The 72089-nt window shown below is 39.4% G+C and overlaps 4 protein-coding genes across 5 annotated transcripts; 1 reads left to right on the top strand and 3 right to left on the bottom strand.

Moving 5' to 3' along the window:
- Positions 1–28762: 28762 nt before the first annotated feature.
- LOC143863741 (uncharacterized) lies at positions 28763–29826 on the bottom strand. 2 transcript variants are annotated; one of them, XM_077374501.1, is made up of 3 exons: positions 29400–29826; positions 28927–29112; positions 28763–28794 (listed from the first exon to the last, which is right to left on the bottom strand). In XM_077374501.1, exons 1-2 carry the CDS (start codon positions 29733–29735, stop codon positions 28927–28929), a joined length of 522 nt encoding a protein of 173 aa, XP_077230616.1. In that variant the 5' UTR covers positions 29736–29826; the 3' UTR covers positions 28763–28794. The 2 variants fall into 2 exon arrangements, with proteins under 2 accessions (XP_077230616.1, XP_077230615.1); XM_077374500.1 differs by having other exon boundaries at positions 28763–29112; positions 29400–29825.
- A 4308-nt stretch (positions 29827–34134) lies between these two features.
- FKF1 (flavin-binding, kelch repeat, f box 1) lies at positions 34135–39922 on the top strand. Its single transcript, XM_077374547.1, has 2 exons — positions 34135–34411; positions 38074–39922. Exons 1-2 carry the CDS (start codon positions 34185–34187, stop codon positions 39677–39679), a joined length of 1833 nt encoding a protein of 610 aa, XP_077230662.1. The 5' UTR covers positions 34135–34184; the 3' UTR covers positions 39680–39922.
- Positions 39923–41007: 1085 nt separating this feature from the next.
- On the bottom strand, positions 41008–66681 carry LOC143863567 (microtubule-associated protein 70-2-like). The gene is made up of 11 exons (XM_077374275.1): positions 66276–66681; positions 65911–65996; positions 59093–59158; positions 58779–58949; positions 58518–58688; positions 58242–58397; positions 57985–58131; positions 57791–57862; positions 57136–57675; positions 56860–57048; positions 41008–41461 (listed from the first exon to the last, which is right to left on the bottom strand). Exons 1-10 carry the CDS (start codon positions 66499–66501, stop codon positions 56881–56883), a joined length of 1803 nt encoding a protein of 600 aa, XP_077230390.1. The 5' UTR covers positions 66502–66681; the 3' UTR covers positions 41008–41461; positions 56860–56880.
- Positions 50826–54079, bottom strand: LOC143863304 (uncharacterized). The gene is made up of 6 exons (XM_077373994.1): positions 53831–54079; positions 53722–53785; positions 53305–53640; positions 52541–52697; positions 51509–51932; positions 50826–51158 (listed from the first exon to the last, which is right to left on the bottom strand). The coding sequence occupies exons 1-6, from the start codon at positions 54077–54079 to the stop codon at positions 50826–50828; spliced, it is 1563 nt and encodes a 520-aa protein (XP_077230109.1).
- Positions 66682–72089: the final 5408 nt, after the last annotated feature.

Raw genomic sequence — 72089 nt, 5'->3', positions numbered from 1 at the left:
AAAAAAACCTTCCACCCATGAAACCCTAATAGAAGAAACCCTACATACGATTAAAATGGAATTAGGGTTTATGTTCTTACCATTGAAGATGGAGTAGGGCGCCGGTGACGGTAGGTTTTACTTCGCCGCCGGTAGGGTTCGATTTCTCCGACAAAACGTGGTGGAAGAGAGAAGATGGAGTGTGTGCAACCCCACAGGTTGGGTTCACTTCGCCGCCGGTGGGGTTCGATTTCTTTTAACGTACAACCCTACGGGTGGAAGAGAGGACGGGTTGGGGTTGGGGTTTGCACAGAGAGAGGACGGGTTGGGGTTTGCACCGGTTTGGGGTTTGTAGCAGGAAGGGGGAGAAGGTAAAAAAGAAATGTAAAAGGTGAAAAAAATCAAAATGAAGATCTAAGGGTATTGTGGTCCGAAAATTGGCTAAGTTTCCTCTCTCCAACCTTTTTTGAGAATTTAGAAATCACCCCTTTTCTGACAATTTTAGCTAGAAAGTACATTTTTTTTATCATTTTCCCTAAATTTTATGAAAAAAGAAAATTCTATAGGGAAAATTCAAACAATCAACATTGGATCTCGCACTCAGAAATGTTTATGTTACCGTACTAATCGAACTGGTGGACTAACATTAGGCATTTGACATGATCATGATCGTATGCCAAATGAAACCCTAAATAAGACCTAATTGATCAATGGGCTGCGATTACCCGATCAAGGTGCGGCCAATATCATTGATTGGACTTATGTTAGCAAGATCGATGGGGCCAATCACATTTGCATGGCACTCGTGGGTCTAAAAAGTGATAGTTAGGAAAAGGGAAATGATATTTTTCCCCCTTAAATGGTTAAAATACACCCCACACCATCCCCCTCCCCCGGCGCCCCTCTTTCCAAAACAGTTTCTGTGAGAATGGTTCGCAGCATGAGGATAAATCCACCCCCTTAACGGTTTTCTTTGCCTTTAAAACTTAACGTTAGAGGGGGGGGGGGGGGGGGGGGATTTTATCCGTAAGAGGGGGGAAATAATCATTTCCCTTAGGCTCTGTTCACTTGCCTTCTTGAGAAAAGAAAGGAGAAGAAAGTAAGTCAAATTTTCCGTGATTGGACAGATTTGACATTTTCCACCGTTCACTCGTTTTCTCGAGAAAGCGGAATTATACAGGTGAAAAATATAAATAATGACGTGGAAAACCAACTTTCTTGCACTTTCCCTCTAAATTTTCTTACCAAAAGGATGAGAAAATCACTTTCCTGAGAAAACCACTTTGCCTGCATACTTTCTTTTCCTTTCTCGGCCAAGTGAGCAACGGAATTTTCTTACAGTTTCTTTTCCTTTCTTTTCGAGTTTTTCACGTCAGATTCTTTTCCTTTCTTTTCTTTTTCTACAACTAGAAAACAAGTGAACATAGCCTAAGGAGAAACAGAAGAATGAGTCTTCTAGGTGAGTTCCTTTTGGATTTTGAGAATCGATGTTGGTGCCAAAACTTAGTAGTGGACTCAAAATTAAATGCAATTTTGAGTACAATAATCAATTTTTGGATTCAAAATCCAACATGAGCAGGCCTTAGGGCATGTTTGGCAACTATGAAAAATATTCCATGGAATATTCGTGGGCCAGTGATGAACGATAGGTGCAGAGGTAGGGACTTGAGGGGATGGGAGTGAGGGGACCATGAGGAGCTCTTGAAAAATAGGAAAATAGACGAGTTTGAATTTTATTTTATTTTTTTTTTTTTTTTTTGCGCTTTTCTTAATTCTTACATCTTGTGTCTATCCCTCTCCCACCATCCTCACTATTGGGCAAGCCAATATTCCATGAAAAAAATTCATGGTAGCCAAACATGCCCTAAATTTTCACTCGGACCATCATACATGTGACACACGTGTATGGTCAACTTGGGCCATTGATTAGGTGGGATGTCCAATGATAGCCGCACATCTTGCATGGATGATCCTGTACCCTTGATTAAGGGGTTAGATGGTTGGAATCATCTGATTCATGGGGTCCACACTCATGGCCCACCATTATGGTGGACCCCATAAATGTATTCATACTGGCGATACATACAAAGAGATAGAGGTGCAACTCGGGATAGGGGTGCAACTCGCCCGAGCAACCATTAACTCAACCTGAACCCAACCCGAGTTCCAAATCCTACAAGGTTCGACCCGACCCGAGGAACCCTCTTTTCCAACCCGACCCAACCCGAGATTTTAAGCTTAGGAAAAAAAAAATTATAAAAAATGCCAAGGTCGGGTGGCCCAAGCCCTCAACCCAACCCGTCCCGACCCGACCCGAACTCAACCCAGCCCGACTTTTAATCCGGTTGAACCCGCCCCGAGTTGCACCGCTACGAAAGAGAGCCTTAGAGCCGGTCAACGAAGTTTAGCCGACTGCTGAGCCACAGGTTCACATTGCACGGAGCCTATTCTATTTAATGCGAACAGCTTTAAAGTCACACCGTGACAGTGAATTACACGTTTCGAACGATAGTTGGTTGGATTACAAATAGGCCGGAAAGAGAGAGAGAGCAAGGAAAATACAAATATGAGGGAATGATTGGCTTCTCGGAATATGGACATCTTTCCTTTACTTTGGCTTTTTCAAAATACTACCTGCTCGTACCTAACGGAGTATTCTTAAATAACAAGTTATCCTCTCTTTGATTTTTTTTTAACAAAAGTCCGCCTAATCTTTCAGTTTAATGACAAAGACCACCTGAGTGTCATTGAGATTTGAGACCTAAATGGTGGGGTCTTCGCTGACTGATATTGGCACTAACCTTTTACCTTTTACCTTGCCTTATATTTTTTTAATTGGTTGTTGAGAGACTTCTTTTGGCAATTGTGCCCCGTTGACAACTGGTTAGATAATAAAAGACAAGGTGACATTGTTGTTGTGCGTCCCGCTCATGTAGGCCCCACACCCACACTGAGAATCCTATGTAAAATAGGAAACAACATATCCTTATTTAATAAGGACAGGAGTGTCGGTGGTGTGTGTGGTGTTTTGATAAAAACGGCAAAAGTGAAAAACGTGAAAAATAGGGTTAGAGAGAGAGGAGAGAGGAGAGAGAACAAGTGTTTTTCTTGGGTGGCTTCTTTTTTGGGAGTTTTGTGTGGAATCAAAACCTAGGGTTTGGAGCGTTCTTCTTAGATATTTTCACCATGCCGTTGGATTCTCTCGTTGCACGGAAACTTTGCGAGGATTTGGGTTTCTTCGATTTGAAGATCAAAGTGGATATTTTTTGGTGAGAGTAGGTTTTGTTGTTCGCAACCGGGGGGGGGGGTAGCCTTTTATCTCTCTTATTTTTTGTATGATCTCAAGTTTTGGGTGAAAACTTAAGAAAGAGACGTTGTATTACTTATTCGATTAGTGAATATTTCGTCGGATTTGCTCTGTGGTTTTTCCCACTTCCTTGGAGGGTTTTTCATGTAAATCTAGGTGTTCTTTTGTGTGATTGCTCTCTTGATTTTTTGGTTCTTTAAATTCACATATTTATTTGCTTCGTAATTAAGTGGGTTTTCTTTGGTGAGAAATCCAACAAGTGGTATCAGAGCTGTGGTTGTTTGGAAGCATAGTTGTTTGTGTGGATTGAGATGTAGAGTTTTTCAGGAACCATGATCAAGTTGACTAGATCAAATTTGATGATTTGGAAACCAAAGATGGAGAATATTATTTATTGTAAGGATTTGTATAAACCCATTGAAGGTGAAAAAGCCAAGCCTACTAGCATGTCTGATAGAGATTGGCAAAAAATAAATAGAAAGGCTATCAGACATATTAGGCAATGTTTGGATGATAGTGTGTTCCACCATGTGTCTAATGAAACATCTGCGCATTCTCTTTAGAAAAAGTTAGGGAGCCTTTATGAGAGGAAGACTGCTGGTAACAAAGCGTTTTTAATTAGAAAGCTTGTGAACTTGAAGTTCAAAGAAGGTGGTTTGATTGAAGAGCATCTGAATGAAGTTCAGAGCATAGTGAACCAATTGTCTTCAATGAGTTGCAGGCATTGTTACTTTTGAGCCGTTACCTGACAGTTGGGAAACTTTGGTGGTGTTACTTAGTAACTCTGCTCCAGATGGTGTACTTAGTATGAGTCAAGTTACTAGTAGCTTGCTTAATGAAGAGACTAGAAGGAAATCAGCGGGTACAGACCATGCACAGGCTCTTGTCATAGAGAACAGGGGTAGAAGTAAAAGCAGAGGGTCAAAAAATTATGACAAATCCAGAGAAATGTTGAATTCAAGAGAGAAGAAAAAATACTTCCACTGTGGCAAAGAGGGCCATATAAGGAAGAATTGTTGGGTTTACAAAAGAGAACAAAAAGAAGATAAAAATCAGAGAAAGGAGGATGATAAAGACACTATGGCTACCGTGTCTGATGAAGAAGTGATAACACTCTCTTTTGGAGAAGAAGAGTGTTTACATGTTGCAGATCAGGGTATAGAGCGGGTTATTGATACAGGTTCTTCTTACCACGCTACTCCCAACAGGGAGTTCTTCATTTCATATAAAGAAGGAGACTTTGGTATGGTGAGGATGGGCAACACTAGTCTCTCAAAGATTGTTGGAATTGGTGATGTGTACATAGAAACTAATGTTGGGTGCATTTTGACTTTGAGAGATGTGTGACATATTCCTGATTTGCGCGTAAATCTTATTTCTGGGATAGCCATGGATATGCAAGGTTATGAAAGCTACTTTAGTAAGGGAACTTGGAAGCTTACCAAAGGTTCACTACTTGTTACAAAGAGGAAGGTTTGTTGCACACTATACACGACTTGTGCAAAAGTGTGCAAGGATATGATAAATATTACTGAAGATAGTTCTCCTAGCTTGTGGCATAAGAGGCTTGCCCACATAAGTGAGAAGGAGTTGCAGATTTTGGCAAAGATGGCACTTATTCCATTCGTCAAAGGTACGCATCTTGACTCATGTGATCATGGTTTATTTGGTAAACAACATAGGGTCTCATTTGTTATGTCATTAGGAAGAAAATTTAATATTTTTGACATGGTCTTTTCTGATGTGTGTGGTCCCTTTGAGGTGGAATCCCTTGATGGCAATCGTTATTTTGTCACTTTTATTGATGATGCATCGAGAAAAATGTGGGTTTATTTTTTGAAAACAAAAGACCAGGTGTTCCAATGTTTTCAGAGATTTCATGTCATGGTAGAAAGAGAAACAGGAAAACCTTTGAAGTGCCTCAGTACTGGTAACGGGGGTGAGTATATATCAAACGAGTTTAAATGTTATTGTTCTAAACATGGTATAAGACATCAAAAGACAGTTCCTGATAATGGGTTGGCAGAGAAAATGAACCACACTATTAGTGAGATAGTCAGATACATGGTGAAGATGGCTAAGTTGCCAAAGTCATTTTGGGGTGAAGCAGTTTGCACTGCTTGCCACTTAATTTACAGGTCTCCCTCGGCTGAGTTGGATTTTGATATTCCAGAAAGTTTGTAGACAGGAAAAGATGTGCCCTACTCTCATTTGAGGGTGTTTGGGTGTAAAGCTTTTGCTCGTGTGCCCAAAGAGCAAAAGTTAAAGCTTGATGATAAAGCTACTCCGTTGTGGGTTATGGAAATGAAGAATTTGGCTACAGACTATGGGATCTTGAAAAAAAAAAAGATAGTCAGAAGCAGAGATGTTGTGTTCCACGAAGACCAGACTTTTACAGATTTTGAGAGGGTTGAAAAACCTAAGAGTGTAGTTGATGGTATTATTGATCTTACATCTGTTCGTTATCCATTCGAGCATGTTGCACATGGGGGAGAAGTGCAAGAAGATGGTAGTGATCATGGATCAGATGCAGGTGGTCATGATATTGTGATAGATCATGAGCAGGGGGAGCAGTCCCCACAGACAGAGATAGTGGAATCTCAGGTTAGAAGATCTACTAGAGAGCATAAGCCATCAACGAGATATCCTACCTCAGATTATATATTGGTTACTAGTGATGGGGAGCCAAAAAGGTTTCAAGAGATACCTGGGCTTGAATCAATCAATCGTGTATATTCATTTTTCAGATCTAAACCTAGCTAGTGGCTTCTACCTGTCACACTCATAGCTATGGTTTATTCCTTGACCCAGTGATGATAAATATTACCTGTTTTCATCCTTCAAATGCAAACCTCATTTATCCATTCTTTTGTCTTACTCAAATTATTGTTCGTCCTGTCTTAGATATGGTCGATAGCTTGTCTGCTGTCTCTATGACCATAGTCTATCATTATTGATCTTCTTGATCGTACATTTTTGTCGTCCACCTTTCAGATTTAGATCCGGTCTATGATCTACTTTTGTCATTTTATGACCGTGGTCTCTTCCCTGAGTTTCTGATCATCTTTGATCATCAATGGAACATTTGATGTCGCCAATTATATCCTTCTTGTGATTATTGGTTAAGTCCATCTTTATTCTTTGTTTATTCCAAGTTATTCTCCATTCCCTAATTATCCCATCCTATTCTTTGTGTTTAGGTTAAATCATGGCGAATAATTTGTTGAAAGGCTGGATAAGCGAGACTATTAGGGCTCTTCCGCTAGAATCTTCGGATAGGAGTATGGCTGATCGGTTCATCTGTGCCTTCAATCATTTGAGTGTTTCCGATATAAATTGGAAGTTTCTCCAAGCAGCCGCTAGATTCTGGAATCCTAATCTTCATGTTTTCGATTTGGATCCTTCGAGCTTTGTCCTATATTCGAAGATTGGTGTGCTTTATTAGAACTCTCAACAGATGGACTTTGGATACAATCTTCGAACATAGATTCCTCTCATTCCATTTTTTGCAAGCTATTCAAAAATCAAACTGTTGATGCACTTTCATGCTTAACGGATACGTGTGTGCAAGTTCAAAACCTCATCACCCTTTTTTCTGAAAACGTCGATCCTACTAACTCTCGTTTTCAGAGTTGTCGACGCAATGCTTTGATTTTTAGTGTCTTTGCGCGATATGTCATTCGGAAAAACCCTCGTGTTGCTCCGTTAACCTTGTTAACTGTGGTAGACCAAATTAACAAAGGGAGGAATCCCATTCCTACCATGTTAGCAGAGACCTTTTTGGGACTAGATCTTATTGCTTCCCAAAATATCAAAGACAATTTCTGTGGGTGTGTGAAGTTGTTGTATGTCTGGCTTGGTGAAAAATTTCAAATTCTTCAGCGACAAAAACAAAATCCGTATACCCTGAAGAATTTCCATACATGGAAACCAATAGCCAACCAACCTCAGTCCATTGATGAATGGCACAATTGGTTACAACATGTAGAGGAGAGCCAGTTTCGCTGGGTAAGTCATTCATGTTTCCACGTTTTTACTAGCACTTACCCGCATTCATTTGTTTACCTCATGGGTACCGAGAAATCTTCCTTTTATGCACCCACTCGAATTCTCCATCAGATTACGGGAATTCCATGTCCTCCCGGAATCATAGTCCCTCCTCTTTGTGAGGATCTTACTCCTGATCTCGTCCGATCCATTGTGACTGCTTGGGGAAACAAAAATATAGAAAGGAGGTTAGGTCTATCTCGCAAATTCCGACGTGGAGAAATATCGGAAGAGCCCGCAAGCCGGAGAGCTCGGATTGAGGAGCCTTGAAGATCCATATCATGTTTTGTTATTCCGATTTCTGCATTTCCCATTCTTGTCAGTCTGTTTATCCAGCTGTGATCAGAGATCAATATTTTTCATCCGTTGTAATCACAATTTGAATCTTATTAATGAAAGTGTGTTTTTGTTTCTTTTGTCATTGTTTGATCAAAATAGTTTATCTCGATTATCAAAATTTTAATCTAGTGATTATATTTCCATTCCAGGTTTCTTGTTCGAGCAGCCATTGCTCCTAAGAAAATCCTCGTTTCAAAACCAACCTGGTCCCGTCAGACATCTGATTCCAGGCTGAGCCGACAATCCTTGTCACCTTTTTCTTTTACTTCTCCTTTATCACCTTCCTTGAATTTTCAAGAAATACTTTCACCAGTCCAACCAACCCCTGAAACGATGGCAGAGAATGGGCAAAATGGTATGGACACCAATGAGATGATGAAAGCTATAATGTTGCAATTGAGTACCATTAATGAAGAAATAGCCCGATTAAAGAATGACAGAGAATCTACTTCCAAAAATCCTGCACCTCAGCAAACCCCAATCATGCCTCGCCCACCTCCTACGATGGCTCAGCCTCCTGTGTTGCCAGTCTTTGACAATTCTGATGACGAGCAGTATGAAGAAGAGAACTGTCTCCCCATCTGGATAAAGGCAAGGGGATAGTCGATAGGTTGGATAAGATGGCCCAGGAGATGGAGAACATGAAAATGCAGGGTCCGAAAAAATTAAACATGGCCGAGTATATGATAATACCGGGAGTTGTGCTACCTCCTAATTTCAAGATGCCAGATCATGATAAGTATGATGGGACAGGATGTCCCAAGAGTCATCTGAAAGCCCTTATTCCTCTCTTACAGCAGCATGGGCTTACTCCAGAGCAGATTGCACTTCTTTTCCCTAGATCTCTTACTGGAACAACAAAGAAATGGTTTTTGAGCTTGAAAACCGAAGAGATCAGAACTCTAGAGGATATTGCCAATAGATTTGTTGAGCAATTCTCCATGGAGGAGGGAATAGATGTGACAAAAAGAGATCTGAAGGCGCTGAAACAAGGGCACAATGAAACCTTCACGTCCTTCATTCGCCGATGGAGACGAAAGGCAGCGTAGATGACTCACCGTTTGCCTGACTCAGAGCAGATCAAGATTGTTGTGAAAAACTTATCATCTCAATACTATCACCACATGGCAATCCAGTACTTCATTGATTTTGATTTTCTAATCAAAACCGGAACTCAAATCGAAGATGCTCTGTCCAAGGGACTGAGATCAAGACCTTCGTCTGATGTGAGAGAAGGAAAAAGACCTATTGTGGCACCGAAGGAGGTGCACAGTGTTAACTATACCGGGCCTCCCAGTTATGCCAGACCACCAGGTTATGACCGACCGCAATCCAGAGCAGTGACCGAGGTCAGGAGGCCGATGGAAAAGAAGGTCTTTCGTCAGTTCGACCCTCTCCCTTACTCCTTATCAGTGGCTTTGAAGAAGTTACTGAGAGATAAAAAAATTACTTTGTTGGAACCTAGAGAGCTTCCTAACCCTTTGCCCAAGTATTGGAGGAAGGACCAGTACTGCGATTATCATCAGAATTCAGGGCATTTGACTGACAAATGCATGGCTTTAAGACACAAGATCCAAGACATGATAGAAGCAAAGGATCTTGCCGTAGAAGCGCCTAATGTCACTCGAAACCCATTACCTACACATGCGGTTCCTCCCCCAAATGTGTATGCTATCTTCACTGAAAAAATCCTCTTAGATCACTCCCGTATTTGTGCGGTTATTTCTGATAGACCGTATGTTCTGAGATGGGATGATGAAGATGAAGCGATCGAAAACAAGAAACCTTACATACTATCCCCTCTAGATGAAGGATTAACAGGATCCTCTGAGTGTTCTTGTTCTTATGTCCTCAAGAGTGAGGAGGAGGAAGAGATGAAGGAAAAGATCCCTTATGTTTTAAGATTGGAAGAAGAAGACTTGTTGCTTCTGGAAGATCAGTGTGACGAGCTCCGCCATGTCACACGAGGTGGTCGTGTCTTCAAACCTGCAGAACTCAGAGCAGAAAATCCTGCCGAAGTTGTAAGAGCTGCAGAGAATCTGAAACAGAAACAGACTGTGGATGAAGAGGAAGAAAATTTGTTGAAACAACTGAAGAAGACACAAGCTAACGTGTCCATCTGGGGTTTACTAATGGCATCACCGAAACACAGACAGGTTGTGCTTCGAGAATTAAATGCCTCTCAAGTATCAGTTGAAATTACCCCCGATGAGTTGGTCAATCTCGTGGCAATGGCCAGGGTTTCTAGAACATTGTCATTTACTGATGAGGATCTGCCTCAAGAAGGAAGAGATCACACAAGACCTCTCCGTATCACCATACTGTGCAACAAGAAGAGAGTCCCTGAGGTATTAGTGGATAATGGGTCAGCTTTAAATGTATGTCCTTTAAGCACCGCCACTACCCTGGGATTCGGGCCAGCTGATTTTATCCCGTCGGAACAGGGGATATTGGCGTACGACGGAACTAGAAGAGATGTCATCGGGACACTCGCCACAGAAGTCGAAATAGGAGGTGAAACTTTTGAGATAGAGTTTCAGGTTCTTGACATCAAAACATCTTTCTTTCTCCTCCTTGGCCGGCCGTGGCTTCATAAAGTTGGAGTCGTTCCTTCCACACTTCACCAAAAATTGAAATTCGTCCGAAACAATCGGGTGATCACAGTGCGAGGCGACCCTGAACCGGAAATTGGTCAAATAACATCTGAATTGATCACTGAAAAATCAAGAGATGTTAGTTTAACCGGCTTTTCTTTAGAAGTCTCTACTATTTCCTTTGGGGAAGCAATGAATGAAGAAATAATGTTTCTCTCAAGCACAAACACTCAAGTAGTAAAGATAATGAGAAAATATGGTTATGTCCCAGGAGCTGGCCTGGGAAGAAATCTACAGGGCCCAACTGAGTGGCCAGAGTTGAAAGCAGTAGATGGCTTATTCGGGTTAGGATATCAGCCAACCCGAAAAGAGGTTCAAGAAATGAGAAAGTATATGTTGAAGAGGGCTGAATACCGTCGTCGGGGTATAGAATTTCCGACAGGACCGTACAGCATGATTATGAACGGCCGATTCAGAAGAGAAGGGGCAGACTGTCCGTTCTATGGTTTTCCTGAGACCTGGTGCGATAAGACTGGGAAGAGGCTTCCAGGGTTAGAGATCTTCTTCACAAATGAGTTATCAGAAGACTTCTACAACGAGCAGTTTACCTTGGCAGCGATAGCAGAAAAACCAGCTACGGATTGGGTGGAAAATATTGAGCCGCATCTCTTAGACTCCCTATATCAGGTTGAGGCCCCAATCATCGCTATGATTGGAGGAGATGTGCCTTTCGTGAGCCCCAAAAACTGCATTACTCCAGCTATTGGACCCTTAGACAATTGGACCGCACAGGTTATACCCAAGTAGTCCTCCAGTATAGTCCAGTCCTTTCAAAAGAGTCAGTCGTTTCAAAAAATGTGTCAGTTTCTGAGTTCAACCCAGAGTCTGTCATTTCTAACTTTTCTTTTGATGCAGGTACCATAGAGGTCGGAGTAGTTCTCGGAGGTGGTGAAGAGTCGGTCCCTGTCGAGTCTCGGTCAGAAGATGTTTTCACTGATTCTTCATTTGTACATAGTCCTGTCTATGTTGATACTGATGTCAACATGTCTTTTCATTTGAATTCAGAGTCTGTAACGCCCGATGTGGGTGAATCATTCGATGTAATCATCAATTCTGCAAAAGAAATAAAAGACTCATTTGTGTACGATCCTGTCTTTATTTCTAATTCTGTTTCTGATTCTGCTTCAAAGCCTGATCAAATAACTAATAATAATAATAATCAAGACTCCCCCTCAAACGAGGAAGCCGACGAAACTCCTTTTGAAATCAAATACATGATTCAACAAGAGGAGATTCGCCGAGCAAAACCACTCGAAGAAGAAATTGAAACTGTAAATATAGGTGATGAAACTTTAATTCGGGAGATTCGGATTGGCAAAACTTTATCTCCTGAGGAGCGCAAAGAATTAATCACCTTGCTAAAAGAGTTTAAGGAGGTCTTTGCTTGGTCTTACGATGACATGCCGGGATTGAGCGAAGACATTGTCCAACACAGATTACCTCTAATCCCTGGCATCAAACCGAAGAAGCAAAAACTCCGAAAACTCAAGACAGAATGGGAGTTAAAGGTTCATGATGAGGTGAAGAAACTACTCGAGGTAAAATTCATTGAAGTAGTGGAATATCCCGAATGGCTTGCAAATATAGTTCCTGTGCCCAAGAAAGATGGAAAAGTCAGGATGTGCGTTGATTTCAGAGATCTGAATAAGGCGAGCCCAAAAGATGACTTTCCTCTTCCGAACATCGATATCCTGGTAGACAACACTGCTGGACATGCTCTGTTATCTTTCATGGATGGGTTTTCAGGCTACAATCAGATCAAGATGGCGCCTGAGGATATGATGAAGACGGCATTTATTACTCAATGGGGTACATACTGTTACCGAGTAATGCCGTTTGGTCTCAAAAATGCTGGAGCTACCTATCAGAGGGCTGCGACAACTCTTCTTCATGACATGATTCATAAGGAGGTCGAGGTCTATGTCGATGACATGATTGTCAAAGGCAGGACTCGGCCAGAGCATACAGTCGCTTTGAGAAAGTTCTTTGAGCGAATCCGAAAGTTTCAACTTCGCTTGAACCCAAATAAATGTGTATTTGGGGTCACGTCAGGGAAGTTGCTTGGATTCATGGTCAGTGAAAGAGGAATCGAAGTGGACCCTCAGAAGATCAAGGCTATCCAAGAAATGCAACCACCAAAGACAGAAAAGCAGATTCGTGGATTCCTTGGCAAAGTGCAATACTTGAGGAGATTCATATCTCATTTAACTATGACGTGTGAACCCATCTTCAAATTATTGAAAAAGAATTCCTCCAAGAAATGGAATGAAGAATGTCAGGAAGCATTTGAAAAGGTCAAGCAGTGTTTGTCTTTGCCTCCTGTCTTATCCCCAGTCATTCCTGGTCAACCATTGTTGATGTATTTGTCCATCACAGATACAACAATGGGTTGTATGCTTGCTCAGCAAGATGTAGGATCTAAGAAGGAGAAGCCTATCTACTACATCAGTAAGAAAATGCTAGAGTACGAGATAAAGTACACTATCTTGGAAAAGACTTGTCTAGCATTAGTCTGGGCGACTCAAAGACTTAGACATTATCTCTTATCGAATAAGGTATTTTTGCTTTCACGGATGGATCCGTTGAAGTACTTATTCGAGAAGCCCGCCCTTACAGGAAGAACTGCAAGGTGGTTGCTATTGTTATCTGAGTTTGACATCACATACGTCACTCAGAAATCTGTCAAAGGACGGGTTATTGCTGAGCAGCTAGCTGATGCTCCTGTTGAGGAGAATGCTTTTCTGAAAGTTGAGTAAGAGATCATGGAACTTGAAGAAGAGATTCCCAATACCAGATGGACAATGTACTTTGATGGAGCTGTAAACAATCGAGGACAAGGAGTAGGAGCAGTGCTTGTATCTCCCAAGAAAGAATACATCCCGATATCCATCAAGTTACAATTCGAATGTACAAATAACATGGCAGAGTACGAAGCTTGTATCGCAGGACTTGAGGCAGCTTTAATTTTGAAAGTCCAAGAGATTGATGTATTTGGAGATTCAATTCTGATAATTTGTCAAACCAATGGTAATTGGAAGACAAGAGAATCAAAATTGATCCCGTATAATTTCTATCTCGAATCTCTGGCCAAGAAATTCAAGAGTATCACATTTACCCATCTGTCAAGAACCAAGAATCATTTTGCAGACGCCTTGGCTACCTTAGCCTCGATGTTGGATATTTCTGAGACAATGGAGGTCCAGCCTTTAGCTGTGAGGTCGCAATGGGCTCCAGCGCATGTAAATGCCATTGAGATATCAGCGCGATGTCCAGATGGAAAACCGTGGTATACTGATATCCGAAATCTCATTTCAGGCCATGGACATCCCCCTGAAGCTTCCAGCAAAGAGAGAAAAACTCTTCAGAGATTCGCCGCTAACTTCATCATTTGTGGTGAAGAATTGTACATAAGATCCTTTGATGGGATTCAGCTTCTGTGTGTTGATGAAGATCAGGCTGCAGAGCTCATAGAGCAAACACATGAAGGTGTTTGTGGTCCTCATATGAATGGTAAAATGCTATCAAGGAAGATCCTTAGACTCGGTTTCTATTGGCCCTCAATGGAAACAGATTGTTTCGCATTTGTGAAGAAATGTCATAAATGCCAAGTCTATGCGAATCTTATTCATGTGCCTCCGTCAGAGCTGCATTCTATGACCTCGCCATGGCCATTTTCAGTATGGGGGATTGATATCATTGGCAAAGTCTATCCTAAGTCGTCAAGTGGGCACGAGTACATCTTGGTGGCCATTGACTATTTCACGAAGTGGATAGAAGCTGCTTCATATGCTTCCATAACTTCCAATACAGTTGCGAAGTTCATCCGTGCAAACATCATTTGCAGATATGGAATACCTCATGAGTTGATTTCTGACAATGGATCTCACTTCAAGAAAGAGGTAGTGCACCTGTGCGAAGAATTTAAAATCAAGCATCATAAGTCATCTCCTTACAGACCGCAGACAAATGGTGCTGTAGAGGCAGCTAATAAGAACATCAAGGTTATTATTAGCAAAATGACAGAAACTTATAAGGATTGGTCGAATAAACTCCCGTATGCTTTGTGGGCTTACAGGACGTCGATCAGATCCTCTACAGGTGTAACTCCGTACTCTCTAGTTTACGGAATGGAAGCAGTCCTCCCTGTTGAAGTGAGAATCCCGTCTTTAAGAGTTATGATGGAAGCGAATCTGCCAGAGTCTGAGTGGGCAAAAGTCAGACATGATGAATTGCAGATGATTGATGAAAAGAGGCTCAGAGCCTTATACCACATCCAAGGGTATCAGAGAAGAATCGAAAGGGCATTCAATAAGAAAGTCAAGGTTCGAGACCTGAAACCAGGAGATCTTGTCTTGAAATCTTATCGAGCACCGGTGTTCGATCCCAGAGGAAAATTCAGGCCAAACTGGTCTGGTCCTTACATTGTTGATAAAGTCCTGCCTGGAAAAGCCGTAAGACTCCTCAATGAAAATGGTGAAAAATTAACAGAACCTACAAACCTGGACCAACTAAAGAAGTACTATGCTTAAATACACCAGGAGGCCATCCTTGATCGATCAGAGCCAAAAGCTAACAACCCAAAAGTCAAAATACCGTTTGCAAACCCTTTGGGCCTATAACAAAAAAAATCCCTTTTTCTTGACAAACACAAACCAGGGGCATCTTTTATGACTTGCGTCATAAAAGATAGTAAGCTTGAACTACGTTCTGACCTGATTCCTTTCTACAGGATACGTAGGCCACCTGATTAATTCGGGTTCGGTCAAATTCTTCAAATCCTTCAAATCTTTCAAATCCTTGAAAATATGAAAGAAAGAACAAAACAAAAAATCCTTGAAACCCCAAAAATGGGCGAACTACGCGGACCTGATTCCCATTTTCTTTGGGGATACGTAGGCAGTCTGGAGGGCCAGATTCGGTTAAATACATAAAACAAACCAAAAGTTTAACCTGTTTGAACCCAAGCCTACCTAAAAGTCCTTCTGGTGTATTTTAGGTCCAGGTTTGTAGAGAAACAGAAAGAAAGAAAAAATGATGGAGTCTTAGACCCGCTAGACTGAAAACCCGAAAGGGCGGTCTAGAAAAAAATTAGGGTCATTCACCTGCTAAGTTGAAAACCCGAAAGGGCGGCTTAGGCAAAAATCAAGGAGCAGAGCCTGCTGGATGGAAAATCTGCAAGGGCAGACAGTCCAGGCAAAATATAAGGCAGGCGGTCCGCCAAATCAAAAACCTGAAAAGGTGATTTGGTCATGGCAGTGACTTCAAAAGGATAAAACCTCTGAATGCCAGCAAGACTTTTATTTCTTCTGAGGCATTACTCTGAAGTCTAAGTAAGCGCCAGTAGAGATTCTTGTGATACTCTATAAGCTAAGGAGTTAAGACTAAGCAAACCAAAGGGATAATTACCATGACGGAAAACCTGAAAAGAGGAATGAAATACCTTTAAATACGGTTTTCGAAAGATTCTAAGAAGTGGTAGACTATACCATTTTAAAATAATTATCAGGCTGAAAAGCAGATTCAGTTTCTCTTAGAACCCAAGTCATGTCATGGTCAAAGCCCTCCTTTGTTGTTAACCACAGTTCATTCCTTATCAAGTCAAGGTTAAACTCCAAAATCTTGTGGGGGAATCCTGTGTGGTCAATGTCTCTTTAAGGCTGGAATAATGGAAAAAATGATGAAGTTGTGGATTCTCGAAAGTGATACAGAGCAGACCAGAGTTCAGAAGAATGGTACTCAGACCATTCAAAGTATTGGCAGCTGACAGAAAGAGAAGAAGATTATCAGATTCAGTCTGTTGTATTTGAAAAGATTTGTAACTTCAAAAATTCAGGAAATGAAAACCTTTTCTACAATGTTCCCTATGTTTGTTCTCCTATGAATTTGTCATGGAAGTAAATTCGTACTAGGGGCATCTTTTATAACCTGTTCAGGTTATAAAAGATATCAAGTGAACTCTGATAATTGAGATAATTACTTTCATTAAATAAAGATAAGAAGAGCTTCAGTAGAGTTTTAGTCAAATTCCTCTGAGAGTCTTTCTTATCATCTTATTGAAAATCTATCTCATAATCCCCAGTGGAGTTTCTATCCATAAAATATAAATAAACCAAGCATTCAAATTAAATCATCTGCATCTGTGCATAAACCATCAAGCCTCCGAGCATAAAAACTCTGCCTCCGAGCATGAACCCATTGCCTCCGAGCATAATTCCCTGCCTCCGAGCATAAATTCCTTGCCTCCGAGCATAATACCTTGCCTCCGAGTATGAAATCCTTGCTTCTATGCATAAATCCTTGCCTCTGAGCATAAAACCTTGCATCCGAGCATAAATCCTTGCCTCTGAGCATAAATCCTTGCCTCCGAGCATAAAACCCTGCCTCCGAGCATAAATCCTTGCCTCCGAGCATAAAACCCTGCCTCCGAGCATAAATCATTGCCTCCGAGCATAAATTCCTTGTTTCCGAGCATAAATCCTTGCTTCTATGCATAAATCCTTGCCTCTGAGCATAAAATTTTGTTTCCAAGTATAAATTTTGGCCTCCGAGCATAAATCCTTGCTTCCAAGCATAAATCCTCGCCTCTGAGCATAAAACCATGATTTTGAACATAGAAACAAGCCTCTGTGCAAAAACTCAGGCCTCCGAGCTAAAATTCCCTAGCATCTAAGCTCAAACCTTTCAACCTCCGTGCGTAAACCATTTGCCTCTGAGCATAAAACCATCCGCCTCTGAGCAGAAAACCAACATTCCTAACAAACCAATCCTCTTATAATCCAACTTTCACCAAGTCATTTTCTCCATCCCATTCTCTAAATCAATTTTGGGGCTAGTCAAAATGTGACGTCTGTTCAGCTTTGACATTCGCGCGACAAGCACGCTCTGCCAAAGAGGGGCATCTGTAGACACCCCATTTTGACTAAGCCCTAAACCTTCCCGGCTCGTGCCAAATCCATCCGAATCTCAGCATTAGGGTCCCAAGCTTCGCCCTAGGCTGGATTAGGGTCTCTTTTAACCCCCTGCAAAATTTCATCGAGATCGGGACTCGTTTGCCCAGCAATCAGGCTGAAATAGTGTGTGTAATGCAAATGAAGGGAAGACCCCACTAGGTTTTCATTTTACCCTAAAAACCTTGTATTTTAGGGAAAATTCAAGTTATCCAAAGACCCCAAATATCCATGAATACATTTTTAGAAGCCTTAGGATCTCAGAATTGTCTCGGCAAAATTTCAGAAAAATCCGCCAAGAAAATTCGAAAAAGACAAGTTGAGTTAGTGCCGTTATCAAGTATAGGGGGTGCATTATCCCAGAGGAGTCGCGCATTTGTGCGCCCATCAATTTTGGTGCCAATATCAACTTCATATTTTTCCTATAAATACTCACTTAAGCTCATTTTTAAGAAAAATCTTAGCTTTTCTTAATTTTTTAGAGAGATAAACTCTGAGGTGAGAGAAAACAGATCTTGCCGAAACCCTCCTCTTCCGATCACCTTCTCCGGTCAAGTTCCGGCCAAACCCCGGCCAGCTACGACTTTGTTTTTCTTATTTGTTAATTTCTTCTCATCTCTGTTGCAAACCCTAGAAATTTTTAAATCCAAGCTTTTTCCCCATTTTTTTTTTTTTTACCCGATCGATATCATCTTCTCCGATTGATCAACGGCAAGCCTCCGGTAAAGCTTCAGTTCTTCTCTCTTGTTAGGAATCGGATCTGCACACACACACAGGGAGAGGAGAGAAATTCACACAGGGAGAGAAAGCTAGTGAGATAAAGTAGATCTCACCGTTTTTTTTTTATCGATCTTCTCCGGCGAGATCCACCGGAGCTCTGGTAGAATTTGTAATCTCTGATCATCTTCTCCATCTATTCTTGTCTCAATTTCAAACAAATCTTGATTTCTCATTCGGAGCTCTAGCTTGTTTAGTTTTTCCGATCGGAAATTTCTTTTCTCCGACACTTTCTTCTCCGGCGAATGTTGCCAGAATTCCAACTTCCGGCCGGCCATTTTTACATCTCATCACCTTGCCTTTCACCTTTACTAACCTTTTCCATCTTTGATTTCTTCTTAAACATCATGAAAACTTAGATCCATCTCTATTTTTATCTTCGAAACCCTAATTTCTTTTCTTGAATTCAAGATCCTTCAAATCTGATTTTCTTCTTTCACCATTGGCTTTACTTCCATCAGATCCGGCTATTCTCAGCCCTAATTTCTGAAATTCTAAGCGATTTAGAGTATTCCGAAGAAGAGGAGTGGATAGAGACTTGTATGCTGCTGCTCTGATCATTGTTATCAGCCACGTTGATTCAGCAAAGGAGAAGAAGAAAAGGCAAAATTGAGATCTGATTTTTTTTTAGAGCTGGAATTCCTTCTCGATTTCAAATCAGCTAGTGAATTGGAACTCTGTCAGGGGGTGAGAAGTGAGAACAAGAATCTTGAAGAAAATTTTGATCTCCTCAGTGTCAACAGGTTCGGAGGTCTCGGATTGAAGAAGCTATACATATTTGGAGTGATTTTTCATCAATCTCATTCGCAAAAAGGTATTCTCTAATTTTTATTTTATTTTATTATATATATATATATATATATATACTGTGTTGTTTCTGTTTGTATTGGCTGGAATTAGGATCTGTGGATGGATGAATCAGACTTATTTTTATTTATTTTTAGTTTTATCAATGAAATGAATGGATAAATGTTTTAAAACGTGGAAAATGATACAAAGGATGTAAAGAAGAAAAAAAAAGAAATGATGATTTTTTTTTTTAATTAATTGTATGATATCTGAATAAAAGCATTGTGTTCTAATATGTACATATTAAATTTTTGATATACACTTCATTTCTCAGGATGTATTCCATGTTTCCAGTGTACATATCATTAGCATAATACGTAAATGATTTCGCTTTGGTCATTTTTAACTTAATTTTGACAGTGGGGTAAAATTTGTCTGTGTTGCTTCCATTTTAACGATCAATAAAAAAAAAAATTTTGAGTTTCTTTGTGACAACAGTTTTCAAGAAGGTATTTATTTTTTAGAGATATTATTAGTCTAACCATGTTTTGGCCGTCATGGGGAGTTTTAACTAGATTTTTCTTTTAATTGGCTTATAGGATTTTTGAGAACAGAAATAATGTCTTGGTAGGCATTTTATTATTTACAAATAAATTAAAATGTATTGTTGACACTCTTTTAGTTACTTATAGTAGCTTCATTCACATATTTCTGTTTGGCTCATTCCCATGAGATAAGTCCATCTTGTCACATTTTGATAATGGCAGTCCTTTCCATGGATGTAGAATAGCAACTCCTACTTTTTAATGGCATTTCATCCATACATGGTTCAGTTCATATCTTGTCTATTGTAAAATTTGCTCATCCATATGTGGCTCAATCCCTGTCCTGTGTGTCATGAAATCAGTTCTCCCATATGTAGTTCAACTTATATTTCTGTATATAATACTATGAATCCAATTGACCCATGGTTGAAATCATATATATATGCCTCTTTTAATTCATACTTTGTATAGATTAGAAATATCATTGGAAAAATTTGTATAAAATATTGAAAATTTATTATTTTTCTTTTATCTTAAGTTTTGAGTTAGATTCTGAAGATGAATGGATTGTTCAGGTGAGATTATCTCAAAGCTTATTATACTCATTCCTTATTATTTAAATGAATTGTTAATAGGAAGAAGGAGATCAGATGACTACTCTATTCGATATCATCGACATGAGTACTGTCTGATCTCAAGGCGGGATTAGAAATATTATCATGTGTATATGATATCAGATGATTACTTTGGCATCATCTGATTTCATTGGAGTCCCCGTATTGGGGTTTGTGGTTGGTTTTGAAGTGTTTTGATATTGTTTTTACTTTATTAGGCTATCCAGCGGCTGGTCTGGACTAATTAATGTTATTTATCATTTTATGATTGCTATTAAATTGTATATTCTTCTTTGCTTAGCACTTGATTTATTCTTAGAAATAGAATTTGCGATTATCTAGAATCCCTTTTTCTTGTAGGGCGATGAAGGCACTAGCCTAAGCCCATCCTTAGGGGACTCGCTTAGTCCAAGTAGTACTCCTCTCATTTATTTAAAGACTTGTCCAAGTCTTTATGGTGTGTATCCCCTAGAAATTAGAAATCCATTCATTGCAAGAGCAATGAAAGAGTTCTCTAGAGCCCTCTCAGGGAGACAAGCTATGTCTCGTGCAGAAATGTCCTCCCCTTTTAGGAGACAAGCTATGTCTCATGTAGAGATGTACTATCTTTTTTTGAATAGACAGGCTATGTCTCATGTAAGAAAATTCAATTCCTTTGGAGGCAGATTTTGTCTCATTGGTCTTAGTTGTCCTCCATCTCTTTTAAGAGACATGCCTTGTCTCATTAGCACTTCCTTCTTAGAATGCCTAACTTCAGTGTCAGTCTTTACTATAGGAATCCGTCCTTAGTCTACCCAATCTCATTTTTCTTCCTAAACCTCCTCTTTGTGCGTCTTTTGGTTTTGGGAGAACACCTTGCTCGGCTTGGCATCATACCCCGACCCTTATGGGTATTGGGTTGCACATTTGTTGCACCCTAGGGCTAGGTAGCTGTCCGGCCCGGCTATGTGTTTTACCTTTGCCAAATATGCATAAGGTCTCTTTTTCCTTGTTAGTATTTTTTTCTATCCTACCTATGTGTCTAAGAGACTTACCCAGTCTCATTCTCTTACTAAACCTCCTCTTTGTGCATCATTTGGTTTTGGGAGAACATCCTACTCGGCTTGGCAACATACCCCTTACCCTTATGGGTATTGGGTTGCACATTTGTTGCACCCTAGGGCTAGGTAGCTGTCCGGCCCGGCTGGTTGTTTTACCTTTGCCAAATATGCACAAAGTTTCTTTTTCCTTATTACTTGTTGAGCTTTATCTTAGTTTGATAGTTCACTAGCATAGGAATCCGTCTTTAGTCTAGAGAGTCAGTCCTCTTGTTCAGGAATCAAATTCTATCATCATAGGGGTTAGGATTTTATCCAACCTTTCATCAGATCATGTTCTTCTATCCTCTCTTGCAAGGTATAGGATGCTGTCCAACCCTTGCATAGTCGTGTTTTCTGTCTTTTTCCCCCGCAAAGCATAGGATGCTGTCCAACCTTTGCGGGATATCGGGAGTCTGTCCTCCCCTTATGATGATAGGATTTGTCCCCCTTGAGTCAAAAACACTTAAAAATAACAAAAACATCTGAAAAACCAAAAATCTCAAAAATCTTGAGTCATTAGAAGTAGTTAGGAAATCTTTTCCGAACTACGTTGGCTTGATCCTCTTCCACGAGGTACGTAGTGCAGCTTGGGATCCACATCCCAGGTCCAGCCAAACCTTTAAAATAAACATTTCGAACCTTCAAAAAATACAAAACTTCTTCAAAACCTTTTCAAAAAGATCTTCCCATAGAGTTAGGAGTCCGTCCTAGTTTGTTTGGGGTGTTTTAGAGTTAGGAGTCTGTCCTGATTTGTATTGATATGGTGTGTCCTGTCGTGTGAGTGTCCCTAGAGTTAGGAGGCCTCAAGTCGATCGATTAGACATTTAGTCGAACCGATGGCTAGACTAGGAAGCATATAGTTAGCCCTTGGTTTTCCTTAGGTTGCACAGCCTAGTTACACATAGGATGTAGGACCCACCTGCATTAGCTTAAGGCTAATCAACTTACATTAGTTAGGGCATATAGAGAGTCCTGAAAATTACAATTCACTTGAATTTAAACAATCATACAAAAAAGCTTTAAAAATCAGTTGAGTCTAATGGATCGAGTCTAGGATAGCGGTTCTAGATGTTTAGGCATAGTAGTTTGGAATAGGGCATCGAACTACGTTGACTCCGATTCTTCCCGAGGCCGGGATACGTAGAGCAGCTGGGATGGATGGCCATCTTGGTCCGAGTCAGGTCGTATTAGAGTTAGGACTCGTTTTGTCCAGTCAGGTATAGAGCTGATTTGTATTGTATGTTTTTGCTGTGTTTTCTTACTTTATTGCGCAGATCTCATACTTTTTTGGTGTGTCATGCATGTGTTTATTCATCAGAACTTAGACACCCATTAGGCATGTCACTTATAACCTAGCTATGCTTAGGTGACACATTTTTCATTTATTTTGTATATGTGTTTAATTTTCATCTCTGAGACATGCATGATTAGGTAGACGTTTTCTCAGAGATATATGTTCCCATTTCATATGACTTTCGCTCAAAACTCTTCAAAATCAATAACAAATGGCATAAGAGACCAGGTGCTTGCACTTGGGCGGATGAGGTGCTCTTCAGATCTTCCGAATTCGTAACCAGGCACGAACCCTCTTTTATAATCTCTGGTTATCCGTTGCAACAGAGCATAGTATGGGATCCTTGGCCCACTTCCTTGGATGGCGACTCTTCTTTGTTTAAAGTACGCCTCGAATCTGGGCTAGTCCCCGAATCGAGAGGTATCTCACCTTTTATATCGCCACTCATGCTGTGAGAGGCACTTCTTTCGAGAGTTCCTTGGTAGAGCTCTCCATTCATGTGGATGATCCTGAGACTGACGCGCGTGGGGGCACACGTCCCCGCCGCCTCTCTCGGATCGGGGTCCACAGTGAGTTAATATTTTGTATTCTGAATATGTTAGAATCTTTTCTATACTGGGAATCATTTTCTGAGTGGAAGGATAGGGTTGTGCTCATTTTAGGCTGGATGGATATTAATCTTGCTCTCAGAGTGCGTGAGCCACCCACTTCTACAGATGAGAGTACGCAAGATGAGAGTGACCTCCATAAAGAGAGGGAGAGATCGAACCGCTTAAACTTGTTGCTCATTCAGAGCCACATTGATCAAAGCATCAGTACATCTCTCCCTAGGACCACCAATGCCAAGGAGTTTATGTAAACTGTTCAAGAACAGTTTGTCAGTTCAGATATGGTATTGGCTGCTACCCTTATGAGTAAACTCGTATCTCTGAAGCACACTGCGGATAAAGGAGTGAGAGAGCACATCATGGAAATGCGCAATTGCAGGCCCTGAAAGTCAAGATCTCCGAGTCATTCCCGGTATTCTTTATCCTCAATTCCCTCTCTGTTGAATACAACCAATTTAAGATTGGCTACAACATTCATAGTGCTAATGGTCTCTCAATAAACTTCTGACCATGAGCGTATATGATGAAGGGAGGTTGAGACAAGAGAAGCTGAAAACAACCAATCTTGTCGTTCGAGGAAAGAACAAAGGAAAGAAAGGCAGAAGTGTTCCTATGAATAAGAAAGCAAATAACTTGCCAGTTAACCAAATTGACGTTAAGAATACTTAAGTAAAGTGCTTCTTCTGCAGAAAGAAGGGGCATATAAATAAAGACTGCCTCAAGTACGTAAAATGACTCAAAAGAGAGATAATCTCATTTCGTTTATATGATTCTACTATAGTTTATGTTCAAGATGACACGTGGTGGATTGACTCCGATTTTTCAATCCATATTGCCAACACCTTACAAGGATTAGTTAGTCATCCGACACCGACGGAAAGTGAGCTGTTTATCTTCTCAAGAAACAAGAAATGCTCACTGGTGGAAGATATAGGGACCTACCAGCTTGAGCCGCCTACATGATTTGTTTGACAGGACCTTTTACATACCTTTATCTGTTTTAGACTTTTGGACTATGATGTGAACCTTAATTCTCATTCTTCTTCTCTTGATAGAATTAAGGATTTTGTTATTGATAATGATACCTTGATTGATGGCCTATATCTTTTGAGCCTAAATATTTTTCCTCAAAATATCCTAACTTTGCAAGAATGTGTTGTCATTAAACATAGTCATGAGAATAAGGAATCATCTATATTGTGGCACAAGAGATATGGTCATATCTCCATAAAGTTCATTAAAAGGTTCGTAAAAGATAAGGTCCTAGAGACTCTTGATTTTGCTAACTTTGGAACTTGTGTGGACTGCGAAAAGAAAAAGCAGACAAATAAGTCTAAGAAGGGTGCTAAGAGGAGTTCAGAAAAGTTAGAGATCATACATACAGATACTTGTGGGCCGTTTTTTACTCCTTAAAGTGAATGGTCAAAAGTATTTCATCTCTTTTATCGACGATCGTATGAGATATATGTATCTCTAACTTTACTTTGAAAAGAGTGAGGCATTAAGTGACTTTAAGGTTTACAAAGCAGAAGTAGAGACAATTTAGAAAGAAAAATAAAGATCGTTAGATCAGATAGAGGAGGCAAAATTACAGTAGATACACCCCGATTTGCACCCCTAAGATACACTGAAATGTGATAAGGGTCATGTTCATTTGCTGGATTCTAAAGGAAGAAGGCATTATTGCCTAATATTCCATGCTGGAAACACCACGACAAAATGGTGTGGCTGAAAGGAGGAATCACACGCTAATGGATATGGTTAGAAGTATGATTAGTCAATCGACCTTCTCATTGAATTTGTGGAGAGAAGCCTTAAAGACAGTCGTATATGCTTTAAATAGGGTTCTTAGTAAGGTAGTTCTTAAAACTCCATTCGAGTTGTGAAAATGTTGGAAACCCAGTTTAAAACACTTAAGGATATGGGGCTGTCTAGCTGAGGTTAAAGTGTCCAATCTACATGAGAGGAAATCTGACCTAAAAGCCGTTAGTGGCTATTTTATTGGCTACACTGAAGGGTTTAAAGGTTATACGTTTTACTACCATAATCATACTACTAAATGTGTTGAAGGAAAGAATGTTGTCTTTCTTGAAGACGTTGACAATAGTGGGAGCAACCAATTCGAGACTTAGTCTCTTAGGGAGTGCAGAATCCAGTTTTCACATCTGCACCTCAAGATCAATTGGTTGGAATTCATGACCCTCCACTGAATGTGGTTATGGAGGATGAACCAATAGATAGTTTGCCACCCCTAGAGGATGTTTTCATTGTAAATGCCAACCAGAATCCACAAGAAGTGGAATATGTAGTGGCACAAAGGAAACCTTCGAGAATAAGGAGACCAGTTATCTCTTCATATTACATTGTGTATCTTCACGAAGTTGGCCAAGAGTGTATGAAAGATGGAAACCCTTTGATGTTTTCACAAGTTATGAGTGGTGATGACTCTAATTTATGGTATGAGGCTATGAAAGATGAATTAGAGTCTATGGCTATAAACCAAATCTGGGATCTTGTCGAATTGCCTAAAGGGGATAAAGCCATTGGCTGTAAGTGGGTCTATAAGATTAAAAGAGACTCTGCTGGCAATATCGAAAGATATAAAGCGAGACTTGTTGCTAAATGATTCACTCAAAAGGGGGCATAGATTATCATGAGACTTTTTCACCAGTTTCAAAATGGACTCATTGAGGATTACAATGGCCCTTGTAGGTCATTTTGATTGAGAGTCACATCAAATGAATGTGAAATCGGCTTCCTCAACTGTAATTTAGAGGAAGGGGTATATATGAATCAACTTGAAGGGTTCTGTCTGAAAGTGGTAGTCATAAAGTTTGCAAATTAAAGAAATCTATATATGGACTAAAGTAGGCCTCCCGTATTGGTACCTTAAGTTTTCTGACATGATTGAACATTCTTAAAGTTAGTGGGAGTAAATTTTATTTGTTGGTCCTATCTGTAGATGATTTTACTTGCTACTAATAATTTGGGAATGCTAAATAAGGTGAAACAGTTCCTAACTCAAAACTTTGATATGAAGGATATGTGTGAAGCCTCATATGTCATTGGCATTAGGATTCATAGAAATAGATCTCAAGTTATCTTGGGACTGTCTCAGAAGACCTACATTAACAAAGTTTTGGAAAGGTTTAGGATGCATAATTGTTCATCCAATGTGGCACCTATCCTTAAATGTTATAAACTCAGTGAGAAACAATCCCTTAAAAATGATTTGGAAAGAGAACATATAAAAAATATTCCCTATTCTTCAGCGGTTGACGGTTGATGTGTTTACAGGTCTATGTTAGACTGGACATTAGATATGCTGTGAGGATGCTAGGGAGATACCAAAATAATTTTGGGATAGATCATTAGATAGCTGCAAATATGGTTCTATACCTTCAGGGTATGAAGGATTACATGCTTACACACAGATGATCGGATCACTTGGAAGTGATTGGATATTTAGTTTTAAACTTTGCTAGGTGTCTTAAACTAGAAAGTTGATATTGGGGTATATCTTTCTATTTGAAGGAGGCATCATTTCGTGGAAAAGCATAAAGCAAAGATAGATAGCTTCTTCGACTATAGAGGCAAAGTTTATTGCACGCTATAAGGTAACTATGCAGGCGTTATGGTTGCGGAATTTGATCACATGACTTATGATTCTAGTTTCCATCTCTAAGCTGTTAGAGATTTACTGTAATAATTTCGTTAAGGTATTATTTTCTAACATGAATTTTCTTAAACTTAGAAAGAGTTTTTGAATCATCAAGTAGCTGTTAAGCACATTCTACTTTACAGTTGACAGTGGATCTCATGACTAAGGACTTCCGCCTAAGTTATATGCGGAACATATGGATCATAGGGGTCTTACAGTATTTGGTGCATAATTATATTGATGTCACTTTTGGTTGCAACATAAAGTTGATAATTCTGTTTATATGTTTTTTACATATATTTTGTCTTATATAAAGTGTATATACATCAAGGTTTGATAAAACAGGACTGTCCATGATGGCAGGGCAGATAAAGTTGGACCCGAATAAGCATTTATGGGCTTATTCAATAAAGTTTTAAACCACACATAAAGTGTACATTAGTGTGAATCGATGTATGTAATACGTAGAAGGTAACATTTCCGGTTAGAGGTGTATGCCGCTATGATTCGTACATTTGAGACATACTATAATGGTGTACAATAAAGTCAAAGTTGAAGATATTTGAGATTGATGTTTTTCCAAAACAATGGCCATAAAGTTTTAAAATTAATATCTTAAGACACTAAGTTACTTTGTGGATATACCAATGTGGAGAATATTGGCGTTTTATTGTGTGGCCCACATTGGTGGGACCTACTTTAAAGAAAATGTTAGTTTTCTTATTCTACTTTGTGTTCTATTCTCAAGGGAGTCTTAGGGATAAATCCCAAGTGCTTAAGAATCCTAAAACACATTAGTGTTAGTGGTGTGGAAGGACACAAACTGTTGTGATCCAAAATCTCTCTCTCTCTCTCTCTAAATATATATATATATATATATATATATATATATATATATATATATATATATATAGAGAGAGAGAGAGAGAGAGAGAGAGAGAACATTTCCTACACACTTGTGTAGGTAAGTTACCTACACACTAGCTTAAAATACATAGGGGGCCCACATTGTTGGGTGATCCAAACCATTCATTTGAATGGTCCTCACATAGATAGGGTGTCCACAAAAAATCAGATCCATAGGATCATCCCAACCATTCAAACTATGGAGGCAAAAAATGGACTAATTTGTGAAGGTTTATACATGTCCATTTTACCTCCACAAATCGTAGGGTTGGGATGATCCTATGGATCTGATTTTTTGTGGACACCCTATCTCTGTGAGGACCATTCAAATGAATTGTTTGGATCACCCAAACAATGTGGGCCCCCTATGTATTTTAAGCTAGTGTGTAGGTAACTTACCTACACAAGTGTGTAGGAAATGTTTTCTCATATATATATATATATATATATATATATATAAATATATATATAGAGAGAGAGAGAGAGAGAGAGAGAGAGAGAGAGAGAAAACGGTTCCTACACATATGTGTAGGGAGTTCTCTACACACTAGCCTAAAATACAGTGGGGGCCCACATTGTTTGGGTGATCCAAGCCATCCATTTGAAAGGCCCTCACATAGATAGGGTGTCTACAAAAAATCAGATCCATAGGATCATCCCAACCCTATGATTTGTGGAGGTAAAATGGATGTCTTTAAACCTTTACAAATTAGTCCATTTTTATCCTCCACAGTTCGAATGGTTAGGATGATCCTATGGATCTGATTTTTTGTGGACACCCTATCTATGTGAGGGCCTTAAAAATGAATGGTTTGGATCACCCAGATAATGTGGCCCCCACTGTATTTTAAGCTAGTGTGTAGATAACTTATCTACACATGTGTGTAGGAACCGTTTTCTCATATATATATATATATATATATATATTGTGTGTGTGTGTGTTGGGTTTGATGGGAACAACACACATACGTATAGCTAAAGTTTCATCATAAAGATGTCCTTAATCTGAGAGGAAAAGAGTGCCTGTGATCCATCATCGAGCCTTAAGGTCTTCTCAAGATTAGAAGTTATCTCTTCTCTTGTTCTTGCGGCAGCGGAGATTGTGTTCGTGGTTCGCCAAAGCTTAGAGGGATTCGTGATCTTCGATTACAGTCGTCATGGCCGAAGGTATGTTCCGCATTAATTTGGTTCAATAAAATCTAACCGATATCTCCCATTCACAAATTGCCTTGCTGGGTTAGATCAAAGCTGATGGAATTGAAGCAAACATCACACGTTATGGTTTCTTTCACTTGTAATGTGAAGCAGTGAAGGTGCAAAAGAACGAAATTATTGGCATTTTTTTTTGACATGATGCAAAAAGAAAGAACTTAATTAGACCTATAATTTGTTGGGTTGGAGACGACCCTTGAAGGCTTCCCACGTTAAGCCTTTCTCTAAGTACTCGATATTGGAGGGGTCAAAAGGCCCTTTGATTCTGTCAATGGTCTTTATAACTGCTCTAGCTGGAAGCACACTTCTTGATGGGTCTGAAGAAGTTCTAAAGCTCAAAGAAGATGAAAACCCCTGAAATAAAATATAAAAAACCAACGAACAATATTGGCTTATATTTATAGAAACTTGTAGATAATAAATCATGGGTGATGATTTTCTCACCCCCTGTAGTACGGATGCCCCCCCCCCCCCCCCCCCCCCCCCCCCCCCCTCCCCTTTTAACATGATTTGACATCAAAAGGCTTTGAATTTGCCCACAATTCACGTTAAAGGGGGGGCGCATCCCTCCTACAGGGGGTAAACAAATCACCTCCCTAAATCTTTTGGATATTCTAAGGCATATTGCATGAGAAACTCACCTTGAAGATAATTACTTCTTCCTCTTGATCATCGACAATTGCGCGAACAAGGAGGACCTCATCCTTAGCAGACTCACTATATGATTCTAACATCGCAATCTCCGAATTTTGTCCGTAATCTTCATCTTCACCTTCATCTTCGCCTTCGTCTTCATATGTCACTCTCCGTCGGGCATGACGAAGAACATTTCTTGTTCTTTGAACATGGATTTTTGAAAAGGTTCCTAAGACCATAGAAATGTTCAATGGTGTAGAAATAGTACTAGTGCTTTTCGTAGAGAAAACTGGCCATAAGGGGATTGTAGATACATTTGTGCATCCTCCATGTTTCAACATAGGTAGAAGAAGCACCTTTTTTTATTTATTGTAGTTTTCAAATTTGAAGCTGTTTTGTGAGAAGACTTGGAGAGAGTTTAGGATAAGGTAGCTTCTATGTGCGGATGGCCTTAAATTGCATTCAAACTTCATCTTCACGTGTTAAAGATAGCACACACGTGATAGTGGTAGATGTGTCTAGTGAAAAACCTTTTTTTGTTCAGTGATATTATCAAAAAAAAAAAAAATGTCACGTAAAGTATGCATAAATAAAAGTTATCTATAATAACAATTTTAAGATCAAATAAAATAAAAATCTCACAAAAATATTAAGTTAATATAATTATATCATCACAAAAATATAAAAACAGTAGCATTGTCACTAGGGGTGGCAATCAAACCGAAAACGAACCGAACCGAAACCTTTACCAAACCGATTCGATTCAAATTTCAAACCGAACTGAAACCGAATTGTTGCCTCCGATTACCAATGATTATGAGTAAGATGTAGCGAAATTGGCCGAACCGAACCGAACCGAAACCGAGCCGAAAATTCAAATTTCAGTTTGATTTCGGTTTGGTTCTACCGATTCAAATTTCGGTTTGGTTCGGTTTGTTGCCACCCCTAATTGTCACACACATGTCAGTTTTTTCTTGTGAGTAGAAAATAACTGTATATGACAAGCTGAAATTAGTAAAAATGCCTATATCTATGCGTGACAATACCTGCCCTAAAATCGGGATCAAGGCTAATTTTTGGGTTCTATATGGGAAAATATTTCATGATAATGATCATTGATCTTGTAGAATTTCTTGTGGCGACCCGCATTGTCTTGATCCTATGTTGAAACCTCTCATGTTTCAAATAGGGATTACAAAAATTAATAATTTATCAAGGGCTTAGGATCATTCGATCATGGTATTCTCTGTAGTATAAATGATTAAATATACAACACCAAATCTAACAGCTTAGGCTTTTGGAGTAATTGGTTCTTTCACATGGTATCAGAGTTATTGCCTTACGGTAGGTCCTGGGTTCAAAACTTACTCAATAACTCCTTGATATTAAAAATCCAAGGGTACAATCAACCCAAAAGAGGGGCCCATGCGAGGTAATAAAAAAATGTAACACCAACCCAAACAGCTTAAGCTTTTGGAGAAACTTGTTGTTTCACATTCTCAACAACATTTGGTGGGAATTATGTCAAAAGCTGCTCAAGGGAGCTGATCATGTACACGTAGAAGCATGGCTCAAAAGGTGTTTGTTAGGAATTAGGATGGAGCCCAACAGCCATAATCTTTTGAGCATTTATTTTAAAAATATCACATAAACATGTGATATGTTTGCAAAATCTTCCACAGATGATACAATGTGCATCTTTATTCGCCTTTTATATAGTTTTGTCTAAGTTTTCGAGTCGATCTCTTGGTTCACCACTTGACTTGTAAACGGGTTAATTGGGTTTCGATTGAATGCAATTCGTGCACGCTTTGAAATTGATATAATACAAGTTGCATGCGACACAAAGAAGGAGATTGACAAATGAAGATTGAGATTACTTGTTAATCACTTGTTGTGTTAGACAAGTTTGTAACTCTGATGAAGGAAAAAGTTTGTAACTCTAAATCTTAAACATACAAAAAATCTTATCATCTCTATTATGAATGTAGACATATTGTCGAGCCACGTAAATCTTAATGTTCTTTCATTCTCTTGCTTTATTTTCTTCCATGCTCTCGTGTTAATTTATGTTTGCATTGAGTTCATCTTGCTCCATGGGTATGATTTTCATAGAAATACCCCACAAAGGGTGCATTTGGATTGTCGAAATCAGCGATGGAATCAGGATCCGATTCCAATTCTACCTGATTCCATCATTTAGTTAAAAATAGAAGGAAATGATGGGGGTGGAATTTACACCAGGGTGAAATTAATTAGTGGGGAAATGCTGGAATCTGTTTCCAGCTCCAAGAGGTGGTATTCTGATTCTGCCCCTTTCAGAATAGAAATTTTCTTATTATTTTTTTTAAACAAACTTTTATTATAATTTTTTCCTCGGGAGAATCAAAATATGATATCCATTCCGATTCTTGATTCCAGCAATCCAAACACATCCTGAGTGGAATGGGCCAATTCTCAAATACAATGATTAGAATCTCTTAGCATTATTTAAAAAGGGAATGAGAATATGAAGTCCTACCAAATATTGTTATAAATAGAGGATTGGTTGGTGCCTCATGAGACATACTTAAATTGTAAAGGGCTTAAATATCTATGTTTATAGTGGAGATCACAACTGGAGAAGAGTTGAGAGCTACACCTTTGCCAATACTCCAAATGACCCTACTTGAATTACTTGATCGAGACCGTTGATCTAGTGGACCGTCCACCATGAGGATAACTATGGCACAAAAATCATGAGAATTAGACAATCTTAGCCGTCCAATCATTTGGCTATTTTACAGTAAATAGGTTGTTGGCGAGTCTTCGTTTCAATGGGGGAGCGAGTTAACTGGGACGAGTTTTGAGTTGATAAGCCAAGTTTTAGTACTACTATTTGGAGCTTTTATACGGTGTAAGTCCTTACTGTATCGGACCACATCATAGGATGATCCAAACCATCCATGTGACGGATCACAACGTAAATAGGTCGTTCCCCAAAAATCATTTCCATAGGATGATCCTAGCCCTCCGATCTATACAGGTTTCCATAATATGCAGTTCCTCTATAGATCGGAGGGTTAGGATCATCCTATAGAAATGATTTTTTAGGCACAACCTATTTATGTTATGGCCTATCACATGGACGGTTTGGATCATCCTGTGATGTTGTCCGTACAGTGCATTTTTGAAAAACACCCTATGTTTTTATACTGGATCTGACCCAGTTCGTCTTTTCATTTTTAATGGGTTTGTGAGAGCTTTTTGGGAACTGTAAGATTGAGTGCTCGTTACATAATGAAAGACAGGATTATTTAGTGAGAAAATCAAAACTTGGTTGTGCAGATATCATTTTCCATATTAAATACGGACATTTTTTGTCAGAGTGAGGAATGGGCAGATTCTTGTGTGCCAGGTGGGATTTTGGCGCGACCTTCGGCTAAAGAAAGTCAAAAATATCTCACCGCCAATGATGACGTGTACTAAATCTTCAGAAGTAGATATTTATGCCTGGAAATATCTTTGGAACACGTGTGAGTCACCTCAGGCCTTGTTGACGATTGGCTGGACGGTTATAAATTGCACTCGCATGTTTCTAAAACTACGGAACTGCCACGCTTTTATTTAAATTGTCAAAACAATTATTTTTGTTGGAATGACATCCACACTCCCATATTTGATAATGCCACTCATTTCTTGAATTTACACTTTTCTAGTTAAATGGACAGGATTTGGGCATAGCAGCTGGATCCAAATGCATCCATTAGATCCATATCATAATGTTTAAAATTATTTGGGATCATCATTTAGATGTCAGCCATAAATTCTGATGAGCATCATAGATCTTGCCTTTTAGTATTTATAGAGCTGTCAAAAGGACAAGCCGGCTAAAAAAAAAAAAAGATAAAATTTAGATGGCGGAGGTCGGTTTTGGGCCGGGTCAGGTTGCCAAGGCCTCAACCCTAACTCAACCCGAAATTAAACTAGGTTGGCTTTTCTCAACCTCAACCCAACCCAACTCCGAACCAAAATCAGTTGAACCCTTCAGATTCGGGGTGAGCCCAACCCAAGTTGCACCCCTAGACAAGGGATATGAATGGATTGTGATCAAGACATAAGTGGATCAAATCCGAAGTGGATCCTTTAACACCCATATACATTAAGAAATTGTTTTGGTAAAAAAGACGAGTTTCCTTAACATTTTCTAATTAGATGAATAAGTAAAGGAGTGCCACTATCAAAACACGAAGGTCGATATCTTTTCCCCTTGCCAGCTCTATCAGCCTACAACCAAGGTTTTTAAATTTCAGTTCTGGAGGTAATTTCGGTCCTCACCGAAACCGAAATTTTAGCTGAAATCCCGGAATTTCGGCCGAAATTTAGTAAAGGCACTTGAAATGTTATTTTTTTTGAGCCCAAATTAGTCAATTACAGCTGAAATTCTATAAAGGAATGAAAAAGTAACATTTTATCAAATATTTTGCCGAAATTTCAGAAAATTTCAGCAATTTCGGTTTCGGAACATGCCGGCGGCAATTTAAAACCTTTCCTACAACTAGAACAACTCGACAAAGTGCTAAACAAAGATAGAAGAAGTTCCATTATCAAAACATGGGAGTGAGTTTAAAAACAAGAAAGTTCTCATTATTTTCTATAAAAAAGAAAAGAAAAAGCCATTCTCGTAATTTTACGTAAAACCAATGGCAATCTAATTAAGTTCCTCTCCCACATATAAATACAAGCTCTGCTTCACGGTGTGATGATATTTTTCAGATAGAGGAGACACCGAGAGAACGAGACGGAGTGCGATGAAAAAAGCAGCGCACAAAGTGGGGAAAAGGCTAAAATGCGCAGGGGCGGAAGAAGATTCGGACTACGAGCCATGTCCGAAGCCCGGAATTTTCTTCTACCCGGACTCACCCTCCGCTTTCGTGGTTTCGGACGCACTCGAGCCCGATTTTCCAATCGTTTATGTCAATCCAATCTTCGAGATTTTCACTGGATATCGTGCTGATGAAGTTCTCGGGAGAAATTGGTATAAATCTCATCTCAATTACCCAAAGAAAGATAACTTGAACAAATCCTATTCAATATATATTTTTTTCTCTAAATTAGAGTGGCTCGCCTTCAATTTATGATAATATCCCTATAAATCATGGAAAGAAGATTTTTTTTTTAATATTTTTTTTTCATGAGAAATGTTTTTCAAGCAATCCAAACAGGCTGATGGAAAGATTTTTCTTTGGAAAATTTTTTCTTTCCATAATTTAGATGGAAATGATATGATTAACATAGATTGAACGTTCTATACAAAAATTGAATAGAATTGGTTCATGGAAAGGACATTTTTTCTCAATAATTTTTTTTCATGAGAAATGTTTTTCTAGCAACCCAAACAGGCTGATGGGAAGATTTTTCTTTGGAAAATTTTGTCTATCTATAATTTAGAGGGAAATGATATGTTTATGCTTAGTTTAGAGGGATATAATCATAGATAGATTGAAGGTTCCTATAGACAAATTGAATAGAATTGATTCATGTGTAAAAAAACAAGTACGAAATTTTAGTCATATTTTTCCTTTCTAAACTCTTCTAAAAATTCCTACAATCCAAACAGGGCCTGAAGGTCAGTTTGATTGCAGGTAGTTACCTTGTAGCGTAGTGGTGTAAGTAGTCAATAGGGATGAGACAGGCCTTGTAGTTACCTAGTAAATACCGCGTGGAATAGTAGTAAGTATTATTTGGATGTGAACCTCATAGAGTAGTGGTAGGGGTTGTCATTACCTTAATGGGTCGGCTCCGAATTGGGCCATCAGAATCATGGGAGTGTTTTAATGGAATCAAACTTATTTTGGAACTTCGCTTGGAATTTATGTATCTTTTCACCAAGAAAGTGTTATTGGTGAAAAACAAAGAGACCAAAAATCTCATCTGGAAATTTGGCTGCAAACTTTTCGTTCGCAATTGAAATTGAAGCTTACGGGAGATCAAGTGAATTACTAGATGCCCATTTCTGTAACGACTCGGATTTTTACTGCACGGATCGCTACGGGCAATAAAATATATTTATTTCTGTAATTACACAGCGGAAGGTTAAAGCAAGGAAGCAGGATTCTTCCCTGCGAGCCTTCGATTTCGGCTTCAATTTCCGTTTCGTAAAACCGAGGAAACTCCTTACCTCCGTCAGCGACTTGGGGATTGGCCATTCCCGGACAGACTTCGTCACAACATTCAGCCGCGAAGCCGACTTTCTGTGATCAAACCCGCTGCTCCTGCGGTGGACAAATGTTCGTACCCAGTTGCCTGTCCAAAAGGAAGAGACCGAGCGCTTCAGTAAGGCATTCAAATCCTTGGTGCTACTGTTCGAACTGCTTCCGCTTTCGATTCCCGCTCTGGCAACCTTAAGTAGGATTCTTCCCTGGGAGCCTTCGATTCCCGCTTTCGATTTCCGTTTTGATTCCCCCTTTCGATTCCCGCTCTGGCAACTATGGGTTAAAGTACATCATGAATTTACAAAAATCCCAAGTATGACATATTTAAAACATTTTTACATCTGAGGAGATTGACTAGGTTCATCATTTTCATATTTTCTCAAGTTGCTTTTACATTTCTCATAACTAAGGTTCCTCATTGACAAATACTCCCGCATCCAAACTTTCAAATCCTGGTGGAAAAAAGTGGGTTAGGAGAGCAGGTATATAGAAGCTTCGATAAGTAGCTGAAATCAATAATAAGAGACGGTTCTATAAAAATATGCAGTATTTTGTATAGAACATAATGCGAATTTAAAACTAATACTAATAGGATTTTTTTATAGAAACAATTTAATCAGATAGTTAAACAAATCATTTAAAGCCTAATAGTTTCCAACTGTTTCTATTTCTGAAGTTTCCTGTAACGATCCGCCTCACCCTCGTATTGTCCGCTTTGGACTTGGCCCGCTTCCGGTTTTGAGTAAGTCGACGGCCCAGAGGTACAAACACGTCACATGAGAGAGACTATCGTACATTTACCTCTTCCATTTCTTTCATTTTTCATTTTCTTTCAAACTTTTCGTGCATATGAAATCCAACTTTTCATTTTTCAGAATGAAACACATTTCATCATTTTGAAACAAATATAATTTGATATTTTTCAAATGTAAACAATGAATATTTGAAGTAAAACGGATAAGAAATAAATGAATAAAACAACATATAATCATATCCCTATCACTTTCATTGAAAAAAGATACCAGTCGAGTCTAGCTATCAGCTGCCTTATCAAACCTGAAAAGTGGAAATTTGAAGATGCTTAACCTTGAAGATGACAACGATAAGGGAGAAGTGATTCTCCTAGCTTTTTCCTTCTCCTCCCTCTCTTTTCTTTCTCTTTTTTCCTTTTCTCTTCCTGGCTGCTCTATTTATAGGAAAAACTGAGGGGAATAGTAACATGCGAATAGTTTTTATGCATAATAACTGTTATTTTTACCGGGTACTACAATTTTCATTGTTTACAGCCTGTGGGAGGTGTCATATGTTTAGGCCCTATTCGTTTCAGATTGTGACAACCGATTGTGAGCCCTTCATCTGATTATTGGCTCAAAATTAAACATAAATTTGAGCCAATAATCAGTTGGGGGCTCACAATCGGCCTCACAATCTGGAAAAAAAATAGGGCCTTAGCTGTAACCAAACTGATTCTTGCTTTGTTGTTGGATTGACAAGCCAGTTTATTCAGTAGCTAGGGAATTTTAATGAGCTGTCAGTGTTATGACGAATATTACCATTCCTACAAGTGTGCACTAATCATAGGATATAGTTTCGTATTTTTGTTGTTTATAAATCTCTCTCTCTCTCTCTCTCTCTCTATATATATATATATATATATGGGGAAAGTGATTGTGAGCGGCCCATCATATAAGCTTATATGAGGTGACCGCTAAAAACATGGTGGGCACACATTTTTTGGGTGATCCGAACCGGTCATTTGATAGGCCCTTTGATAGGTCCTGACGTAGATAAAGGGTGCCCAAAAAATCAGCTCCATAGGATCATCCCAACCTTTCGTACTGTGAAGGTGAAAGAGGGGAAAATGGACGGGTAAGTGGGCAAATTTATACCCACCCATTTCCCCCTCTTTCACCTCCACAGTTAGTAGGGAATTTTTGGATGTGGTATTCATTTTTGGCAGTATTTCATGAGGTTCGAGACTGGGATGCATCAGAGCTGAACTTTGAAGGGGCTTAGTCTGCATGGCTCACATCTCTGCCAAGGAATTTACTTCTACATGGAGGTTTTATGTATTGATTGTTAGGTTGCTGTTTTTTACTTGCTTATATATGACAAGGAGTTCTGAACTTCGTTTCCTAGGATGGCTTTTTGGCAAAGAGCTTCATTGATTGAGTAGGTTTTCTTCAGAGATGATAGTCTAAGACCAAACCTTCTCCCCTCGTAAATAGTGGAGCTTTTTTAGTTAGAACCCATGCACTTTTTGCCTTGCCCTAAGTTGAACCAAATGATAAACTAAATCTAAAATTACTTAAGATTTTATTCAAAATCAATGCATTCTTCGGCATTGCTACCTCAAATTGTTATGAAGTTCGTTAATTTTTTCTTTTGAAATGCTTGTTATGAGTTTGCTCATATCTGTATCTTTATTCGATTATTATTTTTGTTGAGTCACTGTTGATATTTTTGTATGAACTCTTCCTTTCAGTCGATTCCTACAGTTTAGGGACCCACACGCGCAAAGGCGACATCCTTTGGTGGATCCTGTGGTTGTTTCAGAGATCCGTAGGTGTCTTGAGGAAGGACTTGAATTCCAAGGTGAGCTTCTCAACTTCAGAAAGGATGGTACTCCCTTGGTGAACAGGCTACGCCTCACGCCTATACGCGGAGATGATGGCATTGTAACACATGTTATAGGTATTCAGCTCTTCTCAGAAACAAAGATCGATCTAAACCGTTTATCATATCCGGTATTCAAAGAAACTTCTTATCAGCAATCCGATCAGTTGGATGGAGAGACACCCATGTCTGAACAAACAACAATCATCCAAAACCGCAACATTTGTGGGATAGTTCAATTGTCTGATGAAGTCTTAGCCCATAATATCTTATCCCGCTTGACACCCAGAGACGTTGCATCTATTGGGTCAGTCTCGAGAAGGCTTCGTCAACTAACGAAAAATGAATATCTGCGAAAATTGGTCTGTCAAAATGCGTGGGGAACAGAAGTGACAGACACATTGGAGTTGATGACCAATAGACTAGGATGGGGCCGCCTAGCGAGGGAACTGACCACTCTAGAGGCCGCCGCCTGGAAGAAATTCACGGTTGGAGGTGGGGTGGAGCCTTCACGGTGCAATTTCAGTGCGTGTGCGGTTGGGAATCGACTTGTTCTGTTTGGAGGGGAGGGAGTGAATATGCAACCTATGGATGACACATTTGTTCTCAACTTAGATGCTGCAAATCCAGAATGGCGCAGAATTAAAGTAACTTGCTCTCCTCCTGGACGCTGGGGCCATACACTTTCGTGCTTGAATGGTTCGTGGTTAGTGGTATTTGGGGGATGTGGGAGTAAGGGATTGTTGAATGATGTTTTTGTGTTGGATTTGGATGCCCATCAGCCAACTTGGAAGGAAGTATCCGGCGAAGGTCCTCCCCTTCCAAGATCTTGGCATAGTTCGTGCACTGTCGATGGCTCAAAATTAGTTGTCTCAGGTGGGTGTACAGAGTCCGGCGTACTTTTAAGCGACACGTTTCTTTTAGACCTAACCATGGAGAAGCCAATGTGGAGGGAGATACCTACTTCATGGTCTCCACCCTCAAGATTGGGACACACACTCTCAGTCTATGGAAGGACAAAAATTCTAATGTTTGGCGGTCTCGCAAAGGGTGGACCCTTGAGATTGAGATCGTCCGAAGCTTACACAATTGATTTGGAAGATGATGAGCCACAATGGAGGCAATTGGGAGGTAATGGGTTCGCGGGTGTGAGCAGCCAGAGTGCAATAGCTCCTCCTCCGAGGCTCGACCATGTGGCTGTAAGCATGCCTTGTGGGAGGATTATCATCTTTGGAGGTTCCATTGCGGGTCTACACTCCGCTTCACAGCTCTTCCTTTTGGATCCTTCGGAGGAGAAACCCGCGTGGAGGATTCTTAATGTGCCTGGCCAGCCTCCTAAATTCGCTTGGGGTCACAGTACTTGTGTAGTTGGGGGGACTAGAGTCATGGTCTTGGGCGGTCACACGGGCGAGGAGTGGATACTGAATGAGCTGCATGAACTATGTTTGGCGAGCCGACAGGATTCAGATCTGTGATACAGAAACTGAGTAATCAATCTCTCACTTTATCGCAGCATTCTTAGGGGCAGAATTTGGTGGTTGATATAGGACTTCTGGTTTTACTGTCGTCCATGTAGGTTAATTTCAATTTATCTGCTTAGATGTCTTGATTTTCATGTTGTATCTTCTTGCATGAGTTATTGTGATTGCACTGTGTTTGTTTAGCCGCAATGTAATCTAAGTTAACCCTTTATTATGTTTAGTTAATTGTTGTTGTGATCCAAGTGTGTTTGTTCAGCTGACGGTATTGTAATATAGGGTGGCCCTTCACCTCATCTATAGCTGAGTTAGTATGCCATTACATGGGTCCTACACCACCTCTTAGATTGTCATAATCGGATGGTGATGAATTGGGTACACACATTAGTAAGCTAATACAGCCAATTACTCCTCAGTAAATTATTATTGAAATTGATTACACAAATAGAATATTACACCAAATCTCTCCGCATAATCAAACTAAAATTCAGTCAAGACTCAATTATTGTCACATGTGGTGAGCCACAACTGATCCCACTAAGTAATTGGCTTAGCTGGAAGTTATACTGAAATTCAATCTCACATCCTACAAAACCATTTCCATGAAAAATTAGAGGAATATTTAACTTAAGGGCACCCCCACAAGGGAGCTCCAATAGATCCAATGTAACCTAACATTTACAATATCAGTAAAAAAGGGAGATGATTTTTTCGCGCCCCCCCCCCCCCCCCCCCCCCCCCCCCCCCTTCTTTAACTTAACCTGAGATGTGGGCAATAACGCTTTTTGACATCAAATCACGTTCAAAGGGCGGCGCATAATCCTATAGGGGAGGGACGGGGGCAAAAATCATCTCCCTAAATGCAAGAGTTTGTGTTCCCTCCGTCCTCCCAACGCTGTAAAACTATAAGTTCATAAAAGGGTAAGATTTCAATATCACTTGCTTCACTTCCCACTCTCCATGGATGACCTAAAAATCATCAAACCATCAGTATCACCTCACCCTTCTCTTCCCAGCACCCAGAAAAAAGCATGAAAGGTATGCTTGCATATCTTTAGGCATGATTGCTTTTAATTTAATTGCTGCTTTTATTAACTCTTTTTTTAGGCTTGTTTTAGCATGAGCTGCTTTCATTAAATGTTGCCTTTTATTTCATTTAGATTCGGTTTAATGAAACCTGGCAAAGAGCAAATTGGCAAAACGTAGTTAACCCTAGATTCTCAAAAGACAGGTGCGGGCAAAAGTTCAAGTACACAACTACAGGACTCACCTTTAAGAAAAATGGTTCCACATTATATGGAAATTGGCCCAAAAGACAATCTCCAGATCACTAAAATTAGCACTCACTAAATACAGCGCGTGAAAGCACTGACCTGATTACAAGAATATTCACAATCTCGAAGCAAACACCATCACACTGCTGCAAATTACAAGTTTAGAAACAAAAAAGAGGAAAATATAAGAACTCTCAACCACCTATACAATCAAGCAAGCCACTGTTTCTCAAACAAAAACCTGCCAAAAGGTTAGCCAACGTTCAATGTTCTTTTTGTTACTTTAATACATCAGCTGTCAAGTCAGTAACAGACAGATTTCTCCCTCCGATTTCATTTTCCGGAGCTCACAATCGTAGTTTCGTCAGCCCGCCCGTGATAATCTTAAAATCAGTGAAGAGAAAAGAAAGAAAGAAATGAACCCTACACAGATAATCCTTACCGGCTTTCGATTTGATCATGCTGTCATTGGAGGTTGCGCATCATTCTGCTTTGGGGTGCATTTCTGCAAAAAATGAGATGAGGCTAAATTTTATTTCCACCAGCCAAAAATCCAATATTTAGAACAGAGGATTGATCGACTTTTTTTTATAGGTAAGCTGGGATGTGAGAGAATTGATCTCAAATCACTAGATAATTAGGATCCAATTTCCTCAGAATTACAACAGAATAAAAATTAGCCAAATTCTGGCTGTTGTGAGCTGTCATACGACTATACATGTGAAATGATATTGAGTGCATAAAAATTGTCCTACTTCAAAATCTGTTTAAGGTCTTTGCAGCTTAAAACGTCGGAAATCCTGACTGATTTAGACCCTAAAAAGAGATTAATGTCGGAAAAAAAAGACTTCAACGAACGAGAACATATAAATATTTTTTAAAGTTTGAGAATAATGAGAACATCAACACTTTAGTTGTAACAAATTAATTTAAAGGGAATGATGCACCTAATGCCATGGGGCTTCAATAAAGGGTCAGAACTTTGAAACATGGTTTCTGGAGTAGGAAGCAAAAGTGAAGAGCGATGCAGGAAGATGCGATGGGTTTAAAAAGAGAAAATGTGGAAAGCGTGAAATCACATAGGGTCGGTTTGGATGCCCTGAAAAGTCGGAAAGTATAACTAAAATAGTAATTTTTCCCAGTTGAACGCCTTTAAACAACTGTTTGGTTAACTATGAAAGCATCGAAAAATCCTCTTCTTGTCGGTGGCTCATCGACCGAAGTTGCACCCCATTTCTGTCCCTTTATTTCCCTCTCGATACAAGAGGAAAGGAAGGGAATCCTCTCTCTCTCTCTCTCTCTTCGCACCCCGTCAAACACATCTCTCACTGGTCGTGTAAACATAAGCATCATTCAAATGATGAGCCTCTAACTTAGCACTCTAACTTAGCACAGAAAGGGAAAATGTTTTTTTTGTACGCTATTTTACTTTGCATTTCATTAATATTTGGAATGATATTTGGTAGGCAACATCATTGTACTACCCAGTAAAGTAACCTCTTAGCTTATGCATGAGATGTCAGATCAGTATGGGCTACATAAAGTTGGGGTTCTTAGAGGGGAGACTGGTCATTGTGTTTATAATTCATTACATTGTACTTCTTTATTAATTTTATTGTTCTAGACATGTGCGAAAATGCCTGTCACTAAGTGTTCAACGTGATTAAGCCATTGTGGATGACTAGCTTGCTTATGTGATGGTTTCTAATGTATTTATTTGTGTTTACCCTGGCAGTTCCCAAAGTTTCATCTTAAAATTGCATCATTTGCATACGCTTCCATACATTTTCATGATTTTACAAGATTTCCACTTAAATTTCCAATCGAACTGAAATGTTTTTGTTTTCGTGTCGATCGAAACTTAAATTTAAAACCTTGGTTGGATAAACAAAGCAGGTGGCATAGCATGACTTAGACAAAGACAGACTTTTGGAAGACGGAGCAGAATATTTAGTCTAAAGTTTTCCCCTCTCCTACTGAAAAAATTAAACAGCACCTAGAATCGAAAATTTTTCCGAGTCCAGATGTTCCCTTTCACAGTCAGCCACGTAACACGTTACCCTTTCCCTTTCTCATTTCTCTCCCAGCATCCATACGGACCCTAAGGAAGCAATGAAGAAAGTAAAGAGAAAACATGAGGGAAGTGAAAATTAAGAATGTACTCATGTAGGAAGTGAAAACTAAGAATGTACTAAGCTTCATTGGAAGTGAATGAGAAACATATAAAATGAGATGGGTATGGTAGGGTATGAGGGCGGAGCGAGGAATTTGGTCTTGAGGAGGGGGGCGCAAAAAATGATTGTTATACACTAATCAATAAATGATTGGATGAGTCGTTTCTAACTAAGCCGGGCAAGTAATTGATTGGATGAGAAGTTTCTAATTAGCCTATACAATTATAGGACAGGCATTTCGCTGCTTAATCTCGTAGGGTTTTCTTTGGTAGAGGAGCAGCAGAGGCATTGGAGATCCTTCTACGCGCACCACAGAGAGAGAGAGAGAGAGAGAGAGAGAGAGAGAGAGTACTGGAACGGCAAAAACTGTCCTTTTGAGGAGAAACCAGAGAAAAAGTTGGAAGTTGAGATCCTTTTGCATTAAAATAAAGATTTTGATAAGAAGGCTTTGAAAATACCCAAGACATTGCCGTAAGGGCATTGCCCCTCTTCATGATAAAGAGTGAAATTTAGGAGGGGTAAAGGGTATTGGGGATTTTGAAGTCCTATCTTAAAGACTTAAACTCATCTCAAATTTTTCGTGTGGGGGGGGGGGGGGGGGGGGGGTTGTGTGTGGAATTTGGAATTCTTATCTTAGATCCGTCCTTGGTACGTTAGGGAGGATGAGTTAAATGTATGCTAGGATATTCTCTTTCCTTGTCGGCCACGTCACCCTTTCCCCTTCCTTTCCTAGCGTCCAAACGACCACAAAACATTGGGAAAGTAGAAGTAACATTTTTTTCCCTTAAAACACTATTCATTGGTGTGTTTGGGTATGCGGGAAAGTAAAATCTCGAAAATGGCAATTTCCTTGTCTACGACTGGTCGGCCCATGTGGCATTGCATTTGGAAAATAAAACTTCTCCTCCAATTTAAGAGGAAAATGTGGGAAAGTAAAATTCTCTCTCTTACTTTTAAGAGAGATTGTCTCTCTCTCTCTCTCTCTCACCTTTTACTATTTACTTCTCCTTTCTTCATACTTTTCCCATTCTTGATTTTACATGCCTTTCCTTCTCTCGTCGGTGACATCACATTTTCTGTTTCCTACAACTTTGCCGGTGTCCAAACAGACCCTAAGGAAGCAATGAGGAAAGTACAGAGAAAACTCTTGGGAAGTGAAAACTAAATGTAACACGCTTCATTGGAAGTGAATGTGAAACATATAAAATGAGACGCGTATTGTAGGCTAGGGGGACGAGTTAAATATATAACACGCTTCACTGGCGTGAAAATTAAGAATGTAACACACTTCATTGGAAGTGAATGTGAAACATATAAAATGAGACGGGTATGGTAGGCTAGGGGGACGAGTAAAATGTACGTTAGGATCCAACAACTAGTTAAAGTGGATTTAACAGCTGATTAGAATTATAAGTTTTAGGGATTTATAAATTTACAAGCTGGAGTTAAAGTTTTAAAAGTAATATCTTTCTAAAGACAGTCCTTTGGGCATTACCAAAAGGGAAGCACTCTTAGGAAAACATTATCACCCAAATAGGAAGAAGCATGCTTCCTCTATATTTGGGAAATGAGAAGAATTATGCTTCCAAACCGAGCTTCCCACCGAATTAGGGAGCTTCCGGTAACCTATGCTTTGAAGCCACTAAGCACTCCAGCAAGTCATAAAGGACTTTCTCTACCATACATAAAGGACCGCATCTATGATGCTTGGGACTCTTCATTCATTGAGCCATCACATGATGGGCCATAGCCCAAACAGCAATCGGATGATTTAGTCATCAGATCAGTGGGCTGAGATTGGAAATTTTGGCCCAAAAACACGACATTTCGAGCCTTTACTGAAATTTCAGGACTTCGGCTAAAATTTTGGTTCCGGTGAGGACTGAAATTACCCCCGAAACCGAAATTTAAAAACTTGCCTGAGATACCAAGTTACCAACCAGAGGCCTACAAATTGCAAGGTAAAAAGAATAGGAAAAAAACGAAGATTGTGAATTACAGTGTTTTGGGACTTTCACAAGTCATGATGGGATTTCCAAACTCTCGAGATCAACAAGTCCCAAAAGTAGCTTTCTGTTCTAGCCACAATGAAAAAAAACGGACTAAAAATAATGAGGTCGTTATCCACGGATATAGAAATCCTTGGATAAGCTGTGCCTCAGATTGGTTACCTTGCTTCGATATTTTATCTTGAACAAACCTCTGGGATTGGCCACCCTGCTTGTATGCTATGTTGCATCAGTACGGATACAAGTGTCGGATTTGGCAAACCTCAAAAAGAACGATTTGTGGATTCGCCAAAATATTTTAATCAATTCTAAAAATTTATTTTTTACATAATAATATGGTTATAATAAGTAACATATTGAATATTTTCATAAGTAGATATAATATTTTATTTCTATCAAAGAAACTCTATATTAGGATGTGTAAAACTCAAAACATATGGTAATAATAATGTTGTGGTAGTAGTATTCAGAAACAACCAAAATAAAAAGAGAGAGATCTAGAAGTGTCTCAGAGAATCTTGAAGTATTGGAGTCTGAGATGCGTCCGAGACGATTCTTCGCCCATTTAGAAGGAATCAATGTAACCGTGGTTTTGACCATGTATATGTGCTTCTATTTTTAATATTATTTTTTGAATAGTTGCATCAACTAAAAATAATTATTTGATAGTTTAAGGGGATTTATTAGATATGGACTATGCTGCCGAGCATATTGGTTGCCTGTCTGTTTGCTAGTCTAATAAGTTTTTTAGTTATTAGTTCAAGCAAAAATGTAGAAACAATTACTTTAACTAAAGAAATAGCAAATAAAAATAATAATACACCTAAATAATATGTTAATTAACATAAGTTCTAGGCTTGGGGCAAAAGATAAACTATCACAGTGGTCCTTGATGTGCACTGGAAGAATCCATAAAATATCAAATATTTGAAACCCTAAAGACCATGTCTCCCAAGCACACTTGCAATGAATGAACAAGTGATCTACGGTATCATGCCTCGAGACAGAAAGCACAATGGTCGACGATGATTGTTCTCTGGTTTCTGGGATGGTCAGCTGTGAGAAATTTAGTGAGGCATGCAGTCTATGCAAAGACACAAACTCTAGTAGAGGCAGGAGATTTCCATGCTTAGCGCGTTATCGAGGAAGTCAAAGCGGGCTTCAGGCACTGGTAGAAAGGTCGGCCCAAAAACACACCACCTAGTTCCCAGATCTAAATCCTCATGTCCTCTTCATACTTCTTAACGTAGATAGCTTAACAGATCCATGAAATTAGCCACCCTCTTTACGTCTATGCCAAAAAAGGTTCTTGTGAAACTGTATGTTCCGGTCAATCTAACCATGTTGTCTAATGACACATCTTTCACCATGCAATCCGGATCCAACGCTACTCGGAAAAGATCAGGAAATTTAACTTTGGGGGATGTATCTTTGCACCACAGATAAAGCGAAAATTTAATGTTAGACTGTTTCTGACTCTGAGATGATTTCCTCTTTGAAAAGACAAGAACTATTATGATGGATAATACCTCTCCAAATGGTTGGGATCCTCAACATGTACTTATCTAAGGGCATACAACATCCGACTTATTCGCCATACTTTCCCACTACCATAGATCTTAATAAAAACTTGCAATGTTCCCCGAACCTCCATAGCCATTTACCTAGAAGGGCCTTGTTGATCAATTTCAAGCTTCTAATCCCCAAATCTTGGCATATTTAGGCTTGCAGATCTCTTTCCACTCCACCAGATGAAATCTTCTCTTAGTATCGGAATCATCCGAAAGAAAGTTCCGTTGAATTGTTCAAATGCGGTTAACCACATTGATTAAGCAATTGAAAATGGACATATAATGCAAATCAAGATTTGCTAGCACTGCTTTGATCTAGGTAATTCTCCCTCCTGAGGATAGCGTCTTCTTTTTCCAGATTGACAGGTGTTTCTAATTTTTTTTTAATGGTGACAGGTGTTTCTAAATTTTCTCAATGGTTGGATGCAAAAGGGCTTTGCCATGGTTCCTCCCACAAATTGGAAGACACAAATAAACATTAGAGATGGAGCCCACTGCAGATCCCACGATACAAGCCACACTCCACCAAATGAAATCTTCTCTTGGTATCTGAATCATCCCCAAGAAAATTCTGTTGAATTTCTTCAATATGGTTAACCACATTGATTGAGCACTTGAACACCGACATATAATACAAATGAAGGTTTGCTAGCACCACTTTGATAACGGTAAGTCGCCCTTTTGATCCCTCTTGAGGATAGAGTGTTCTTTTTCCACAATGAGAGGCTTTTTCTAATTTTCACAATGGTTGGATGCCAAAGGGCTTTGTGAGGGCTCCTCCCATAAATTGGAAGGCTTAGATAATTATTAGGGATGAAGCCCACTCCACATCCTACGATACAAGCGCAGAGTTCCTCCTCATCCTGATTCAAATGAATGCTCATCAACAAGGATTTAATAAAATTTGGTAGTTGCCCCTTGGTGGCTTCACAACATCAAATAACCGCCTTAAGATCTATTTTCTCTCTTCTTTAGCGCAGCTAAATAATTAAGTGTCATCCATATACTGAAGAAGGGAGACCTCAAATCCAAAGGGATTGATCCTAAAACACTCAATTAAACCAAGCTCCTTAGCCTTATCCAACATCTTGCTAAGAGCTTCCGACAACATGCTGAACAAGAATGGAGAAAGTGAAACCCCTGGCCAAAGACCCCTTGAACCCTTAAAGAAACCATGAGGCAATCCATTGATCAAGATAGAGAACCACATGCAAGATATACAATTAAGAATCCAAGATCCACATTTGGCGTCGAAGCCCATCCGTCCCATGATAAAGTCGAGGCAGCCCCAATCTATTGTATCATAAGCCTTTTCAATATCTAAATTACAGTGAACTCCTTTAATCTAAAAGTGAGAATAGTGATCCACTAACTCATTCGGAATGGGACACCGTCCAAAATCTGTTCGTCGTGGACACAATCACTCTGGTTCAAAGAAATTAACTCCCCCATAATAGTCATAATTCTATCCGTGAGTACTTTTGCCAAAATTGTGTACACGCTGCCAACCAGGCTAAAAGGTTTGAAATCCAAGAGCCTATCTTCGCCATTTTTCTTGGGGGTAATGGCAATGAAAGTAGCTCCCGTGCTTTTGTGCAGTGGCATTGAACCAAGGTTTTAAATTTCGGTTTCGGTGTCGGTGTCGGCCCACCACCGAAACAGAAATATTTTGGTTTTGGCCAAAATTTTGGCTGAAATCATGTAAAAATATTCGGCGAGTTTTCAATGGAAAATATAACATTTCGGTGGACATTTTTAAAACTTCGGTGGACATATGTAAAATTTTGTAAAAATGGCTAAAAGAGAAATCTCAACCGAAATTTCCGAAATTCCAGTGAAAACTTGTAAAGAAACGGCTTCAAGTAAATTTCGTTTCGGCCGTGGCCAAAACCAAAATATTTCGGCCATTTCGTTTCGTTTCGGCCGAAATTTAAAACCCTGCATGGAACTGTAGAAATCCTCGAACAAGGTCATGACATTGGGTTTAACCGTAATCTCAACACTACTGGAAGAAATCCAAGCAAAAGTCGTCCGGTCTTGGAGCTCTATCCCCATCCATGGAGAATAAACTTCTACAAACTTCCCCTCACTGGAAGCCTAGAACTTCGAAGTTCTAATTGACGACCACTCTCTGAACTCAATTGTGTCTAAAATTAGGACTTCCTTGCTGGAAGAGGATAAGATCATCAGTAGAGTAAAAGAGATCAAATCTTCTTAGGATACGACTACAGACCTCCCTTGCCATCATGCTCCCTTCCCATCCTGGAGTGAATACAAATATAGTCCATTGATTTCCCAACCTCTATGCAAAGTGCGCAATGGTCAATGATTAACATTTTCCGCTGACGCATGAAATCGACTGTTTGAATCCTATCGTGTTGTGGATTTAGGGAATAATACGGCTTATCAGACTTCTATTGAGAAACAGAAACAACAAACAAACGATGTTAGTGAAACCTTTTCCGATGCGGCGAGATGAGGCACGGACTATGTCGCTCTCTTTAAGGTGAATTTGCGCCTCTACGGAAACTAATTCCGATCCAGCAGATTACTGGCCACAATCACCCCTAGAATACAACAGCCCAACGCACCGTCGATCTCCAAGAACTGCACGATCAAGGAGATTTGAACCACCCAAACTCTCTAGTAGCCCAACAAAATACGTAAAATAAAAGAGGAAGATAGAAATCTCTGTTTACAGTAAAGTAGAGAAAGCAAGAAGAAAACAGTAGTTTTTCGTTGTTCTATTGTGTGTAAAAACCACAGAGAACATCATCTTTATTATACCAAAACATGTCCGTTCAATACACCCTTTAATGGAGTAAAGACGCCCTTTAAGAAAATAGTCGCTCAAAAGACGTTACAGATGCGAACGATCACATTTCAACAGCCACAACGTTTAGGAACGCCGGCACTATTCAGGTACGCCCGCATTATTAAGGTACGCCGGCTTACTCAAGAACTGCGCCGTTATTTACCCAGCTAATGACGTTCTAGTATGTCGGCTTACTCAGGTACCCCGAAGGTAAAGAGAAGTTAAACGGACAGAAACAAAAATTAAAATGTAGGGGAAGGAAAAACCTTGACTCACACACGCGGCCGGCCGAGCCGGGCGGCGCATGTGTGGTATAGCCAAAAGCCCACCGGGTCCACTTGGTGGCTCATGCGCGTAAGCCCCCTATCTCCTTTTCTCATTCACAAAGCTAAGGAAGTGAAAAGTTATATAACCACATAAAGTTTTTCTCCACTTTCCAATACGGGACTATTCGCTTTAGTGAAGGAAGTGAGCAAACTCATTTTACAAACCAAAGTGGCTTCTTTTTGTAAACAAAAGAACTTTGTAAAATACCAACAAGGGCTATTTTTGTATTAAAATACCAACAATCCCCCACTTATTTTAATAGAAAATATTTTAAAATAAAATATAACTTGTGTTGGGCAACCGGCGAAGCAACACGCATAATAAAGGTGACTATGTCTTGAACCTTTACTTAGTGTAAGTGTATTCTAACTGCCAGGAATTGAAGTGACTATGTCTTGAACTACAATCCTTGGGAGCTAGAAAGAAATACACCACACCCATGAAGCTAAAGTATTATATTGGTTCTTCCAAACTTGCACATTATGGCCCTGTGCACATCCCAGTATCCATGTAAGCAGAAGAGAATTAAGCCCACATTCTCTTTGGAAGCGGCCTACTTCCTATCAAGGATGCTCCAGTAGCCTAGACATCCCACTCATATGAGTTATAGATCTCATGAAGAGTAAAATACTCAACCTCACAAAGCTTCAGGATATCATGTTGGGTTACACCATAGGGACGGACTTCGAGATAAACTCATATTTAGCATGATCGTGGCACCGTCCACCAATTACACTATGACTCGTTTTTCCCATTGAAAATCTAGTTCTTGGGATCTCTAGTCCCTAGATTGGGTATCCATCATAGGTAATTACTCATTAATGGGCTTAAGTCCCATCCCCCTTGATGTAATGCATATTTTCTCCCTTAATAAGGCATTAGTTAAGGGATCTGCTAAGTTATCACCTGATCTCACAAAATCAACGATGACTGCGCCATTGGATATCAACTCTCTCACAGTACTGTGCTTTCTTCAGATCTGTCGCAACTTTCCATTATAGTACTTCTTATGTACTCTTCCAATGGTTGTCATGCTGTCACAATGAATCAAAACTGCAGACACAGGTCTATACCACACAGGTATGTCAGATAAAAAATTCTTTAACCAAGTAGCTTCTTCACAAGCAGAGGTTAGTGCAATTAGTTCTGATTTCATAGTAGATTGAGCGATTATAGTTTGTTTCTTGGATCTCCAAGAGACAGCACCACCACCAATAGTAAATACATAACCTATGGTAGCTTTGGAATCTTCTGACAAAGTATTCCAATCCGCATCGCTGAATCCTTCCAATACAACAGGAAATCTCTGAAAATGAATCCCATTAGTAATAGTACGTTTAAGATATCTCATTACACGTGATATAGCATTCCAATGTTCTATACTAGGACAACTAGTATATCTACATAGCAAACCAACAGCATGCAATATCAGGTCTAGTGCAATCTGTAGCATATCTTAAACTACAAATGATACTAGCATACTCCTTTTGATACACACTGTCACCATCATTAGAATACAATCTAATACTAGGATCAAAAGGAGTACAAACAGGTTTACAGTTAAAATACTTGTATTTTAAGTATTTTCTCAATATCATGGGATTGATCAAGTGAAATACCATTTTCAGATCTACTTATTTTGATTCCCAAAATTACATTTGCTTCACCAAGATCTTTCATATCAAAGTTTTGCATAAGCAAGCTTTTGGTTTTATTAACTACTTCTAAGTTAGAACCAAAAATCAAAAGATCATCAACATACAAGCAAATGATAATACAACATGAATCAAAATACTTAGAGCAAATGCATTTATCACTTTCATTTATCTTAAACCCATTTAATATAACAACATTATCAAATTTCTCATGCCATAGTTTAGGTGCTTGTTTAAGACCATAAAGTGATTTCAACAATTTACACACTTTGTCTTCTTGACCAAAGGCAACAAAACCATCAGGTTGATCCATATAGATCTCCTCTTCTAAACTACCATTTAGAAATGCGGTCTTTACATCCATTTGATGGATAACAAGGTTATGGATGGCTGCCACTGCAATTAAGACTCTTATAGATGTGATTCTGGTAACTGGAGAGTAAGTGTCAAAGAAATCTATGTTCTCTTTTTGTTTAAAGCCTTTGGCCACTAGCCTTGGTTTAAACTTATCTATGGTTCCATCTGGTTTTAGTTTTCTTCTAAGAACCCACTTACAACCAATAGTTTTACATCTTGGAGGCAAGTCTACCACTTTTCAAGTTTGGTTAGACATCAAAGATTCCATCTCATCATTGATGGCTTCCCTCCAAAAATCAGCATCCAAAGAGGATAAAGCTTCATCTAAGGAAGATGGATCTCCCTCTAAGATAAAGGCACAGAAGTCAGGGCCAAAATCCTTGGCTATTCTAGACCTCTTACTTCGCCTTGGTTCAATTTCAGTTTCAGTGTGTTCATCTAAACCATGTTTAGTACCCCCACTATGTCTAGATTTAAAAGGAAATTTGTCCTAAAAAAATTCAGCATCTTCTGATTCAACAATTACATTATTTTTTAGGTCAAGGAACCTATAAGTTTTACTTTTCAAAGAATAACCCATAAAAACACATTCTATGGCTTTACTTCCTATTTTGGGTCTTTTAATATCAGGAAGTCTAACATAGGCTAAACAACCCCAAACTCTAAAGTAACTTACATTAGGTTTGAAGTTAGAATTGCTTCACCCCATAAGTTAGAAGGAGCTCCTGAACTTAGGAGTAAATCATTTGTAAGTTCAACTAATGTTCTATTCTTCCTTTCTGCAACCCCATTTAAGGCAGGGGAGTAAGAAGCAGTGGTTTCATGTATAATCCCTAAAGATTTCACAAAATCAGTAAACGCTAGTGATTCATACTCACCCCCTCTATCACTTCTAAGTCTCTTGATTTTCATGTAAAACTGGTTCTCAACTTATAACAAATATTCCTTAAACATTTTCAAGGCTTCACTCTTTTGCCTAATCAAATAAATGATTGAATATTTAGAAAAATCATCTATGAAAGTTATAAAGTATCTTTTACCACTACGGGTTAAGATACCATCTAACTCACAGATGTTAGTATGGACTATCTCTAATAACTCTGAATTTCTTTCAACACTTTTGAAAGGCTTTCTAGTTATTTTTGCCATACTACAAGTTTCACACTTTTGAAAATCTTCTAAATTTATTTTTGGGAATAAATCAAGTGTACTCATGTCTCATACCATGCACATACTTCTTATTTATGTGACATAATCTAGCACGCCATGAATTCACACAATCAAGCATATAAGCAGAAGAAGAAATTTCATTCATTTCAACATTGAGTTTAAACATCCCATCACAACCACATCATTTCCTAACAAAGGATCCATGCTTAGTTACAATGTACTGATCAGATTCAATAGTTTGTTTAAATCTAGCCTTATTTAACAAAAAACCAAAAACTAAGTTCTTCCTCATTTCAGGAGTGTGAAGAACATCCTTCAGTAGCACTCTCCGCCCAGAAGTGAATCGGAGTTCAACATCCCCAGTTCCGAGTACCTTAGTGGTGTGAGAGTCTCCCAACAACACCTTATAACTTTCAACAGGTGCATAAGTCTTGAACCAACTTCTGTCATAACACACATGACGAGAAGCCCCTGTGTCAGCCCACCACCCATCAGACCCCCCAACGGTATTCACCTTAGTGATCATAGCCACAAGTGGCTCTTCAGTCGCATTGGCCTGAGGGACTTGTGCACCTTTCTTTTGTCGACACATCCGAGAAAAACGCCCTTTCAACCCACAGTTGTAACAAACAACCTTAGAATAATCACTATTATTTTTTGGGTTCTGGTTCTAACTCTTATAGGTACCTCGGTTTTCGTTATGTTTCCTCTTCATCATCTTCTTCTTAGGCTTCAGATTCACTTGCGGTTTCTGGTTTGAACTTTAAACAACAGAAATAGCATTTACATTACTAACATTTTCCCCTTTCTTATCTTGGTTACGATTCTCTTCTTCAATCCTAAGACAGACGAGAAGACTTTCCATTGAAAGTCCCTTAGATTTATGTAAAAGAGAGTTTCTAAAATCTTTCCATGAAGGAGGCAACTTGTGAATCACAGCAGCCCCTTGAAAGTGTTCACTAACGACCATTATTTCTGCAAGAATGTCATGGACCAATTTTTGTAGTTCATGTGTCTGTGATATAACAGTCCTCTCATCAACCATGTAAAATCTAAATTATTTACTAACAACATAATTCTTTGAACCCGCCTCTTCAGTATCATATTTTTTCTGTAATGCTTCCCAAAGTGACATAGAATCTTAAGAGTCATTATAGAAATCATACAATTCATAGGAAAGGCTATTCAAGATAAAATTTTGACATAAGAAATCAGATTCTTTCCACTATTTTTTCAATACCGAACGAGTCGGTTCTAGTTCTGATCTCCATGTCTTTGCTTCAGTTAATACATGGGCTACCTTTTTCGTGGATAGATAAAAGAACATCTTCTTCTAACTCTTAAAGTTTGCACCGTTAAAACGAAAAGGCTTATTCGGATTGGAGGAATCCGATAAGACTTCATCGCGTGATGTCATATTATATAGAGACAGTACAAATTCAACTTAAAATTGTTGTGGATTTAGGGAATAATACGGCTTACCAGACTTCTGTTGAGAAACAGAAACAACAAACAAATGATGTTAGTGAAACCTTTTCCGATGCGGCGAGATGAGGCACGGACTATGTCGCTCTCTTTAAGGTGAATTTGCGCCTCTGTAGAAACTAATTCCGATGCAACAAATTACTGGTCGCAATCACCCCCAGGATACAATAGCCCGACGCACCGTCGATCTCCAAGAACTGCACGATCAAGGAGATTCGAACAACCCAAACACTCCGGTAGCCCAACAAAATACGTAAAATAAAAGAGGAAGATAGAAATCTCTGTTTACAGTAAAGTAGAGAAAGCAAGAAGAAAACAGTAGTTTTTCGTTGTTCTGTTGTGAGTAAAAACCACAGAGAACATCATCTTTTATATACCAAAACATGTCCGTTCAATACACCCTTTAATGGAGTAAAGACGCCCTTTAAGAAAATAGCCGTTCAAAAGACGTTACAGATGCGAACGGTCACATTTCAACAGCCACAACGTTTAGGCACGCCGACGTTATTCAGGTACGCCAGCGTTATTAAAGTACGCCGGCTTACTCAAGAACTGTGCCGTTATTTACCCAGCTAATGGCGTTCTAGTAAGCCGGCTTACTCAGGTATGCTTATCTGATCAATAACGCCGAAGGTAAAGAGAAGTTAAACAGACAGAAACAAAAATTAAAATGTAGGGGAAGGAAAAACCTTGACTCACACACGCGGCCGACCGGCGGCGGCCAGCCGAGCCAAGCCGGCCGGCCCGCGTGTGGTATATCCAAAAAGCCCACCGGGTCCACTTGGTGGCTCATGCACGTAGGCCCCCTTTCTCCTCTTCTCATTCACAAAGCTAAGTGAAAAGCTATATAACCACATGAAGCTTTTCTCCACTTTCCAATACGGGACTATTCGCTTTAGTGAAGGAAGTGAGCAAACTCATTTTACAAACCAAAGTGGCTTCTTTTTGTAACAAAAGAACTTTGTAAAATACCAACAAGGGCTATTTTTGTATTAAAATACAAACATCATGTAGGGCAACCCAGCCAAGAGTACATACCCTAGGTGTTGCCTAGAAGGTCCAAACTCTAGCTACTCTGGAAAGAGCATGGCAAGGCACAAGATGGTGACAGAATGATTTGACAATGAAGACACCAGAAGAATTCTAGATCCAAACCCGTTTATCCTCTCCAAACAACTCGATGGAGCACCCTCCTAATGTCTCTAGAAACCTAGCCACCGATTGAAGTTCTCTATCAAATAAGTACCTTCTAAATACCGGTATCCACAACACCCTATTATTGGATACTGTTATCATGTATAGGTCTTGGAATATGTCCTTCAAGGGAAGCTGAGAGCACCACTTGTCTTGCCATAACCTTTATTTGATCCCCTGAATAAACCCTAAATCTAGCTCCTTCTATAAACTTGTGTTTAAATCTCAAGATGTCTCTCAACACCGTTACCCCCGACTGCCTGAATCTGTCCTCAGACTTCCAATGACTGGCGCAGCACCATACTTACTTTCTATCACTTTGGCACAGAGATGAGACTCCTCCCCGAAACTCCAGAGCATTTACCTAAAAGTAGGCTATGTTCTTGTCTCCTTGAGCCAGTTAACCCAAGATCTTTGTCTCCATTTCAATTCTTCTTGGAGGATTAAAAAATTATAATATTTTCAGAGGAAAAATGACTGGAGAAAAAGATATACCCATAGGTTCTCCAAATAGCTCCTAAATGAAAATATGGCAGAAATCACTAGAAATACATCTGATTGACCATACTGCATCGAAGTTTGGCAACCACCATCTACCTCGTATCTTCAACTGAAAAATATAATATATTCCAAATGCCTGTCGACTAAGAACCATACATTTATGGCTAAATCAATTTAATTGAAACCAAAATAACATTATTAATACACCGTAAGATTTAAAGGTGTGCACCCCTCACTTGGGCTTATGACTTGGCTGAACCTCATTAAACAAACCATCAAAGTCAATGTGTTGGGATTTAGACCCATATACAAGGTGAGTGTTGTAAACATTTTAAGGGATGACATAAGCCCCTAACTAGTATATTGGAAATCCTAGAAGACTTAAAAAAGAAGAAATTTTGATAAAATAAATTCTTCAAGGACAAAACACAGAATGAAATCAATCGCAGATTAGCATCAATCCGCAAATCAGGAAACAAAAGTAATAGTCAAGCGCAAATGTTTGTATATTAAATAAATAAAATAAATCAATAAAATCTCATGCCTTTAATCTAATTAATGTTCGTATATTAAATAAATAAAAGAAATCCTCACGCCTTTAGTCTAATTCTCTAGGAACACTAAAATAAAAGATTTTCAACATACCTCCCAGGAAGCAGCTGAGAACTACTTATAAGGACCCTTGGAGCTACCAAGCCTCTTAGACCGATTTTCATGTTCTTTCCCCACGCGCATGGCAGCTACCTCCTTCTCCATAGCAGCGACTTCCCTTCTCATTTTCTTGGCCTCAACCTCCATTGCTTTAGTCAACGTGTCTACCTTCTTAGCTAACATCTGATCACAATAAGTTGCACCAGGCAATCAGCTTATAAGTTCAAACAGATAGCGATGTAAGAGACCCCCCAAAAAAAAAATGCCAACCTCAATTGCATCATCCTTGTCTTTAAGGCTTTGATCTTTTTCATGACCAACTTTCCTCAAAGCTATGACCTCTTTCTGCAACATATCATACAACAATCCCGAGACACAATCGTCTGAATCAACATTGGAGAATTCATTGGGTTTTTCATCTGGGTTATCCTTCCAAGTACTACGTGTCTCACTATCTCTAGGACCCTCAGACGATTTGTTAAGCAAACGGCTTGGGCTCATCCCATTTGAAAGGGCTTTACCCCTGTCTAATGACCTAGTGCCGCCATCAAATGACCTTGATGTCCCTTTTGCATGCTTCAGCACCATGCTGGTGCTACTAGTAAGTGAAGATCTCGATTGTGGGGATGGTGTTTTCTTATGTAAAAAGCCATTGGAAGTCAATTTGGAGATATTATCAGCTCCCCCAAGTGACTGCCGACGTGAAGGACCATTGCTTATACTTCTCCCCTCGGAGTTAGTGCGGTTATTACCATTGGTGGATGCTCTCAATCCCTCTTCTAATACTTTGAGCCGCAGTTGATATTTCTCCTAAGAAACAAAAGGAAAATATAGCTACATTTGAAACAAAGAAAAAATAGGAAAACATTATATAAACAATTGCTAGCATCTGCAAGTATCTATGGCTACAAAATAAAAGTCTAACTTTTAATTGTGCTTCAGATTTTGCAGTACGCTCTGCTATAGTAAGTTTTTCTCGTAATTGCTGCATTTCTCCCTGTAACAACAGTTTAGAGTAATAAGTACCACTGATGAAAAATGGGAAAACAAGAAGAAGCCGCATAAAAATTGGCAAAACATGGAACATTAGAAGAAAACTTGAAGGTTTAAAATGGATACCTGCAAGAACCTTCGATCTTCAAGCCATTGTCTTACAGGCATAACTTTGTCATTAGCATCTTTCCATTCATTTGCTACAACCACAGCAACCCTATTTGCTGTGACCTTCGCACGGGCCAGTTCCCTATCAAGTGTTTTTCTCTCCTCCTAAGGAATAAAAAATAAGGAGTTCATTATGACTGTCAACTTGAGAGAATGTGGAAAGGTCTGAAAAAACTCCACATCTAGAACATTCATAAAGGGAATAGGAATATTACATTCATTTCCTGAAATTTCCGTTGGTAATCCCTGACAGCATTTGCTGCTGCACCACCGGCAAGAACAGCTTCTTCTAGCTCTCTCACGCTTTGGGTGAGTTTTTCCACCTCTGCAACCTTTTGGCGATGCATTTTGTCCAAGATCTTGTTTTCTTCCTAATGTAGATAGGAAAAGGCACTCAAAAACCCATGCTGATCATAACTTTAATAATAGAACATCCCAGTTACAATAGCCAAGATATGAAAGAAAAACGGAAGCATATGATCCAACAATACCTGACAAATTTCAATCTGTTTCATTAATTCTTGGTTCTTATTTTGTAGATCATCCACCATCGAGGCCTTCGCCAATGCAATCTGAACAGTCCTCTCTGCTTCGAGTAAAGCGGCTTCCTTTGATTTGGTCACACGATCCAATGCCTTGTTGTCATCCTGAAACTTTGCAATCTGCAAAAGACCAGAAGCACTTATAAGATTTGTTACTGAGTAGCACATTTTTCTTTCTTCAAAGCGTTTCTTAGAGCAAAGAATGAATACCTCCTGGCGAGCGAGTTTGAGCTCGGCCTCTAGTGGTGCAAGAATGGCTTCGATCGGGGGCATTTCATCATCCTTTTGAGCCGCATGAACCCTTCGAAGGGTCGCTTCTGCTGCGAATTGGGCAGCCATGGATGCTTTCTTTTCATCATTTATTTTCTTAATCTCAAGATTCTGCACATGTTTTCTCGGAATCAACCAAAGCTCACCAGTCATCATATATGCATGTAGGTATATACGTGTCTGTGTAGACATATACATAAAGATGTATATGTGTGTATGTACAAGTGTGCAAATAAAGAAGTTTTGTATGATACCTTGTTTTCCAGATTACATTCAGTCAGCTTGAGTTTCTCCTCTACCTTTGCCAATTCTTCAGTAAGCTAAAAAAAATGAAAGGAAACAACAAAATAAAAGGGGGTCACTATGCACTTTCTAACATGCCAAAATAGCCCCACATATAAAAAGAACAAAAAGTGCAGAAAGCATTGATAACCCTACTCAATTTCAAAAAATACACGACTAAAAGAAAATGAGAAAGCTTGATACTTCAATTGCTATGATGAAGACCAGGAAAACATCGACAAGTACAGTCCAAAATCAGCAAACAAAAGATGGAAAAAAAAAGTGAAATTAAAAAACAGCTGAATGCAGAGGTATCCTTATATCATCAACATGTGAGTGAATCGAGAAGTATTAAATAATTTAGGTAAATGATAAATGCGCCCCTTTCCATTACTTGGGACACCCAGCAGCAGTGTATCAATGACTTCAGAGGGGCTGATGTACTTCACGTCAAAAGGATTCAACGGATTTGATTGCCACGCACACTGCAGTTGGGTGTCCCATGTGATGAAAAGGGGCACATTTATCATTTGCCATAATTTAATGAACATAAGATCAATAAACTGTGCATTAATGAAGCACATAAGCAAATTTTCCTGAAAAAAAAAAAAAACCTTCCCAAATAGAACTAAAAAATAACTTATAGAAGCAAATGCCTATTTATAAAAATTTGAAAGAATAAAATCCAGTCTCTTGGGTGATCTGATTGAAATTAAGATTCTCGAAAATATGATCAATATCAGATAGCTTAAACAATGATGCACATTAGTCAATCTCACAGTCTTTTTTGGTTAACAATAAAAAATAGTAAAAATAAGAAAACTTGGATAGTATAAAGAAATAGTGTTATTACATTATGAGGTAAATATAACATCCATGCATATAAATTATATGTAAAAGTACATCATAGTGATGCAAGCAATACCCGATCTCCTATAGTATCTGTTAGAAGTAGAAGTATGTGTATGTGTGTTGATGCCTAAGGGCATAGTGGTCATTGTACTTTTCTCTCTTTATATAAATAAATGACGGGGAGCTATCCTCAACTCACTCTTTCTTTCTATCATTCGCATCTCCTCTTCATCTTCTAACATGGTATCAGAGACCCAGGGTTACAATGCCCTAGGGACCATGTCCGCCTCTCTCTCTCTCTCTCTCTCTCGGACAAACCTAACCCCAAATCCATCCTTTCCAAACCATAACCCTAACCCTAACCTGTGAACAGTACCCTGAATAGTGCCGTGAAAAACCCGTGAATAGTGCCATGAACTACTACCGTGAACAATACAGTGGATAGTACCTGTGAACAGAGCCGTGAATAGTGACGCCCCCTCCAATCCCAAATCAGTGCTGCATCCCCTCTCCCTTACCCAAATCAATACTGCAACCTCTATCCTACCCCAACATATGTTCTAAAACCCTGCCCCCACCATATTATACTTCCTTGTTCTTAAAACCCTAACCCTAACCATCATTTAAATCACCTATTTTCTATTCCTTCGCAACCATTTCTATTTTACCTAGTGCCCTAATGCACTAGATTGCCATTCTATTTTGACGTGTAGTCATATGCCTCCCTCCACTATCTCTCTTCTTCGGAGCCGCGGTATATCTTTTGGGCCCTTCTAAGCTCCTTTTCCTCTCGTTGTTTACCTTCCCTTTTCTTGTTTTTCCTACCCTTTCTCTTTCTATCAAAGGTGCACACCATGTGTTTGTTGAAATGTTTGAGTGAGCTATTGTGCCTCTGCCTTCATCTCCTAACCTCTCCTCTCCTCTCCTCATGGCTAGTGGTTATATGTATTCTTATGCTTTGTCTCTTCGTCGGAGCTACACTATTATGGCTAGGCTCGTTGTGTGATTCTCCACTTCTCCCTTGTTTATCCTCTACCGTAGTGTGCTTGAGGGTGTCTCTATATTTCTCTCATCATGGATCCTCATCTTAGATCACCTCATACTACCGGATTGACTTCTCCGCCTTCGGCTCCCTTTCAACTGCTGATTCCCACCCCTTTAATTGAGGCTTCTATTCTTGGTGTGTATGTTGGTGATAGATCTTTAGGCCGTGGCGGTGGTTGTCTTTCCCCCTCCACTGGACTAATCTCTATCTCCCGCACTGACTATGATTAGTTTTTGCGCCTGCGTGCGCGCTTCGCCAAGCCCATATTGCCCCTTTTGCACAACCAAATAGTCCCCCTGCTTCGCTTCTTACTACGTCTGGTCCTTGGATTATTGATTCCGGGGCGTCCAACCATATAACGGGTAATCTTCGCTCGTTTCAGCCCCTGCAGCTCGCTTCTACTATTACTTTAGCCGATGGGACGACTGCATCCATCTCCGGTGCTGGCACTGTTTCCCCTCATCCAGGTCTTCCCTTGTCATCGGTCCTTTGTGTTCTTAAGTCACCCTTTAATTTACTGTATGTGACCCAAATTACTAAAACTGATCATTGATTGATCGGTCTATTTCTTCCCCTCTCATTGTGTCTTTCAGGACCTTTCCACTGGGAAGACGATTGCGTCTGGCCGTGCGGCCGATGGTCTCTATTACCTTGATTGCGATCCTCCTCGTGCTGTTTTGCATAGCTCCGTTGATGCCTATCAATGGCATCGCCTTCTCGGCCATCCTTCTCTTCAGCAGTCCTCTGTTATCTCTGGCCCTCTTCAATCCTTTCAGTGCGAGGCCTGTGAGCTTGGGAAGCACCATTGTACTTCCTTCCCGTCCAGGCTGGTTAGCCGCGTCTCGCGTCCATTTGAACTAGTCCACTCTGATGTCTGGGGTCCTTCCCGGACTATGTCTCTTCTAGGTTATCGGTACTTCCTTATTTTTTTATAATTTCTCCCGTATGACTTGGTTCTTTCCCCTTCAGGATCGATCCCAAGTGTTTGCTGCTTTTCGTACTCTCCATGCCGAGATTACTACCCAGTACAACTGCCGTTTTAAATCTTTCCGTACCGATAATGCTCGAGAATACTTTTCTTCCTCTGATGGCTTTCAGGAGTTCTTATCCTCATGGTATTATCCATCAATCCTCTTGTGCCTACACCTCCCAGCAGAATGGTGTAACCGAATGCAAAATCCGGTCCTTGCTTGATATTGACAGCACTCTTCTCTTGCAAATGCGGGTTCCTAAACCCTATTGGAGCGATGACATCCTTAACGCCATTTTTTGGCAACCCTCCTCGGCCCTTGATGAAAAATCCCCATTTTCGATCTTACATCCTCACAGTGATCCCTTTCCTCTTACCCCATGGGTCTTTGGTTGTGTTTGCTTTGTTCACACCCTTACCCAGGGCTAGATAAATTGGATCCTCGAGCGGAGCGTTATGTCTTTCCGGGCTACTCTCGTACCCATAAAGGTTATTGTTGTTACAGTCCTCGACTTCGCCAGCTATTTGTTTTCGCCGACGTCACTTTCTTTAAGTCTACCTCCTTCTTTACTCCTTTACTGCTCCTGCTGAGAGCAGCCTCTTTGTATCCGAATCTCGGATTCCTCTTCATGTTCCTGTTCTACCTGATCCTGTCTGTTCACCCTCTTTACCATTGTCGCTGCCTTTGGTTCCTACTCCTTCCTCAGCTCCTCCTTCAGCTCCTATACAGGTTTATCAGCGCCGACAGCGGCCAAATGCCCCCAACCCTCCTCCCGAGCCATCATCCTCTAAGCCGGCGATCCCAGCTCATTCATCTCAGATGCCTCTTGTTCCCTCTCCCGATGTGGCTAGCGACTCCCCTATTGCTTCACGGACTAGTTCCCATTCTATTGCCCATCATATTTCTCATTTTACCTCTTCTGATCATCTCACTTAGGGCTGCAAACGAATTGAGCCGAATCACGAACGTGTTTGGGTTCGGCTCATTAAAAGCTCGGCTCGAGCTTGTTCGTTTACTAAACGAGCCGAACCCGAGCCCAAAAATTAGGCTCGTCAAATACATGAGCCAAACTTGAGCTTTGTATAGTTTGGCTTGGACATGCTCGTGAACTTTTTAGGCTAGGTTCATAAACAAGCCGAGCCAAGCTTTAAAGCTCGGATTATGTTTGTTATATATATATATATATATATATATATATATATATATATATATTACTTCATGGTATTTGTTTGACATCATGTTCTTGGAATGTGTTTGGAGTTGTAAATTCCCGAGCCCGAACTTGATAACGAGCTTAAGCTCGGTTTGTTCCATTTGATGAGCCGAGCCAGGCTCGAGCTTGGTTGAATATTTCGCGAGCCGAGCTCGAGCCCTATAGTATTAAGCTCGTCACGTACCGAGCCGAACTCGAGCCTTAGTTCAAACTAAGCGAGCCGAGCACGAATGCCCCAAAGCTCGGCTCGGCTCAGCTCGTTTGCCACAGTATTCTCACTCCTACTTTTTGCACTTTTGTCTCCTCTTAATCTTCTATTTCCCTGCCTAAATCTGTGGAGGAAACTCTTGCTCACCCTGGCTGGCGTGCTGCTACAGACAGTGAGATAGCCGCCCATCAGGCCAATCATACCTGGAATGTTGTTTCACCTCCTACTGGTGCACAACTTGTTGGCTATCGATGGGTCTATGCCATCAACTATTTTCCAGATGAGACAGTTGAGCGCCTTAAGGCGCGCTTGATTGTCAAAGGGTATACTCAGACTTATGGAGTTTACTACATCGAGATAGTCTCTCATGTTGCTAAAATTCCCTCTGTGTGTGTGCTTATCTCTCTTGCTTTCACCATGGATGGCCCTTATATCAGTTGGATGTCAAAAATGCCTTCCTCCATGGCGACTTTGCTGAGGAGGTGTATATGGAGCAACCTCCTGGGTATGTTACTCAGGGGAAGATGTCCTCCTCAGTATGCCGGCTTCGCAAATCATTGTATGGTTTCAGATAATCTCTTTGAGCCTGGTTTGGGAAGTTCAGTGATGCCCTCATGAGATATGACATGAAGGAATGTGGAGTTGACCACTCAGTATTTAGTCATCAGTCGAGTATTGGGCATGTCCTTCTCATAGTCTACGTTGATGATATTATCATTACAGGGAGTGACACATGTGGCATACAAAAGTCGAAGGTATTTATGCAAAAAGAGTTCTCCACAAAAGACCTTGGTCACCTTGGATATTTTTTGAGGATTGAGGTAGCTTACTGTGGTAGTAGCCTCTCTCGCTCTCACAGCGGAAGTATGTTTTAGATATACTAGATGAGACTGGATCCTTGGGTATGAAACCGGCTGCTATTCCCAAGGACCCCAATACTAAGCTGCTTCCAGAAGAGGGCGACTTGTTAGAAGACCCAGGCAGGTACAGACGGCTAGTTGGGAAGCTCATATACCTCACAGTCACTCGCCCAAATATTTCATATGCCGTGGGGGTTGTCAGCCAGTTCATGAGTACCCCCTGGTACCTCACACTGGGCAACTGTGATTCAGATCCTTAGATATTTGAAAAGCGCTCCAGGGAGAGGACTGCTTTTCAAAAGACATGGCCAGATGAAGTTAGAAGGTTTTTGTGATGCTAATTGGGCAGGGTCACCGGCTGATAGACGATCCACTATTGGGTATTGCACCTTTGTTGGAGGTAATTTAGTGTCCTGGCGAAGCAAGAAACAAAATGTTGTATCCAACTCGAGTGTTGAAATATAATACAGAGCTATGTCACATACTAGTAGTGAACTTATCTGGTTGTGCTCCCTTCTATCTGAGGTTGGATTCTCATCATCTTCCCCAGCTGAGTTGTATTGTGACAATAAAGCTGCTATCCAAATTGCTAACAACCCAGTGTTTTATGAGCGTAACAAACACATTGAGGTGGACTGTCATTTTCTACGTCACAGGATCCAACAGGGCAAGATATGCGCTACTTTCACTCGGTCAGCAATCAGCTAGCTGATGGCTTCACCAAACCCTTGAGCAAAGCTAAATTAAGTGATATTTGTAACAAGCTAGGAATGCATAATATATGCATTCCAGCTTGAGGGGGAGTGTTAGAAGTATGTATATGTGTGTGTTGATGCCTAAGGGCATATTGGTCATTATACTCCTCTCTTTATATAAATACATAAGTGAGGGGAGCTATCCTCAACTCAATCTTTCTTTCTCTCATTGTCATTTCCTCCTCTTCTTCTTCTAACTGTATCAAGTGTCGAAAAATCCAATATGTATTAGCGATGATATGTAACATAAATACTAGACATTGATCTTGATTGAGATTTAAAAAACATTGACAAGTTCAACCCAAAAATACACAATTTTCATGATATAATAGCTAAAATTAAACAGTTATGAAGACAACAATGAATTGCGATATAACTAGAAAGGTAAACTATGGGCTTATCCATAAATAAATAAATGTCCTAAGCATCAACAAATGCAACTGAGATGACATCACAAGGAGAAGAATGCGGAAGGAAGAAAATGCCCAACCAGATCCTTCTACCAATATTTAATACTGGACTATTCAATGATGATAAAAGTGTATCGAACCCATATGAAGGTTTACCATGAGTGGACTGTATCCATTCAGAAAATATGGGTTTATCAAAATTTGTAATAAAATGCAATCGAAATGGCATCACAAAGAGAAGAATGCTGAGGGGAAGAAAATGCCCAAACGAAACTATACATGGAATGACCAATTACAGAAAACCTGGAGAACAAAAGCAATCCCTTGACTGCTTATGGGAAAATAATTATCCTTTAATAAATCAGAAAAATGCAGAGCCACTGAACACCAAAAAATAGACAAACGAAAAATAACCAGCTGAACTAAACTGATTCAATAGATATATTAATCCAAATGTATCAGAATTTATAATAAACCTCTTCAACAGCCTTTTCCCTAAGTCGCTCTGATAACCTCAAGGCCTTAATTTCCGCCTGTGCTTCTCCCAATTCCCGATCTTTGTCTGTAAAAAAACGGCAAAGCATTTCAACAGAAACACAAGGGGGAGTTTGGTTATATGGATTTTATAAATCCGGGATTTTACAATCCTGGATTTTACAAGCTAAAACCGGGATTTTATAAGCAAAAACCTGGATTGTACATTTTCAGGATTGTAAAATCCAGGTTCTGGCTTGTAAAATTCAGGATTTTAAAAAATCTAGGTTATAAAATCAATGTATTCAAAAAGGCAAATTCACCACAAAAAACTCGAAAAAAACACAAGATCAAATCGCATTCCCACCTCTAACTTCATTCTCCAACCGATTAAGCTCAACCTTCACCGGATCCGAGCCATGCAACAGATTTATAAACTCATCTGCATCCAAACTAGGTCTTATTGAGGTCTTTCGCCTCAGAACTTTCCCTTCCTTGAACGATCCAGGTGGAGTCTCGATTGTCCCTAAACGGCCATTGTTTCCACCACTGGTACAACTCAAACCCTCGCCGTTGCCGGAAAGATCGGCCATTACAGATCTGATGCTCTCACATTCGAAACAAAAGAGAAATTAGGGTATGTAGAGAAGAGAACTTCTTTTTTTTCCTCCCTCTCTCTCTCCCTCTCTCTCTCTAGGGTTTCGAATGACTTTGTTTTCTTTAAATTGTTTTTGCTCACACTCTTTCTTTCTACAGAGAGTGATTTAAAGTGAATGAAAATAAAATAATACATGGTAAGAGAAGAAGATTTTGTATTAAGCTGATTTAAGCTGATTTAGTAGAGCACACTAGTAACCTCTACTTTTTTGTCTTAAATGCTACAATGCGCACGATGCGTACTTTACGCCGCGAGGATTTAGGGTAGTAAATTATCGTACATGGGTGCGCATGATTAGGGGTTCCATGATTTTTTTTTTTAACGGTTACCTGGGTACTCGGACAGTGGTCGGAGCAGGACTGAATCTTACGAAAATGCCCTCATCTTCTAAATGATATTCCTAGTGGGACCCACTATTCAAGGGGTTCGGTTGCCACGTGTAAGGTGGCTTTTGGGAGTTGCTCAGTTGGCAGTAGGAGCGTCATTGAAAATTGAAAAAGGGGAACGTCATACTTTAAAGCGAACGCACACACTGTAGGATTGATAATTCGCACCCAGGTAACGTGAATTGACGTTAAAAAGCGGTAAAGTCTGGTGCACAGGGTTGCGAATTATCCTACAGAGGTGCGAATTTATCATCGCCCGAAATTATATGTGATTTAAAATGAGAGATATCCGGTGGGATTCATTTACTATTATAGCCGGCGACATAACACGCATGATTTGAAATTTCAGTTTCGGTATCGGTTTCGGACCCACCGAAATTTCCAAAATTTCGGCCGAAATTGGGCGAAATAAGGAAACCACTATTTTATTGGATATAAAATTTCGGCTGATATTAAATTAATTAAGAAAAACAGATTTTTGGGTGAAATTTCAGAAAAAAATGAAAAATTGAAATTTCGGCCGAAATAAAATACCGTTTCTGGTATATGTAATTTCGGTTTCGGTCTCCACCGAATTCGGTCGATATTTCAAACCATGATCACACGTAAGATCGGGTTAATGTGAATGTAATGATATTTTAAACGAATTTAAATGGGACAAAGTAATTTATTTCCTTAACTACCCAATACTCTCCACTAATAGCCAAAACAAGCTGAATCCACCTGATGATCTAAAAAAAGAAGGAAGAAGCCTTTTTTTACCAGGAATTTATCCACGAAAGTAGCACCTGACATTCTACTGACATTCTATGGACGAATAAGAACAATGGGAGCCATACCAACTTACCTCAAAACTAAAATAAATTGAAAATTACTTACAACGGATGCTAGGAATTAGCCAAATATTCACATCTTAAGGTGCTCTTAACCCTTTTAAAAGGCCATTCCACTACCAGTATATATTATTTTCTTTTCGTTTAGTGGCAAGATTAGCCAGATAGTCAGAAATCTAGTTAGCTTCTTTGAATTGATTTGATACTTTCGCCGTCAATACACCATGGGATTTCCTTCTTGTCAATGATATTATCAATCAAGATCATATGGTCTCCTTCAAACCAAATGTTAGAATGACCAAATACTTTACAATATGTATCTCATTCCGTCTAACGTCTAGTCTCTGCTTGCAAGTTAGTGTCAATCATAAGAATGAGAAAAGGTAAATAAAACCTCAGCTTATAGTTTCTTTTAATTTCCTCCCCACATGATATGTCAGTATTGCCTTTGGAAGCACGGAGCACCATCCATATTAATTTGAACTCATTCTTCTTGCACTACAAGAAAAAGGACTAATAACGGCGTTTTTTCTTGTATACAGCAACGGTCCTGAACGCCGGTTAATACCAATTTTCTTATAGTGTTGGGCTTAATCCACGTCACTTGACACACCAATCGAAGTTTCACTAGGTTTAGGCGTCATATCAATATCCCCAAGGGCCCAAACTTTGGTGGCGAGCAATCTATGAAGAAGGCTTAAAAAGTGCTAACAAGAGCTTTTTCTCTTTTCAGAACCGCCTTGCTAATAATATTTATATGTTTGGCCTTACCTTCCATGCTTCCTTCCAATCTCCCAAGTGATGATATATAGATGTGATGACTTTCAAAAAAAACTCAAAAGATGTTTTTCTTTTCCTCTTGGATACATCAAACTATTGAATAAGCCTAGCATTTGTGAAGCAGTAAATAGTCCTTTAAGACATTGGCAACCATGACAAATCATTCATCTTAGACTTGAGAGGTTGGGAGTGAGGAGAGCATGAAAACCCCCTAAAAATAGGGGAAAAAAATTTCATGTAGCCTATTCTTTCCAATTGTTTTTGGGAATTTCTCATGCTCTCTGTACTTGTGTCCCCTCAAGTCACTCTCCCTCTGTCGGTCAAAGCTCCTTTTTCACAACTGGGCCTACTAATATTTCATGGAAAAAAATTTCACAGTTGCCAAACAGGACGTTAAGTGAACCAATGGGCAAGGGCCGTTGTATTGAAGTTGGTAAGGCATTATTTACATTCTATTTTGGGTTCACTCCTATTGAGTTTACAACACTAACATGAGTATCTTGCATAATGTTATATGCTAGCCCGTCAATCCCAATTTTTCAATAAATAGAAGTTTTCTTCTATGCATTTCTTGTTAGATCAAGTAAGGATTGCTTGAAGCATTACACCCTAGGTATCTAGTTTGGAATACCTAGACTGCTGCCTCAGCCCCTATATATAGAGATACACTAGGGTTATTGACAGGTTAATGGACTCTAGCCCATGTAGGCCCACTACACCGGTCCATTATCTTATTGGGCTTATATTAGAACATAATTAAGGTTATACTATATTCCCAACAATCTCCTCATATGTTCTACGTATAGCACAATCCAATAGATAGATAATGTAATGTCCAAACAAAATATTAAATCATCCATATCACCATATCAAAAAAGATCTGTAATCCAACTGAAAATAAGAATACTTTTAAGAATAACCAAGAGTTTTAGAAATAATCTAAACTCAAATAAAGAAGTTTCACATGTAAGTGAACTATTTATTTAACTGAAAAGAAAATAATAGTCCCATCATGGCTCTAGAGGAATTCATTTATTAAGTAAATCATCCTCATCAAGATCCAAATAGAGACAAGTTCCTCCATTTTCGCCAATTCCTGTAAATTACCAAATATGAATTTCATGAAAATGAATATAATAATTTGTGTAAAATACTAAAGCTTCTAGTTCTACCAGAAGAACTTAGTACATTTCATATTGGCTGAAAAATCAAATATCAATAAGCATCATTGTCAAGTTTCAATACAAGAACATGACCTAAATAGTTTCTTTTGCAAAGAACCATTCCGTGTTTACATTTGGAATGTTACAGTCATCTTATCCAAATTCGAGTTAAGTTGTATCATCAAGTTTGGAATGAAACAACTTTTTCAAAAAAGGACATGCCATCAAATGTGGAATGACACAAAACAATTGTAAACATCATTGAAACATATTAAGTGCTTATCTTGGCCAAGAGAGGGAGATTCAAAAAATTCAAAATAACATGGATGTAGGTTAATACCTGTCTATACCGTCTTTAACCACATCTCCCCCACAGTTTTGAATATTCGATCTTTGTTGCGTCCCTTTGTTAGAGCATTGGCCATATTATCCTTCGATCGCACATCAACCAAAGCATCCATGCTCCCAAGTGTGACAAAATAATTGATGGTAGTAGTTTATGAATCACATCACATAGTTCTAGCAACGTCAAAAACTGCAAAAAAAAGATATATGTATATATATATATATATATATATATATATATATATATATATATATATATATATATGTATATATATATATAGAGAGAGAGAGAGATGAAATGGTTTGTGTGCAGCAGCACAAATAAGCTATATGTGCATGGCTGCACAAACCATAGTGGGGCCACATTTTTTGGGGGATCCAAAGCATTCATTTGGAAGGCCCTTCCATGGATAGGGTGTGTACGAAAAATCAGCCCTAGAGGATCAGCCTAACCCATCCATTTGTGGAGGTAAAAAATTGACAGACATTGTTTGTCCACAAATCTGCCCATTTTTCTCCTCCACAAATGGAGGGGTTAGGATGATCCTATGGAGCTGATTTTTGGTACACACCCTATCTATCTATGATATGGCCTTGCAAATGAATGGTTGGATCACCACAGAAAATGTGGAACCCATGTGATTGGGGGCTTAAGCGCACCATAAGTTTGGTGAGCTTAAGCTCACCAACATTTTCCTCATATGTGTGTGTGTAGCAGAAGAGAAAAGGAAACATTTATTTGAGTTTCTTCCAAAATTCTAATAGAATTACACATCACGTGTTTTTTACTGTTGTTAACAAAGGCCCCCATTAAAGCCCCATATTTTCAATCCTACACCCTTCACAATACATATTTTACCCTTCTTTATGAATTTTTTTTTATACATTTTCTCCACAAAGTCAACATGGTGGCGTTTTTTCTTTGTAAAATTACGGATTGGGTGCATGTGTTACATAGTATGCGGATTCAGGACACCTGTAAAAATATTGACGAATTCCGGGCACCTTAAGAGGAACAACAATTATGGAGACCTCTATAGATTGGAGGGCTACGATCAGCCTATGGAAATGATTTTACGGGCACAACCTATCTATGTTGTGTTCTATCACATGGACGGTTTGGATCAACCTATGATGTGGTCCGTACAGTTCTTTGTCGGCCCGTGTATCGCACGGGGTTTTTTACTAGTATTCTATACAGCAGAAGAGAAAAGGAGAGAATTTTTTGAAAAATCTGTGAGAATTACACATCACTATTTTTTGCTTTTGTTAACAAAGGCCCCCATTAAAGCCCCATATTTTCAATCCTACCCCCTTCACAATACTTATTTTACCATTCTTTATGAATTTTTTATTACACATTTTGTCCACAAAGTCAACATGGTGGCATTTTTTCTTTGCAAAATTACAGATTTGGTGCATATGTTACATAATACTATGAATTTTTATGAACATATTACATAATACTACGGATTCATGACACCTTTAAAAATATTGACGAATTTCGGGCACCGTAAGAGGAACAACAATTATGGAGACCTCTATAGATTGGAGGGCTAGTGCCTATGGAAATGATTTTACAGGCACAACCTATTTATGTTCCATCACATGGATGGTTTGGATCAACCTATGATGTGGTTCGTACAGTTTTTTGTCGGCCCGTGCATCGCACGGGGTTTTTTACTAGTATAAATATATATATATATATATATATATATATATATATATATATATATAGAGGAATAAGATTGTACGCTCGACCGTACCTAAAGTTAGGTACGGTAGAGTGCCAAATCACATGGGTCCCACATTTTTGGTGAGCATCTAAACCATTCATTTGCAAGGCCCCATCATAGATAGGGTGCATACCAAAAATCAGCTCCATAGGATCATCCTAACCCATCCATTTGTGGAGGCCAAAATGGACAGACAGTGTTTGTCCACAAATCTGCCCATTTTGGCCTCCAGTTTTGGAGGGGTTAGGATGATTCAATGGTGCTGATTTTTGGTATGCAC

Source organism: Tasmannia lanceolata, unplaced genomic scaffold, assembly GCF_043159265.1.
Source record: "Tasmannia lanceolata isolate RefF3 unplaced genomic scaffold, GAP_Taslan_0.1 ptg000044l, whole genome shotgun sequence".
Taxonomy (NCBI): domain Eukaryota; kingdom Viridiplantae; phylum Streptophyta; class Magnoliopsida; order Canellales; family Winteraceae; genus Tasmannia; species Tasmannia lanceolata.
Note: the sequence above shows the minus strand (reverse complement) of the source record. Positions and strands in the feature narration are given on the sequence as shown.

Bases quoted from the DNA above. Each gene is read 5' to 3' on its own strand.
- FKF1 (XM_077374547.1), top strand. From the start codon at position 34,185: ATGAAAAAAGCAGCGCACAAAGTGGGGAAAAGGCTAAAATGCGCAGGG. The intron at 34,412-38,073 runs GTATAAATCTCA...TCTTCCTTTCAG, and splicing joins GAAGTTCTCGGGAGAAATTG to TCGATTCCTACAGTTTAGGG.
- LOC143863304 (XM_077373994.1), bottom strand. From the start codon at position 54,079: ATGGTTGATGAGAGGACTGTTATATCACAGACACATGAACTACAAAAA. The intron at 53,641-53,721 runs GTACCTATAAGA...GTGGGTTGAAAG, and splicing joins GAAACATAACGAAAACCGAG to GGCGTTTTTCTCGGATGTGT. The intron at 51,933-52,540 runs GTAAGTTACTTT...TCCAGTTACCAG, and splicing joins ATTCTAACTTCAAACCTAAT to AATCACATCTATAAGAGTCT.
- LOC143863741 (XM_077374501.1), bottom strand. From the start codon at position 29,735: ATGTTGAAACATGGAGGATGCACAAATGTATCTACAATCCCCTTATGG. The intron at 29,113-29,399 runs GTGAGTTTCTCA...ATTTTATTTCAG, and splicing joins AAGAAGTAATTATCTTCAAG to GGGTTTTCATCTTCTTTGAG.
- LOC143863567 (XM_077374275.1), bottom strand. From the start codon at position 66,501: ATGGCCGATCTTTCCGGCAACGGCGAGGGTTTGAGTTGTACCAGTGGT. The intron at 65,997-66,275 runs GTGGGAATGCGA...GTTTTTTTACAG, and splicing joins GTTGGAGAATGAAGTTAGAG to ACAAAGATCGGGAATTGGGA. The intron at 58,398-58,517 runs GTATTGTTGGAT...TATCTACATTAG, and splicing joins AACAGATTGAAATTTGTCAG to GAAGAAAACAAGATCTTGGA.